Source organism: Macaca nemestrina, chromosome 3 (genome assembly GCF_043159975.1).
Source record: "Macaca nemestrina isolate mMacNem1 chromosome 3, mMacNem.hap1, whole genome shotgun sequence".
Taxonomy (NCBI): Eukaryota; Metazoa; Chordata; class Mammalia; order Primates; family Cercopithecidae; genus Macaca; species Macaca nemestrina.
This window is the reverse complement of record NC_092127.1, coordinates 129,644,532-129,716,620: the sequence shown is the minus strand read 5'-3', so window position 1 is coordinate 129,716,620 and position 72,089 is coordinate 129,644,532.

The following is a 72,089-nucleotide window of genomic DNA, read 5'->3' as shown; positions in this document are numbered from 1 at the left end:
TTGCAGGAATAATTCTCATGGAGCAACATTGAATGTGACAGGACATTCCTTTAGCATTTCCTTACTCCTGGCTCCCTGTTTAGCAGCACAGCTGCTGATAATTCAGAGTCTCTCTCACTCCCTCCTCCTGAATGAACAGACTGCTTTCTGTAAACATAGCTTATCTGTGGTGTTCCACACTTCTTCATACAATCTGGTTTCAGGGGAAATTCTCACCCTTAGCCCACACACATTGTTTCTGTTCTTCTAAAGAAGGAACTTTGGGGTTTTATCCCTCAGAAGTCTTGCCTTCCTATTGAGAGCTAAAAGCTTTACCAAAATGTGGAGCCTTATCTTCTATTGCTACCCTATGAGCATTCACTCATTCATGTGGCAAATATTTCTCAGTTAAGTAGGCCAAATACTTTGCTAGTTCCTGGGGAACACTTGCTAATATGAAAGTTTATGGACTGTGCCCTCAAAATGTTTTCATTCTTGTTGAAAAGAGTTAGGCACATAAAAATGACAATGCAATCAATTAATTGCAATGATGGAATTATGCACAAAAAGCTGCAAAATAAAAATCAATACCCAAATCTGTCTACATAATGCAAAAGATGCTTCAGTTAATTCATAAAACAGGATATAGATCTGCTCTATTTATCATACTGTGCTACGTGCAGAGGCAGCAGTGACTACAAGATCAGCAAGATTCCTAGTTGGCTAAAAAAATGAAATAATTTTTAATTGGACAGATTAAGGATAAATAGAAGTTTTCCACAAGCATGATGGAGAATGGTCTGAGCAGTGGGAAGAATTGGACAAGGAAGGAAAACTTGAGAAAGCATGGCAAGTTTTTGAAACTATGGAATGGCTAACGGCAAGAAATTCAAGCAATCTTTGTAATATGAGATGTTGCTAGGCAGGTAGGATAGAGCCACATAAGAAAGTGCATTGTAAACTGTTACAGCAGTTTGTGTTTTATCTCAGAGATGAAGTTGAAAGAAGTTTTATTATAATAAGGGAATGACACCATCAGATTAGTATGTAAGTGAAAACACTCATAAATATGAAGGACGGACTGGAGAAGGTCAGGACCAGAATCAGAATCTTAGGCAGTGTATGTGTATTGACAGACAAAGAATAGGAAAATTCTGAGCTTAGGTAATTGTAATAGGATTTGAGAGAAAGAGACAGAACAGTGGCAACAAAAACTGAAGGATTTTTTTTTTTTTTTTTTTTTTTTTTTCCGGCTATTCTGCTCTGGGTTATAAGTAAAGGGCCTCAATCCCTCTCAGGTTTCTGATTGAAGCAAATGGATAGATTGTGGTGCTGTTTATCAAGCAGGGGATATGTCTTATAATGCTTTATTTGATGGGAACTGTATTGTAAGGTTTCAGGGTAATTCTAGGAAACCAATTTCTAAAAAGTAAGTCTGCATACAGGGGAGCTTTAATCAGGCTTCTATCTTACACATCACTATTTCTTAGGTTAAGTGGGTTCTCATTTATGTTTTCTCCACCAATTTATTTTATTGTTCCCTTTGTAGTCTGACTTCTTCAGCAAGGTTTATATTATTGTCTCTTCTATAAAGTTAGATGTTGTTTGATTTGGGCTTGGCAAGAAATAAAATCTGGTTCCAATATTACTTACACTCTAGAGCCAAACAGTATTTGACTAACCCAGTGTCTCTGTCTTATGTTATATCCCAAATTCCTGATTGATTGAATCAGGTGACTACTCCTGGTTGAATTAATGTCAGTCCTTGGAGTACATAGGATAGCCCCTGTGAGACTGTAGATAAAGTAGATGTTTTAAAAACAACGGTATACATGAAGATGGCACCACTGATGTGTATGGTACATAATATTCAAAACAAAACAAATGGGTAAGAATATTTTAGGGAAATGGATAATGAGCTTAGTTTTTAGTATCTTAATTTTAATAAGCCCTTACGTTATCAAAGTAGAAAGGAATCTAGTACAACTAGACATTGCAAAAGGTCAGATTCTCTCCAAAGTGAACTCTGAGGTGAAGATGTGCATGCAGACAAATTATCAGGGAATACCCCTGGGATCAACATCTACTAGGGGATTGGAGGAAGTAGAGTTATGCAATTGAAGTTATTGAACTGAGGTACATTTTCAAAATTTACCCCATCTCAGGAAATTTCTGGATTTGGAATGGCTCTTCGAAATTGTCCAATATTGCCAATTAATAAGATAGACCTTTGTATTTCTATATTCAGAAATTGTTTGAGGCAGGCTTCCCCAGGGAGCAAGTATGACCTGGGACAAAGCAGATTTTTTCTAATGAACGTAATTCTTGGAAAGAATTTAGATGACAACTACCACACTCCAAGCAGCTGGGTGAATTAGTTCCTCAGTCCTCAAAGAGGGATCTCAATGGCGCAGCCCAGCATCTACTCTGGAGAGGTTTTTGAGGTTTAAAGATTTAGATTTGGTAAACAGGATCATATAGACAGTAGGTGAAACCATAAATTGAAATTATAGATGGAGATAATACACATTGAACACATAGGATCAGAGAGCTCTGGGGAGCTCCAACATCAAAGAAGCAAAAGAAGAGTAACAAATACTGAGAGGAACCAAAGTGGGTAAATCAAGACTGTACAGGTACCAGATGTCAAGTGCTATAGTCTGAATGTGTCTCCCAAAATTCATGTGTTGCAAACTTAATACCCAATGCAACAACGTTGGGAGGTGAAACCTGTTTTAGGAGGTATTTGGTTCATGAGATCTCGGCCATGTGAAGATACAGCATAACTCCCTGAAGAGGGAGCAACTGTCTTGGAAGCAAAGCAGCTCTCACCAGACACCGAACTTGTCAGCACCTTGGTCTTTGACTTCCCAGCCTTTAGAATGATGAGAAAATAAACCTCAGTTCTTTATAAATTACCCAGTCTAATTTTTTGTTTGTTTGTTTGTTTTTGTTACAGCAGTACAAACAAACAAAATCATGAGGTAAAGACAGGGAAAAAAACCCACAACACTAAGACTTAAAGGAACAAACTAGAGTACTTTTTACTTTTCCTGGACCCTGCCCTCACCTTCGTGACTCCACAACTCTATTGATGTTTCTCAAGAACATCCTGAAAGCCTTCTCTATCTTTCAACTTGTCAATATCCAGTTATTCTGTCAATTTATTCTAACATTATCTTTTTATGGAATCATCTCTAATCATTTGAACAAAATGGTGATATGCCTCTTTTCAAACTATCAAAAATATTATTTTCTCCTTCTCAGTACTCTTTATTTTTTGGTTTTCTATTATATTTAGGTCTTTTATTTTGTCACTTCTCATCTGAGGTTGAAAACTTTTTGAGGACCTGAGGCCAATATATGTATTACCTTGATATATACTGCAGAGTTATGCAGAGTTCTCCCACACTTAGCAGGTATTCAGTATGTTGTAGTTATGATGTGAGTGAAAGAGAGTAAACTGATCTTTCAGAGAACCTGAGGGTGGGTAGTAAGAAAGTTAGGTGGTGCTAATAAAACTGTCCTACTGGAGTTTATAATCAGGACTGTTTTTGCTAGTTGTGTTGATTTTTGCATGAGCAGTGTGAGAAAACAACATTTTAGTAAGATTAGCTATGGTTTATTGGTTTACAGGCTTCTAACATAAATGATTCGGTTTTCATTGAATTAATTGCTTATAAATGTCATAAATGGCTTGTTTTAGCATCAGTAGATGGAGCCTCATTTTGAGACAAAATTGTCAAGCTTATTCAGTAACAAGATGTCTTCAGTAGTTTATAGTTTCCCATGTATGGAATGGGAATTTCAAGTTAAATTTTGGACTTGATTTTAAAGTGCTTCCTCTTATTGTGTTATATTATAATAGAAGATATTTTAAGACCATCATAGGAAAACTGGCAACAATGCCATGAGAAATATGATTCATTTTTCTTTTTTTCTTTCACCTTAACAATTTCCAAATACAGTATTTAATTCCGGCTCTGATTTTAGTAAGCTCTTAGCTAAAAGTAAGGCTTTACAGGTTTCTTACAGGGTTTTATTCCTAATTTAAATGGCAAGTAAATATTTGTTAGGCTTTGATTTTTGTAAGTCAGCAACTTTATCAATCATATTTTCAAAATAATTGATCAAAAATAAAAGTAGATACTATTGAAATAATTTTAAATGAAATTTTACCCTGAAATATTTTGCATCTTTCATTTCTCTAGTGCGAACCAAGAAATAATTATAACTTTTAAATCTTTTAAAATATTATCTTCAATAGCTTGATATGGTACAACATTTTTCCTTGTGATATACTATAAGTTAGGAAGCCCTCCTGTTTCTTTAGAAATCTAATTACTTTGAATGAAATCTCACTAATGTAGAGCCTAAATTGTTACGTAATATTAAGATAAAATTCTAAGAGACAATGTTGCCTAAGAAAAATCATGAAAGGTGATAAAATTATATGTGCAAAGTATTTTTACTTGAAGGCCATCCATGAAAAACCATGATGCCTAAAGGTAGGAAATATTAATCTAGCAAAGGGAAATGTGAGATGATATGAAAAGGCATTGGAAAGGCTCAAAGCAGGACAGTATTTGAAATAGTCAAGAATCATTTGGGAACCAAATAATAATGTAGCTAACTTGTCATCATTCCCAGATATCCTGAGTCAGATTTGTAGACAAAGATGCTTTTAAGCAAACATGTCTGGCAATTCTGCTAGATATAGTAACTGCATATTAACAGCATGTATTATTTTAGACATTTTCATGATGTATTCAATTTCATTTGTCACTTCTTACATTCAGTAAATACTAAGTTAAGAAAAGTTGATTAACTTTTAATAGACATACATTTAGATTAATGACTTCTTTGATTAAAAGCACTCTACAAAAATATAGTTAGAAATAACAAAAATAAAGTGAAATATTTCTTTTTCTCATTTCATTTCATATATTATTACATTTTCTTAAGGTTTCTTTTTGCTTGCTTGTTTATTTTTATAAAGAATAGAGAACAGAGTTTGACTTGGAGTTGTGCGATAATAAAACAAAATTTAAACACTGAGGCTATTAAAGAATCTAAATAATGAAATAATGGAAAACAGTATACAGATTTTGCATGATGACATAAGAAGTCCATATACAGATCTGGATAGCTGAGACAGTCTACGTGACTTTTTCTATGTTCATATGAATCACTAGAGGGCAACATATGCTATACCTTTTAACAATTACATATCACAGAACTGTTTGTAGATACAGAGGAATATCTACTACCTAGTGACATCTTAAGGTTTTTCTCTTTAATTTTTGTAAAACTCAAGTAGACATGGCCATTATTCCCTGAAAGTCATGCACACAATCATGAAAAATATAAAATATAGAAAGTAATAAAAAATGGAGTCATTTTTATTTTTTTTAGTGTCTCAAACATTTGCATCAATGACTGGAGGGTAGCACAATCACTTTTTTCCTGCACTGAGTGCCCCACCAATAGAGCCTGTTTTGTTTGTTTGTTTGTTTGTTTTTTCCTTATACATTGTATTACATGGGCTCATCTCATCACTGCTTAGGTTTACAAAACAAGAAGGGGTGAGCATGGTGGCTCACGCCTGTAATCTCAGCACTTTAAGAGGTCAAAGCAGGAGGATTGCTTGAAGTGAGGAGTTCAAGACGAGTCTGTGCAGCAAAGTGAGACCCCCCTCATCTCTACAAAAAGAAAAAAAAAGGATTAAAAATTAAAACAAAAAGGAGAAAGAAAGTTGCAAATGAGGGTCAGTAATTGACCACCTCTTCTACTGGAATTAAGGGAAAAGAAAGCAACACTTTTTAGTAATTGCAATTCTGATTTTCATACTTAACAGTAAATTTTTAAAAATACTTTTGTATCTAGACACTGCTTTTGTTTTATGTGTGTTCTAATTATAAAATGATATAAATCTATTTAGAAATAAGGTTGGTTAGAATAATGAGTGAATGAATTTTATAAATATGTGAAATTATCAATTTTCTCTCCTCTCAAAATTAAAAAATACAGCAGCCAAAAATGTCAAACTAAAATGGGGGAAAGATAAAAGATAAGGAGGCAGAGAAACTGAACATGGTAAAAACAGAATTGCATGTTTTCAACTGCAATATTTTATTCTAAAAGAAGCAAAGTTTATCTTTTATTATATATTCTAACTTTGCTGCCTCAAATACAGTAGATGGATAGTTATAATCATCAGTTAATTTTTAAGCACTTACTATGTGCTAGGTAAAATGTTTTATCTTTATTATCTCATTTAATGCTCACAATGCATTCATGGAATGGGAACGATCATCACATACATTTTATCCATGTGTGAACTGAGACTTTATAGGTTTTAGTTTGTTGAGAAGCTAAGCACAAATCCAAGCATTGAGTCTGGAGCCTGCAATCTTAACTACTGTGCTTTACTGCCTTCCATGTATAAAGGATATCTCAGTAGGAGAATAATAAAACAATTAGGCACTTCTACCCAAATATAGGCGTATAAATTTCACATTTATTTAAAGTTGTTAATTTCCTCTCTTATTTCATTGATCTAAAAGTCTTCACGGGAACATTATGCAGGTCCACATTGCTTGTAAAACTTGTGGAAGAGTTGAAACATTTATATGTGTACAACTAATTTGGCTTATTTTAACAACAGTAAACCAGGGTCCATTTCAATCTAAGAAGCATATGAGCACAATTTAGAGTTGGATAATATATGCCGAGATAAGTCTATTCTACGGTGTTTAGGTAAACACTGGGGGCCTTTAAAGAAAGTTGTTACTTTTACACAAGGTTAGTGATAGAATTATCTATTTATCCATTCATGGACTATTTTATAAACACCTCTTTTGAAGGCATTTATGAAGGCTAGAGGAAACATAAAGCATTATTCCAGTCCTAAAACAATTGAATAACTAGTCTCTTCTTTACCTTTGTTTTGGTATTCTGGAATTACATTTCCCTTGTTTTAGAGTTAACACACTAAGCAATGAAACACTATTGAGTGAAAAACACAAACATCAAAATCTCTGAGGTGCTGGTAGATCTTCTGAGGTGTGTTTAATTAATTCTGACTCCTAGGAATTTTGTATTTATTGAACTTTATCCAAATACTTATTACATTAAATCAGCTTAAGTAGATTGGCATTGTCAATAATTTTTTGCTCTTAGATAGGAAATTTCCATTTTTCCATTTTCTGGTTTTCAAAGAACTTCTTGCTCCCAAATGTGATAGCTAATAGTATCCTTTCTAATAATTTAATGGTACATGTTAGTCATTAAAAATTATTTCAGAATTGTATTATTTCATTCAGCCTATTCTTTTGCCACCATACAGGCGAGCCAGTGTAGTTCTTTTTCTTATGACAACTATTCATCTTAATAAAATGTATGGCTCTTTCTTTTTCCTATTTTTTTTTTTTTTTTGCTTTTTAAAATCAAGTTTGAAAATATGTTGCATATACACACAAAGATTTTTAAAATAAAAATGAAGAAGATTCGCAATAAATAATCACAGTATAAACCCTAAGTGCCCCAGGCTGTTAGTGGCAAAGGCAAGTGAAAATTTGTCATCATGATCATTTTCATTGAGAAAATTTATTCTTTTTGGTTTTCAAATATTCTCCATGTATAATATGTGTTTAGTCATGGTTCTGTGTTTAAAATCTTTTCTCATACTAAATATTTTTTTAAAAAGATTATACATATGTCTGCATTTTATAGTAATAGTTGACATTTGAGAAAAATGATAAACGGATGAGGTGAAGCAGTAAGATATAAAAACAAGAAGGAATTAAATAGAAAACTTAAAAACTGACATTTTTCACAAGATAATATTAATAATGAAAGAAAACATTTGAGAAAGGTAAAGAATATAGGAAAAATTATGAGTTAAGCAAAAGAAAATATTTGTCTTTGGGAGAAATGAAAACTAAGAAAGTATAAAATCAAGAAAAATATGACAGAAGGCATGCTGATCAGTTTTGTTTGTTTGTTTGTTTGTTTATTGGCACAGAATCACACTCTGTCACCCAGACTGGAGTGCAGTGGCGCGATCTCAGCTCACTGCAAACTCTGCCTCCTGGGTTCAAGCAATTGTCCTGCCTCAGCATCATGAGTAGCTGAGACTACAGGAGTGCATCACCACGCCTGGCTAATTTTTGTATTTTTGTAAAGACTGGGTTTCATCATGTTGGCCAGGCTGGTCTCGAACTCCTGACCTCAGGAGATCCACCTGCCTTGGCCTCCCAAAGTATTGGGATTATAGGTATGAGTCACCGTACACAGCCCTGATTCGTTTTTGTTGTTATTTTTTTTTAATCATTGAAAACTTTTAAACTTACACATTTTGTCAAGCTCTGCTAGGCAGAATCCACCAATTTTTCACTTTCTCGAAATGGAATAGTCCTTGAAATATTTCTATACCACTAGGGTGCCATTCAGTAAATTGCTTCTTCATAAGCACTAAATTGCACACTAATGTCTTGAGAAAGAAAGTAATCTACTCCCTCAGATTATAAATGTTATCTCATTAGTTCTAAAAACATACCTATGAGGGTGGAAAATGGAAATGGGAAATAGTTCTATGATTTTAGAGGTTGAATGATTGAGACACTGAACATAGAACATCAGAATTATCAATATTCCAAATTACAGAGCTCCCAATATAAAATCTAATGTTGATCTACTTAATAAGAAATGTAAAATTTAGCTATCTGCATGCCTATGTTTGCAAAGCATGTACTAGGTGTTACAAAATATTTATGACCTCAATAATCTTTTTTCAATGTGTAATGGCAAGGATTTTTGTTGTTGTTGTTTAGTAATGGACAAACGAAAGAAATTGCAAATGAATGAAATGAAACACTAGCATATTACAATAAAAAGTGAGTGAAGATGTGAAACAAAGGTTCACATTCTTTTTCAGCAAGGTCATATTAATCCTGAAACAAAACGTATGACAGATGAAAAGAACAAAAGGAATTTATGATTTTGAATGTTTGTTTTGCAGAATTACCTTTCATGTTTATACTTAACATTTTCTTTTATAAATTCCCACTTTCTGGCTACGTTTATTTCCTGCATCTTTATGAATAATTTCAGGGATTTTACACTTTTTTATGATTCAGTCTTTTCTATTGCTTATTTGCTATTCTCTGCCTGGCAAGACAGAACACACATAGGTAAGTCTTTGAGGATATGAGCCTTTAGGCAGTCACAGGGTTTCACTGTGGAAGCAGTGATATTACTGAAAGCCATTGAAAGCCATGCTGAAACCTGGGCTGTCTTGGCCTCCTTACTTTGTCACCCTATTCTGCTGACCCTAATGCCCTGACTCCTGCTGATACAGCTTCACTATGTCAAGGTCAGTATTTTAAAGCAAAATTATCTAACGCTATTTCTCCGAAGTGTTTCAGTCTTGGCATTTGCATGTCCAATCAGTTATCTCTGGTTTTCTATTTTCTTACTGCTCAGAGTCTCTGGTTATTCTTCCCAGCTATCAGGACCTTGAGTGTCACCAATCCGTTTGACATTTCTTGAACTTCAGAGACCAGAATGCAGAATTCCTATCTCATTTCAACCAGGTAATAACTAAGTCCCTGCTGAAATTCTTGTATGCAAACAGATGTCTCAGTGAGTAAAACTTAGCTCTATACTTTAACATCTAACCTTAAGTACTCATTAAATCCAAACTACTATTACTTCTTTCTACAGAATTATGTGTTGGTGCTTGACAGATAGCTAAAGAGGATATATAGGGTAATTTCTAGACTGCCAGCTTGAAAGTATATTTCAGTATGCTAGCTCCATTTCATCATTTAAAATGGTACAATTCAGTTTCTTTAGGGTTCCTTGCTACAGTTATACCAGTGGTCTAGAAGTCAAGTTATGTCTTTCCTCTTTCCAGTGTACTCACTTTTCATACCACTCAATTTGTTGATCTAAATAATCACAATAATAATATAGATTTTACTGTAGGGGAAACCTCTATTTGGACAAATGTTCCACATTTTTATGGAATATAGATTTCACATTTAACAAACTATCTTAAATTTACTAATAGTAGAGAGGAATTTCAACTGGTTAAATTAGGAGACTAAAATTACATTCAGGAAGAAAAACTGATTGCAAAATAAATTTGCACCCTGGTTTCCTGGTATTTTTTTCCCTTGAAACCTGAAAATGAGTGGTAATGGCTATATTAGCTGATACCCTGGTTCCCCTACCTAAACAACCTATTATGATTATAGCATTGCCAGTTAAAGACGACCTTGTTCTGATGACGTATTTTCAGTGATTGATGGTGCCAGAAATGTTGAAGTGTTCTGCACTGCTTTTCCTCTCTGTGACTTGATTTGGTCTCTGCAATTCTTTTTCAATCTGGCCTTTTCTCTTTTCTATAATCAATAGAAAGAAAGGTGTTGTTATTCCCTACTTTCATTTTACTTTGTTCAAGCTACTGAATGGTTTTTTAACTTAAGAGTATGTGAAAGGAGGGTAAGAAGATGGCTAACTATTCAGAACACAAACTAAATACATTAAGATAGCCAATGTCTTAGTCCATTTCCACTGCTACAACAAAATACCTTAAGCCAGGTATGGTGGCATGTGCCTGTAGTCCCAGGTGGTTGTGAACCTGAGGTGGGAGGATCATTTGAGCCCAGGAGTTTGAGGCCAGCCTGAGCAGCGTGATGAGACCCTGTCTCTGAAAAAAGAAACAACCTTTGATTGGGTAATTTTTAAAAAATAAAAATGTATTGCTTATAGTTCTGGAGGCTGGGAAATTCAAGATTAAGCAGATTCGACGTCCAGTGAAAGCTTACTCTATTTCAGAAGTGGCACTTCTTACTGGGTCTGTCTAATGGCAGAAGGGGCAAGCAGCTCCCTGAAATCTCTTTTACAAGGTCACTGATCTTATTCATGAAGGTAGAGCCCCCATGCCTAATCACTTCCTAAATTTCTTAATACCACTATAATGGGGATAAGGTTTCAAAATGAAATTTGGAGCAAGTCAAACATTCAAACCATAGCAGTGAATTTTTATGGTTGAATGATACAGTGCTAGATTTTCAACAGTCCACATCAGAACAAGATCTCTGAGTTGTTCTCTACATAATGGTCAACCAATGTCTTGCTTAGCAATTATTCATTAAGTCAGAATCATATTGACATTGACCATATTAAGCTACTGTGAAATTACCATTTTTCCTCTCTTTAATAGCCACTTCTTTTCTTCAGAAATAATTAATGGGATACCATTATGACACAACCTCCCTGCAAGAAAGGTGTAATTGTATAGGGATAGAAACAAAGCCTTTGCAGTCAGGAAAATTTCAGCTCAGTTTCCTGCCAATTTAGGTACTTCAAGAAGGAGAGTCAAGACAGGATTATTTGTGCAAACAACTTATTAGGAGGAATGGTTGTGAAGAAGATAAATAGGCAGCGTGAGCATCCAGACCACATTTCAGGCATGATACATGTGAAAGCAGGGTGGGAGGAGGGAAGAAGAAATGAGTGAGAAGTCTTAGACTGTGGCATCATTCTAAATAAAGTGTTGTAAGCCTGCTGGAAGTCCTTTAACCAACGTTTCCTGTTAGGGGATTTCCATATACTGTAGTAATGGTCCTACACTAATATCCTCAACCATGCTCAATTATCAACTGGGAGAAAGCCGGAGGGAAGTGAGGCATTATTGAAAACATGGTGGTGGATCTGGTGGGGCAGTCAATCAATGCTTTTTTTCCCAGACCAGGATATCATAGTAGTGTATCTTTATAGTTCCAAATTATTATATTTTAAAATTTGTACTATCAACAAGTTGAGTCATCTAAAAATAAGTTATGCCTTAAATATCTTTGCTTCTTTTAAGACTTTAAGTTCCCTCTGGGTATGACATATGGCCTATTACTCTTTTCCCAATGCCTTATATACAGATGCTTTAGAAATACTTGGTATTAAGTCCACTTACTCAAAATAAGCCCAGATCAAGGGATAACAGTTTATCCAAACATCTTGAGAACTTAGTGGTAGAAGAAGACTACTAGACATAATATAACAGACTCAGTTAGAAGACCATAGTCCTTGACAAACTTGGTCTTTGTAAAAATATAATTTTCAAAAGAGTAAAATTGTAACTCTCATGAAAATATAAAACAAAGACGGCAAAGATTTCATTCAATTTATTAATAGATGAAGAAAGAAGTAGAAATTTATAACTGGTTCAAGTATTTGAGAAACTGGCATATTTATAAAAGGAGAAAATTGCTGAGTTAGAATCAAAACTGATTAAAAGAGCCATAAGCCTTTAGGTTTATGTGTTCCATACAGAAATTAGGTATATCTTTATCATAAAAAAGGTTAGCAAATAATTTTACCAAGTTTAGAACATTTAATAATGAGTAAAACTTAAGAACTTCATATTTTCCTTACATAACTTTTGAATGGCCATTGCCCCTACATTTCTTTTAATGGACATGCTTCCAATCTTATTTTGCCTTAGTTCTAAATTTTAAACAAATTTTATGTCAAATTGGGACTGTAGGTCTAACAGTAAAAGTTGTTGCATGAAAACAATAAAGAAGTCCAGACACTCATTTAACTTTAACCATCTCAAATATTCATTTTAGTTTTATATAGCAACTTTTATAAGAGTTGTAATACAGGGCAATTTTCTTATTGTATATATCCCCAAGATAATACATATGTGGAAAATATTTCTCTCTTATTTGGGACGAATTCTATTACAGAAATTAGAAGTTTTTGTTTTGTAAGCAGATATAGCTTGTCTTTATGTCCCTACCCAAATCTCAGGTCAAATTGTAATCCCCATTTGTTGGGGGAGGGACCTGGTGGAAGGTGATTGGATTCTAGGGGCAATTTCCCCATGCCAGTCTCTTCATTATGAGTGAGTTCTCATGAGATCTGATGGCTTAAAAGTGTGTGGAAGTTCCCCTCCTTGCCCTCTCTCTTTCCTGCTCCACCATGTGAAGATGGTACCTGCTTCCCCTTCTCCTTCTGCCATGATTGTAAGTTTCCTGAGGCGTCCCAGTCACACTTGCTGTTAAACCTGAAGTACTGTGAGTCAATTAAAGCTTTTTTCTTCATAAATTACCCAGTCTCAGGTAGTTTTTTATAGCAGTGTGAGAACGGACTAATACAAATTCCAGCACACAGGGAAAATGAAATCAAATTACTTAGCATGCAGCTGTGTGATATTTATTTCTAACGTATAATCATGTTGAATGTTATCTGATTGATGACTTACAAGTTTCTTATTTTTAGTTGATATTCTGTAGTTTGTGGGTGTAGGATCAGACACATCATGGAAAGTAGGATATGTGTGCAATTATACGGATCAATATGTAATATACACATTTGGTCCTTAGAAGATATTTACCGGCAGGGAAAATGAGGCATGATGAATAACTCATTTTATCTGTATGGTAAATGACATGTTTCTAATTCCATAAAGTTGTGAACTGAACAACAATCCCCCTCTTGCTCATTCTCCCCATGTCACCTCCCAGCTCGGTTATTCTTGGTAAGGTGACTAGTACAGTTCTTGAGAGCTAACTACTTTGGCAGGTAGGCCTTTGGTGCCCTACACTGATTGTATTCTGTCTTGAATTAAATATTAATTCCCTGGCATATATTAGGTACATACAGAGGTCTGTGTCCACATGTTTGTTTGTGTATGTATATCTATGTGTACATATATACACAAATACATATACATATATTCTATCTGGATTTATATCACATGTATAGTTTTACTACATGTTAATTCAGACTACTGGATATGAAATATTTTTAAATGGTTTTAATATGTATTACTCTGAGCACTCGTAAGTTTGGGCACCTTTTATGTTTCTTCTGTGTAATATCTCTTCATATTCTTTTACAATTTTTCTGTTGGGTTATTTTTTATTGAGTCATAGGAATTATTTACGTAAATGTGTTGGTTTTATGTGCTGAAACCACAATTTGCCTGTTTATGGGTTGTTTTGTTTTGTTTTGTTTTTGAGACAGAGTCTCAGCCACCCTGTCTCCCAGGCTGGAGTGCAGTGGTGCGATCTTGGCTCACTGCAACCTCCACCTCCTGGGTTCAAGTGATTCTCCTGCCTCAGCCTCCCAAGTAGCTGGTACTATAGGCATCCACCACCACACCCAGTTAATTTTTGCATTTTTAGTAGAGACAGGATTTCACCATATTGGCCAGGCTGGGGTCAAACTCCTGACCTTGTGATCTGCCTGCCTTGGCCTCCCAAAGTGCTGGGATTACAGGTGTGAGCCATCGCGCTTGGCCCCTGTTTATGGTTTTACCTCTGGCTATCTTTAAGGTACCTTTATTTATTTATTTTTATTTTTATTTTTTTGCTTTTTTAAAATTTATTTTATTTTTTATAAATTTAGGGGGTACAAGGACAGTTTTGTTACACGAATATATTGTTTAGTGGCAAAGTCTGGGATTTTAGTGTACCCATCACTCAAATAGTGTACATTGTACCCAACAGGTAATTTTTCATCACTCATCCCCCTCAACTTCCTACCTTTTGGAGTCTTCCGGGTCAATTATTCCATTTTGCATGTCCACATGTACCCATTGTTTAGTTCCCATTTGCGAGAACATGTGGTATTTGCCTTTCTGTTTCAATTATTTCACTTAGGATAATGGCCTCTAGTTCCATCCATGTTACTGCAAAATGCATGATTTCATTCATTTTGATGAATGAGTAGTATTCCATGGTATTTGTGTGTGTGTGTATATATTTATGTACACATGGTATGTATATGTGTGTGTGTATACATATATATAAGTAGTATTCCTTGGTGTGTGTGTGTGTATGTATATATACACACACAGAATATATGTGTGTGTATATGTATCTATATGTATAGATACACATACATAAGTATGTATGTGGTGTGTGTGTATATATATACATATGTATATATACACATACATATGTATGTATGTGATATGTATGTGTGTATATATACACACATATATACATACACACACATACCACATACATACTGTGTATATATATACACATACATATATATAGAGAGACTATATTTTCTTTTCAGATCGTCTGTTGATGAACACTTAGATTGATTACATTACTTTGGTATTGTGAATTGCGATGCAAACATATAAGGGAAGATACCTTTTTTTATAATGTAATAATTTGTTTTCCTTTGGATATATATCCAGGAGTAGAATTGCTAGATCCAATGGTAGTTTTATTTTGATCTCTTTGAGAAGTCTCCATACTCTTTCCATAGAGGTTGTACTAATTTTACATTCCCACCAACAGTGTATAGGTGTTCCCTTTTCTCTTTAACATCTGTTGTTTTTACTTTTTAATAATAGTCATTCTGACTGGTATAAGATGGTGTCTCATTTGAATTTGATTTGCATTTTCTTTGGTGATGTAGAAAACTTCTTCATATTTATTGGCTGCTTCTATATCTTCTTTTGAAAAATGTCTGTTCATGTCCTTTGCACAATTTTGATGTTTTTTTTTTTTTTTTATCTTGAGTTTTTTGAGTTCCTTGTAGATTCTGGATATTAGTTCTCTGATGAATCCATAGTTTGCAAATATTTTCTCCCATTCTGTAGGTTTTCACTTTACTCTATTGATTACTTCTGTTGCTGTGCAGATGTTTGGTTTAAGTTTCTTTTGTCTATTTTTGGTTTGATTTGCATTTGCTTGTGATGTCTTAGTCAGACATTTTTTGCCTATATCAATGCCCACAGAAGTTTTTCCTAGGTTTTCTTTCAGGATTTTTATAGTTTTAGAATTTATAAGTTATCTTTCATCCATGTTGACTTAACTTTTGTGATGGTGAGAGATAGGAGTCCAGTTTTATTCTTCTGCATGTGGCTATACAGTTTTCTCAGCATCATTTATTGAATAATATGGCCTTTCCACTATATATTTTTGTCAACTTCACCAATGATCAGTTGGCATAAGTAGGTGACTTTATTTTTGGGTTCTGTATTCTGTTGATTTATGTGTCTATTTTCATAACAATACCATGTGTTTTGGTTACTATAGCCTTGTAGTATATATTGAAGTTGGGTAATGTAATATTTTCTGCTTTCTTCCTTTTGCATAGTATTGCTTTGTCTACTCAGGCTTTTTTTCTTTCGTTCTGTAGGAACTTTAGAATTGTGCTTTCTAATTCTGTGAAAAAAATGACATTGGTAATTTGACAGAGACTGCATTGAATCTGGAGCTTGCTTTGAATAGTGTGATCATTTTAACAATATTGATTCTTCCAGTCAATGAACATGGGATGTTTTTCTATTTGTTTGTGCCATCTATGATTTCTTTCATCAGTGTTTTGTGGTTGTCCTTGTAGATATCTTTTACCTCCTTAGTTAAATTGGCTCCTAGATATTTTATTTTTTGCGGCTATTGTAAATAGGATTGAGTTATTGATTTGGTTCTCAGCTTGAACTTTATTGGTGTATAGAAATGCTACTGATTTTGTACATTGATTTTTGTATTCTGAAACTTTGTTGAAGCTATTTAACAAGCTATTTAACAAGTCTAGGAGTCTTTTGGAGGGGTCCTTTGATTTTTCCAGGTATAAGATATAAGATTATATCATCAGCAAACAGAGATCATTTGCATCCTCTTTTACAATTCAGGTGTGTTTTATTTCTTTCTCATATCTGATCTATCTAGGACTTTCAGTACTATGTTGAATAGGAGTAGTGAAAATTGACATACTTGTCATGTTCAAGTTCTTCAGTGGAATGCTTTCAATTTCTCTCTGTACAATAGAATGTTGGTTGTGAGTTTGTCATTGACTTTATTATTTTGAGGTGTGTCCCTTCTATGCTTAGTTTGAGGGTTTTCTTCATAAAGGGAGACTAGATTTTATTGAGTCCTTTCTCTGAATTCATTGAGATTATCATAGAATTTTGTATTTAATTCTGTTTATGTGGTGAATCACATGTACTGATTTGCATATGTTGAACCATCCTTACATTCTTTGAATAAAACCCACTTGATTGTGGTGTATTATCTTTTTGAGGTGTTGTAGGATTTGGTTTGCTAGTATTTTGTTGAGGATTTTTGGAATCTATGTTCATCAGGAATATTGGCCTATAGAGTGTGTGTGTGTGTGTGTGTGTGTGTGTGTGTGTGTGTGTGTGTCTTTTCTTGGCTTTTGTATCAGGACGATACTGGCTTTGCAGGGAGTTAGGGAGATTTCTCTCCTTTTCGATGTTTCTCTTCTTTAGAGATAAAAAAAATTATTGTATAAAACAGTGGTTTCTGAACATCTAAAATTCAATCCTGCATGGCAAAATCTTGTTCTTTGTTGTTTAATTTATCTTGATAAATGGTAGTAAATTTTATCCTTAGGACAGTGATAAGGAGAAACAGATAAGTAAACACTGCTTTTGATAAATAGATTTTCTTACATCTAAAATATTCAAATTTATCAAATGTTACTTTATGGTCAATACAAACCCAATGTCATAAAATATCATATATTATCTTTTATAAATATTTAAGGTCTTTCCTGCATTAAGTTTTGAATCCACATAGAATCTCTTCATTGGTATGATGTGTGGTAGGTATCCTTTTAAATCATCTCTACATCAGAAGGTATGTTTCTGGTCTCTCTATTTCCTTTTGTTAGTTAGTATGTCTAACTTTTTGCACTACCATATTGTTTTAATTACCATAGCTAAAATATGAAGGGTAGATACGTTTTAGCAAAAATTGTATTCCAACTTCGTCCTTCTGTTCTAAGGTATATGTCTTGTGATGACTGCTCTTATATCTACTAGACTCTTGTGATGAATTTATTAATTGACTTCCACAGAAGACAACAAACATACTGAAATTTTTACTGGGAATACATTGACTACGTCAATTGCTTTTGGGAGAACTTTTATCTTCATGATATTGAGACTTTCTGTTTAAGACCCTAGTGTCACTATGTGTTCTTTATAGTCAGCCAGTAAAGTTTTATGAGTTGCCCTATAAAATGCTTGCACATCATTATTTTAGATGCATCCCTTGATACTTTATATTCTATTTTCCTATTGAAAGTGATTTTTCTGTGCAGATAATCATACTATCTGCAAATAATGAGAATCTTGCTTCTTGAAATTTATATAGTTGAATTTGCATGTGCATGAGTATGTGACTGTGTGTGTACTATTTTTGTCTTACTGCAAGGCTGTACTGGTCCTTCAGTACAATATTGAAAAAGAGGGATGAATGGGGAATTTTTCTATTCATATAACACACATTTTTATCATGCTTACTGTAAACCAAGAAGTGTTACTGTAAACCAAGAAGTGTATAGACGTTACAGTTTTGGCTAATTTTATTGTCACAAATTCCTTGAGTTGGGCATTACTGTTATGCCGATGTTTAATAGATGAGGCAAATGAAACATAGACACTTTACCAAGTGGTCTCAAGGTTACTTCATTAGTAAATGAAAGAATTAATATTCACATTCAGATATCTGACCTGTAAGTCCACTATGTAATAATGCTTCTACTTATGCTTTATCCAAAAGGGAAATTCTTAGTATTTTATCTGCTATAATTCTGTTTTGTTTTGTTTTGAGACAGGATCTTGCTATGTCATCCAGTCTGGAATGCAGTGGTGCAATCATAGGTCACTGTAACATTGAACTCCTGGGCTTAAGCAATCCTCTCACCTTAGCCTCCTGAGTAAGCTAGGACTACATAGATGTGTCACCACATCAGACTAATTTTTAATGTTTTTTTTTAATAGAGACAGTGTCTTGCCACATTGTCCAGGCTGGCCTTGAACTTCTGACCTCAAGTCAGAAGTTCCTCCAACATTGGCTTCCCAAAGCACTGGGATTACAGGCATGAGTCACCATGCTCCACCATGATGGAAGTTTTTATAGATATAATTTATTAGGACAGAGTTATTCCCTATAAATTTAACAAGTTTTTTTTTTTCCCTTGCATGTTGAAACTTATCAAATGCCTTTCCTGCATAGATAGAGATAGTGACATACTTTTTAAAATATGTGAGTTACATTAATAAATTTTATAATATTAAGCCATTCAGGTATTCCTGAAATAAATGCTATATGGTCATAATAATTTTAAAACATTGTTAGATTAAGTTTGCTAATAATTTTATATAACTTTAAAAATATCTGTTCATGCATGACAGTGGTCTTTAATTTTTTTTGTTTTTATGCTCATATGAAATTATGCTAGACTAATAAAACCTAATGGAGAGCATTTTCATTTTTACTTTTCTTTAGAAAATTATCACATTAACATTTAAAATTATTTATTTTTTTAAGTATTTGATAAGATTTTTTTCTATAGATCCACTTTGGCCTACTGTTTTCTCTGCAGAAAGATTTTGAAAACTGATTCAATTACTTTAATGATTTTTATGACTATTGAAGTTTTCAATTTCTTATATCCATTTGGGAAATTATATATTTCTAGATATTATGTAATTTCTTTAAATTTTTAAATAACTTAAATTTATTAATATACTTCCTTATTTTCTATTTATTTTCCTCAATATATAGAGTTACTTTTCTTATTTCCATCTTAACTTATCTGTGTTTTCCTCAGTTTTTAAATTTTCCTAGAGCTTCGACCATTCTGTTAGTTTCCTTAGAGAACCCACTGTTTTATGATATTTTAATTTTATCTTTATTCTTTAATTTTTGATTCTATAATTAGATTGATTTATAATTGAATATTTATTATTTATTTTATTTTACTTCATTTTTATTCATTGTACTTCATCCTCCAGATTTAGATGCATTTTAAACCGTTTGTTTTTATTGTATTTATGCTTAGAAATTCCCTTCTACCATTTTAGAAACATCCACACATTTCAATATGTGGATTTCATTTTTACTTATTCCTATTTTTCAATTCTTATTATAATTGCTTTTTATACTGATGTTTAGTATAGAATTATGTTTTTGAATTAAACATGTATTTCACATTATCTTGTTTGAAGATATTTGAAAGAAACATTTTCTCAGTCTACCAAAGCCAAGAATAAAATCAATATCTCTCTTTACTTTCTCCTTTTTGTGTCCCAAGTTTATGTAGAAGTCTCTCATTAGGCTCCTCACCCTGGGAAGGTCCTGTGTTCTCTCTTGCTCTCAAATCCTGTGTAACTATCACAGAAGATATTCATTTACTTTACATTGTGGCTTAAACCTTTAGAATGAAAGCTTGCTTTTGTGCTTTCCTATTTATCTGGAATGTTTTTTGTTTCCTCCTCATTTTATTCTCTCCAGATTTTTTCTGTTGTTCTAGATCAGCAGTGTATATTATTTTAAAAGGTTCTACCATTGTGCTGGTTATGTAGTTTGCCATATTGCTAAATGACAATTCTAAACAAAATTAGATTTAGTAATATGTTGTAATGGACATAAAACATACCTTAAACCTTTGTATTAGAAATATGTTTATGGTAAGAAATTGTACATCATCTCATGGCACACAAATCCAGTAAAAACGACTAATTTTCCTTAAATTTAGTGGCTTCTTTAAATACCAAATTTATATTGTTCAGAGAAAAGTATGCCCTCAATTTGATAACTACATTTATGCAGAATCAACTTCTATTCTGGATGAACTCCTTGGTAACAATGGGATTTTATTTGTTTTTATAGAAATATAGGGTCAACCTATACAGTTCATATTAATTTTCTTTAATAATTTTGTTTTGGTTTTAGGGTCTATGCGAGTTCTTCATTCTGCCTCAAACAACACAAAAGTTCATTTCCAAACAGGACTTTTCCTTGGTTGTCCCAAATCTTTAGAAAAATTTTGTAACTGACCTAGTTCTAATGCATACTCCTATCTGAGACTGCCGCAAAAAAATGTTTATGTTGTGTAGACTTCTTTGAGTTGAAAATGTTCTCTGACATAAAAGGTATCTATTGCCTTGTTGTTTGTTTTTTAATAAAAAACATCAAACAAAGGCTAACTATAGAGACAATTTAGTTTATGAATTTTATTTCCTTTAATAGCATTTTCAATTTCTTTTTACACATGTATATCAGAATAATTACAATTTAATGGCATTTTTAAAACTATGCTTCAATGTCCTGATCTGTGGGTTGTTAAAAGGCGTAATGTAACATAGTTCTTCATAATAAAGTAATTTTAAGAACTACTGGATTAAACAAAATTGAACAAGTCACTTTACTGAAGACTTTACTAAAGGACTTCACTTACTTACACATTCTTTTTTTGTTGTTTTTTTGAGATGGAGTCTCACTCTGTCACCAGGCTGGAGTGCAGTGGCGCAACCTTGGCTCACTGCAACCTCCACCTCCCAGGTTCAAATGATTCTCCTGCCTCAGCCTCCTGAGTAGTTGGGACTACAGGTGCATGCCACCATACCCAGCTAATTTTTGTATTTTTAGTAGAGACGGAGTTTCACCGTGTTGGTCAGGATGGTCTTGATCTCTTGGCCTCATGATCCACTCGCCTCAGCCTCCCAAAGTGCTGGGATTACAGGAATGAGCCACTGTGCCCAGCCTACACTTTAACATTTTAATACTCATTCTAAAACTTTAAGAAGGAACACATTTGACCTTATTTGATCAAAGACACATTTGCCTTAGAGTAACATACTTATATCTCAAAGTAACAAAACATTATCTGGTTTCTAGTTTATTACTAAGCTTCCCAAATTGTAGGTTGAAGGGAGGGGTGGGGAGGTTGGGTAGAAATATAGAAACAATTACAAATAGCAAAACCAATAGGTATAAACAGTTTTTAAGAACATTCAACTACAAATAAAATTAATATAAATAATTGTCATAATCAAAATAATTTTTATGGTGGGTCCTATTATGGCAAACTAGTATTAAGAATTGCAATGTCTGTATTTTTAGTAGAGACGGGGTTTCACCGTGTTAGCCAGGATGGTCTCGATCTCCTGATCTCGTGATCCACCCATCTCGGCCTCCCAAAGTGCTGGGATTACAGGCTTGAGCCACCGAGGTGGCGGGCGCCTGTAGTCCCAGCTACTCGGGAGGCTGAGCCAGGAGAATGGCGTGAACCCGGGAGGCGGAGCTTGCAGTGAGCTGAGATCCGGCCACTGCACTCCAGCCTGGGTGACAGAGTGAGACTCCGTCTCAAAAAAAAAAAAAAAAAAAAAAAAAAAAGAATTGCAATGTCTGGACTGACCACAGAGAAACTTGAAGTGCTGGATTCCTACTCTCTTATCAGTAAGATGAGCTTGAGACATCTGGAGCAACCACATTGTAACAATTAGCCTAAGAAAGGCACTGTGAGTGTGAATATAAAAGATGTTTTGAATACAGTAGTAGATATATATATATATATATATATTTTTTTTTTTTTTTTTTTTTTTGAGTTGGAATCTCCCTCTGTCGCCCAGGCTGGAGTGCAGTGGCGCGATCTCGGCTCACTGAAAGCTCCGCCTCCGCGGTTCACGCCATTCTCCTGCCTCAGACTCCGGAGGAGCTGGGACTACAGGCGCCCGCCACCATTCCCGGCTAATTTTTTCTATTTATTTATTTATTATTATTTTTTAGTAGAGACAGGGTTTCACCGTGTTAGCCCAAGATGGTCTCGATCTCCTGACCTCGTGATTCCCCTGCCTCGGCCTCCCAAAGTGCTGGGATTACAGGCGTGAGCCACCACACGTGGCCAGAGTAGTACGTATTTTTTTATAGGGGGAGTTGGCTCTAAGTGCCTAAAAATAAAGTGACTATATAATTGTCTAATTGATAGTGCCATCAAGAACATTCATGAAAATGGAAGAACTGTTAATAATTATGCCAGTTTTTTTTTGGTAATAGCTGTTCTAACAGGTGTGAGGTGATACCTTATTATGTTTTTCTGTTTTTGTTTTTGTTTGAGATGTAGTCTTATTCTGTCACCCAGGCTGGAGTGCAGTGGTGCTATCTGGACTCACTGCAACATCCACCTCCTGCATTAAAGCAATTCTCCTGCTTCAGCCTCCCAAGTAGCAGGGACTACAAGTGCCCGCCACCACCACGTCTGGCTAATTTTTTTGTATTTTTAGTAGAGAGAGGGTTTCACCATGTTGGCCAGGCTGTTCTTGAACAACTGACCTCAAGTGATATGCCCGCCTTGGCCTCCCAAAGTGCTGGGATTACAGACGTGAGCCACCACGCCTGGCATCATTATGGTTTTTATTTACATTTCTCTGATTCGTGATTTTTGAGCTTTTTTTAAAAAAAGTTTCTGTTGACCATTTAAATGTCTTCTCTTTAAAAATATCCATATCCTTTGTTCTCCAATTGAGTAATTTCTTTACTTACTATTAATTTGCTTGAGATCCTTAAATATTTTGGATATTAACCCCTAATCAAAAAGATGAAAGGTAATAAATGTTGGAGATGATATGGAGAAAACAGAACTTTTATAAATCATTGGTGGGAATGTAAATTCGTACAGCCATATGGAAAACAGCATAGAGGTTCCCCAAATTAAAAATGGAACCTGCCATGTGATTCAGCTGGTGAGTATGTATCCACATAAATGAAATTTGTATAGTGACAAAATATCTGTACTCCCACATTCACTGCAGTAGTATTCACAGTATCCAAACAATGGAAACAACCTACGTGTTCATCACTGAATAAATAGATCAAGAAAATGTGGTACGTATAAGCAATAGCATCCTATTCAGCCTTAAGATAGAAGGACATTCTGTTATTTGTGACAACATGGATGAATCTGGAGAATATTATGTTAAATAAAATAAGTCAGACACAGACAAATACTGCATGATCCGACTTATATATGGAATCTGAAAAAAGTTAAACTCATAAAAACAGTGTAGAATGGTAGTTACCAGAAGCCTCGGAAGAGTGAGGAATTGGGGAGATGTTGGTCAAGGACACAAAATTACAGTTTAACAGAGAAATAAGGCCGGGCGCGGTGACTGATGCCTGTAATCCCAGCACTTTGGGAGGCCGAGGCAGGCAGATCACAAGATCAGGAGATCGAGACCATCCTGGCTAACACGGTGAAACCCCGTCTTTACTAAAAATACAAAAAATTAGCCAGGCGTGGTGGCGGACACCTGTAGTCCCAGCTACTCGGGAGGCCGAGGCAGGAGAATGGCATGAACCCAGGAGGCGGAGCTTGAAGTGAGCCGAGATCACACCACTGCACTCCAGCCTGGGTGAGAGAGGGAGACTCCATCTCAAGAAAAAAACAAAAAACAAACAAACAAACAAACAAAAAAAACAGAGAAATAAGTTCAAGAGATCTATTGTATATCATGATGTCTATATTTAATAACAATATATTATATATTTAAATTGCTAAGAGAGTAGATAAAAAGCAATTATGTCAAGGTAACAGGTAAAACAAAATTCTTCTTGCAAATATTGGAATTTCCTTGGAAAATAGGTTTCAAAAGGAAACTTTAAGAGAAAATCCGAATATAGCAATGTTGTAAATTTTCGTTGAATTTTTTTGTTGTTGTTGGGAAATTCAGAGAAAATATAGCTTCAGTAAGAGTCGTGTTTAGTATATCAATATTTCAGAGGTAACTGTAAGGTTTGAAAGTTTTCAGAACATGCCACCCCAAAGTATGCTGCTGTGGCCTTTTAATTATTGGAAAAAGAAAAAGTGTAAGAAGAACATTCTGATTCCCCTTTTTTTCTTAAGGACAAGAGATGAAGTTCCCATATCAGTGCTTCCCTCCCCATACGAGGAGAAAAGAAGCATTCTTATCAATGACAGTGTTAAGACCAAGATAATTCTGTATAAAGAGACCTTGTTAAAGTCATTTTTGTCATCCTTTAGCCTCCCAATATATTTTAGTTTTCCACAATTGTCTTTCTTGGTTCAACTTAGTATAAAAGCATTTCGGTTTGGCCAGATTTGGGGGTATTTATTTTCCATTGGAGGCCCCTATGTAGATCTAAAAATCTGTGTTTCTCACCTATTAGTGTATTTTATTCCAAATTAATTCTGAGGTCCATCTGGAGATCAGAAGAGAGTAGAAGTAAAGATTTTTTTTTCTCCTAAAACTCCTCAGAATTGTCAGATTTAGGCTTTTGATTGAAGAAAAAAAAAGGAGACCTTGGGAATAGCAATAACTGTTTAACTACAATACCAAAGGCACAATGCATGAGAGAAAGAATTGATAAGCTGGACTTCATTAAAATTCAAACTTCACAGACTGGAAGAAAATATTTATAAAATACACGTCTAATAAGGGACTGTTTCCCAAAACACACAAACAACTATTAAAACTTCAGAATAGAAAAGGAACAACTCAACAAACTGTCCAAAAACCTTACCAGACACATCACCAAAGAAGATGTACAGAGGGCAAAAAGGCATAGATGTCCACATCATATATCATTAGGGAAATGCAAATTAAAATGATGATATGTCACCATATACCTTTTAGAATGACCAAAATCCAGAACACTGACAACACCAAATATTGGTGAGGATGTGGAACAGCAGTACATTTCATTCATTGCTGCTGGGAATGCAAAGCAGTGTAGCCACTTTGGCAGAGACTTTGGTGGTTTTTTTACAAAACCAAACATACTCTTACTATATGACACAACAGTCAAGCTCCTATGTTTTTACCCAAAAGAGTGAAAAACTTACGTCCACACAAATACCTGCACATAGATGTTTGTATTAGCTTTATTCATAATGACCAAAACTTGGAAGTACCAAGATGTTATTCAGTAGGTGTATAAATACACTATGCTAAGTCCAGACAATAGGATATTATTCAGCACTTTCGTGGCTCGTAAGTCATTACACGAAGGAATTGTAAATGCGTACCACTAAGTAAAATAAGTCAATCTTGAAAGGCTACATCATATATTATTCCAACTACATGACATTCTGGAAAAGGCAAAACTATGGAGACAGTGAAAAGACCTGTGGTTGCCAGGGATTAAGGGGGAGGAATGAATAGGCAGATCACATAGGATTTTTTAGGGTAGTAAGAATACTATATGTGTTACTGTAATTATGGCTTATGCCTGTACACATTTGTCCAAACCCACAGAATGTACATCGAGTGAATCCTAATGCAAATCGTGGACTTCGGCGATTATGATGTGTCCATGTAGGTTCATCAATTATAAAAAATGTACCAGTCTGATAGTGGATAACGATAATGGGAGATGCTATACATGTGTGGGGGTAGGGAGGATATGGGAGCTCTCTGATCTTTATTCTCAATTTTTCTGTGGACCTCAAACTGCCCTTAAACAGCCTTTAAGCATGATAACAGCAAAAACTATTTAATGTAAGTGTAAACAAAAAAGTAAAACCAAATCAAATACATATGTACATAAGCATATTCCATCAGCCTACTATATGTGTGCCCTATTGAAAAAGGGAGAGTTGTGTAATGAGGATAGAAGCTGGACGATTTACTAATTATATTCACATTATTCCATTCCAATCTACTCTAGTATCTTATAGAAATTTGCTTATGTCATTTACACAAAAAATGCATTTGCATATACTTTAAATTCAGAGCAGTATATTTATCTATAATTATCTTATTTTGTTTTACACTTCCATTATATGGCCTGTGGATTTATGATTTGGGACTCTTTCTGATATTTATCAAGACTCTTCCATGGACTTTGTGTGAGCTACACAATTTATTCCTCTAATTCAATCTGTGAAAAATACAATGAAGTATAAGGGGAGGGGTATGACAAAGAGAGGCAGATGGCATGAATGATGTCTCATTTTTCTGACAAAGAATATAACAAGGATGGAAAATGATACACCATGAATTCATTGCAGTGACAAAGATTGTAATGGGAATTGGTTTGAACATAACCAACTGCATTCTCATTACACTCCGTGGATTGTAATCTTCTCATCTTCCTCAGAGCTTGCACCCATCCTCCACTGACTGATGAGTCTTCTACATAGCTCTACTTCAATTTGCTCTAGAAATATTTTAGATATAAATGAGCCATTAGAAAAGGCAAGTAATAAACATTTCAAAATTGATGCTTGAGTTCTAATTCCAATGACTGGTCAAGAAGAGATTTTATTTGCTGTTATAAAATTATGTTAGTTGGCACGTTAATAAAAGGCAGTGTTTCAATCAAAAACTGTCTTTTTACCCTGCCAAGTAAAGTCTGATGATTGTCGTGTTTGCAGCACAAGAAGTTAGATAAGAGGCTGGATAAGATAAATAAGTTTATAAAGAACAAGAGTCCCAGGGTTTTTAAAAAAATGTATACCATGATATTCTATTCTAATAACAGTATGTTAAAATTATGTGGTGATAACCCTAAATATTATAACATTTTGACAAATGATAAAGTATTGACCTATATAATAATATATGCCTTAAGCTAATTGTAGAATAAAATGGAAATATGGTCAACTTATTTTCTACAAAAAGATGTGGCAAAGAGGGTGTTGTGTCTAACAAATATTGAAATATGCTGTTGACTTAAAAAAGAAAACAATAATGATGACAATAGCTTCCTTAACTAATAACATATTAGAAAACATCACCAAACATATTTTAGAATAAAATACTACAACCATTACCAAAGTAGGAGCAAAGCTTTTATATATTATCCGGCACTGTCCTAATGGTCCAGCTCATGAGATAAGTCATGAATGCAGTCACAGAAATAGCATTACTTCAAGGCAACTTATTTTTATCCCAGAAAATCAGAATAAACTGGAATAGTACTTATGTTTCAGAAATTTGTCCACTTATAGATAAATAGTGCAAAATATTTCCTAAATTTTAGTAATAACCAATTAAAATACAATAGTTATTCACAATGTCAACAAAACTATAAGACTTCTAAAAGGAATAACAGACTATATAAAATCATTATAAGCTGTCACTGGGTAGTACAAAACAAGTCTTGAATGAAAGTAACACATTGTGTTTTCCAGCTAAAAGTTTTGATTAATAGTTCAATAGTATACTAGAAACACTTGGCAAATCATTTCTATACCTCACACGATAGAACAAATTTTGGAAAGTAGCTAATAAAATTCTACCTACTCTACTAGATATGAAGTTGTACTTGCAAACTACAATGACTGAAATGATGTGTTATTTGGTATAGAAATAAAACAGACTGATAAATTTGATCTGAATAAAGATTGTACATATATGGATGTTTGATGTATCATAAAACATGATTCGGAGCTGTAGAAATATAGTTCTTCAATAAATTGCTTTAATACAATTTGGTATCCATATAGAAAATATCATAAAATATTCATATATTTTTAGTGATCATAATACATTTCAGATGTATATTCAGTCAAGATTTAAAATTATGAGTGAGTGAGAATAAAATATAACAGAATATATCTTATAATAGTAAGATAGGGTATTAAAGGTGAATCTTTTGTATGGCAAAAGACACTTAATAAGAGAAGAAACGCTGGAAAAACGCAAAATTATACCACATTTATCACAAAACAATTCGGGAGAAGCTAAAAAGATTAATAAGCATGTTGTAAGGTTGTGGTAAAACTGTTATTGTTTGTAGAAATGCAAACTATTTATTGGAGTGTAAACTGGCAGTATCTACCTACATTTAACATTTTCCAATTTTAACCCGCCAATTTTATTTGTAAGTATTTTTCTTACACGTGTATTATCCCAGAGTACCCAGATGTCTATGAAGAATGGAAAAGTTCATGGTGAGGCATACCAGGATGCAATTTTCAAATATAAGAATAAATAAGAATCCAGAAGCTTGTACATAAAGGCTCTGTAATATATATTTAAGTGGACAGGAGAGGTTAAAAAGAAATGACAAATATATAAATAATTATTCCATTTTTGTGAAATATATAGTAACATGTACAATTGATGTATACAAAGAAGATAATGTATTTTATATACTTTTATTTTTAGGAGCAATAATTTTATATTTTTTTAAAAAACCACATGGAAGAAAACTATAAGAAATATTATCCATTCTCTTGGATCTCATCATGCCACCTAACTGCTAAAAATTTGATTTCTTGCTTTACGAACAAGATCTCAAATCTCTTGCTCTGACTTGCAAAACCTTTCATCTTGGGGTCATATTATTGCCAATTACCTTATGCCTCTTCAATATGTGTCTATTCTGTTGGATAAACTCACCATGGAAGTTAAGTCTCCATGACTCTGCTGCTGTTACTCCCTCTGCCTGGATTTATTTTACTTTCTGTCTTACACTCAAACACCTTTAGCATTCAGAATCATTTCTAATATCACCAAGACTCTCAAACAGAATTAACAGACCCTCACGCAAATTATATAGCATATCATACTTGATTTCATCTGTAAAATGTAAGTATTATATGAGATAATACCCATAAAATATATTGAATAGTTTCTAACATATAGCAACCACTCAATAAATGTAACTTATCAGTAGCTGTCCTTTTTTTATGCTTCTGTAATACTTATTATTTCATAGCTGCAATTCTATTTAATTACTCTCTATCTTCTGTTATATCATAAACAAACTTTGGGGCTTACACAAAGCCTTCTACATTATGTACCCTAATATTAAATGTTGATTGAATAAACAAGTCATCATAGGTAATGTGAGTTTTTATATTAACAAAAAGTTAGTAGAAAATCTATTAATAGTAAAAAATAAAATTATATTACATGTATTAATATTTTTATGAGAGTAGGACAAGTTACAGAAAAGTATTCTTCCTTGGGAAGAGAAGGTTGTTGATGATTTATCATTTAACTACCTTAGAGAACTTCGTGTTTTTAACCTGGACCAGCCTCCACGTGGTGATATTCTTTCCAGGTGTGCATAGCCATCAGGCTCCTGGTCTTTCTTCAAAGGATGTCAACCCTATTCCTTGTTGACAAGACAGTAGAAGAATATGGCCCGGTATTAGACAATTAATATGAAAATGTCTACTCAAGAGGTATTTTTTTCTAAGAAAAACTCTCAACTTTATTTATGTGTACTAAATTATACTTGCTATGCTTTAGATGTGTCCCCTCTAAAATACAGGTGTTGCCAATATGATAGTATTATTAAGCAGTGGGGCCTTTATGAGTTATTAGACCATGAGGGTTCCTCCCTTGTGAATGGAATGAAGATCCTTATGGTAGTGGCTTCTTGCAGTGCTAGGCTATTTTGCCCTTCTATCTTCCCACATATGAGACCACAGTGTTCCTCCCCTTCAGAAGATTCAGCCCTCACCTGACAAGTGAACCTGCTGGCCCCTTGATGTTGGACTTCCCACTCCACAGAACTGTGAGAAAATAAATCTGTTATTTATAAATTACCTGCCCTTAGGTAGTCTGTTATAACAGCACAACATGGACTAAGATGCCTGCATACCACACTTATGTACAATAAAAGCTATTAAACAATGAGTTATAGCAAACTGGCAAATAGTTCTTTAATACCCTACAATATATCTATTCTTGGATTTAATTTTAAAATCATATTGCTGCAAAACAGAATCATAATATTTTGTCCTCGGGACCTTTTACTTCTGTGCCTTCCCCCAGAATTCAATTGATTTTAATAGATTGTATTTTGGCATAATGCATCATTCTGCACTGAGGTGTGAAGGAAGAAGCTGCCCGATGTTTCTCCTTAATATAGTCGCTGGGAGGATCTTTTTGAGGATATTCATTACACTCACGTTTCTTACTTGTATGTTTTCTGAGAATAAAGGAAGTTATTCTTAGGATCCAGGGCATGGGAATCATCGTGCTTCACTTGAGTAGCTAGTATAGCTATAATTTTATGTATAGTTTAAATCGATACACTATATGACTTTTATACCAATTAAGAAAAGATGAGACAAATTTTTAATTCTTGTGAAGGATTAGGAAGAATACATTTTGTCCATAATTATGTATTATTATATAAAAATCTTATTTATTTATTTACTTATTTTGAGACTGTCTCATCCAAGTAGCTGGAGCTACAGGTGTATGCCATCATGTCTGGCTAGTTTTCCTATTTTTTTTGTAGAGACAAGGTTTTGCCATGGTGCCTAGGCTGGTCTCGAACTCCTGGCCTCAAGCAGTTCTCCTACCTCAGCCTCCCAAAGTGCTGAAATTACAGGCATGAGTCTGGTTTATATTTTAATACATTTGCTGTAACTGTTTTACTTTAAGATATTTTCTTGTTACAGTTGTGAACCCCGAAAACTTGAGACAGGTCTAAATTAATTTAGAGAGTTTATTTTGCCAAGGTTGAGGACACAGCCTCAGGAAGTCCTGACAACAGATGCCCAAGGTGGTTGGGGCACCGTTTAGTTTTTTACATTTTAGGGAGACATGAGACATTAATCAATATCTGTAAGAAATACAATAGTTGGGTCTGGAAAGGTGGGACAACTTGAAGCAAATGCAAGAAGACTTGAAGCTGGCTTCCTGGTTATAGATAGGTGAGAGAAATGGTTGCATTCTTTTGAGTTTCTGATTAGTCTTTTTAAAGAAGGCAATCAGATATGCATCTATCTCAGTGAGCAGTGGGGTGACTTTGAATAGAATGAGAGGCAGATTGGCCCTAAGCATTTCCCAGCTTGACTTTTCCCTTTAGCTTGGTGATTTGGGGGCTCCAAGAATCTTTCACACAGCTATCTGATTAATTTGAGAATTAAATTCTTTGTGCAAGTCTAACATAATATTTCCATCTAAGCATACATATCAGCAGCATTCATTAAATTTTGTTAGGAATGGATTCTCTCGGTAAAGTAACAGACTTGGAATTTTAAGGAAATTCAGTGCCTACACCAAGTCAAAAAGCAAGGTCGACAAAAAATTTAAACTAGTATATGAGATACAATCTTATATTTCTAATAAAAGTTATTTCATTATTTACTTCCCCCCAAAGAGATGATTTTAATATCATAACCACTTATTATTATAAAGTGAAATACTGACAAAATCTTGTCATAAATACTATTGTGTATTACCATTTTATATGCAATATATATATTTTTAAACCCACCCTATAATAGTAAGATTCTTATTGGATGGGTTTGCTTTTTATACTTTATATCTCCTGTAACATATTGCACAGTACCATATGGAGTATTTAATAAATATTTGGGTTGAAATTTCTAATCAACATTACTAATATCTCAAGTCTATACCATAGTCACAGCTGATTGAATGAAAGGTGACAATTGACAGGGGTGTTTCTTTACCCTTGGAAGATCCTGAGTTTTGAGTAAGACAATTAGACACTCTTTCTAGAAATTTATAAGTAGGACATGGAACTAATTCCATGTGATAACTGAACTTTTAGCAAGAAGACTTAGGTGTTGAGAATATTTTGGGGGGAATTATGGGTACATTTCAGCTCAATTAGAAAAAGAAAATAGGACAATAGAAAGAAACTGAAAAAAAAAATTATCCTATAGCACACAAGTGACAATAATAAAAGGCAGAGTTATCCTAATTTCCAATGATGCTTCATTCCTTCTTCTTATCCTTCCTGAGCTTTCTAGTGAATTCCCTATTTGCTCAATCTATTATGACTGGATTTTTGTTTATTGTAAGGCTACTAAAACACAAGCGAAGCGAAGCAACTCAGAAATACAGGTGAGAGTTCTTCAGGCCAAATCTCTTCAGATTTACTTATATTCTTACTCAACTAGTAAAAAGACAAAATAAGAACACATGGGTAAAGAATGGAGTAAAACAGGTTGGCTCTGGTTTTGTCTTTTGTTTAAAAAGTCAATTTCACTCGTGTCCCTGTGAAGAGACCACCAAGCAGGCTTTGTGTGAGCAACAAGGCTGTTTATTTCACCTGGGTGCAGGTGGACTGAGTCCAAAAAGAGAGTCAGCGAAGGGAGATAGGGGTGCGGCTGTTTTACAGGATTTGAGTAGGTAAAGGAAAATTATAGTCAAAGGGGGTTGTTCTCTGGCTGGTAGGGGTGGGGGGAGGGGAGTCACAAGGTGCTCTGTGGGGGAGCTTTTGAGCAAGGATGAGCCAGGAGAAGGAATTTCACAAGGTCATGTCATAAGTTAAGGCAGGAACAGATCATTTTCACTTATTTTGTGATTCTTCAGTTACTTCAGGCCATCTGGATGTATAAGTGCAGGTCACAGGGGATATGATGGCTTAGCGTGGGCTCAGAGGCCTGACTGTCAATTAGATTGAAAAAATTATTATTATATATTTTGTATGGCATGATGTCTTCAAAATATAAAAAAGCAAAAATAAAATGTATTTGCCTTTATCCCAACTGGAATAAGCATTGAGTTGATATAACAAAGCAATTATTAAAGCAGTACCAAATTAAGTGATGTATATACCATGAATTTTGAAAACAAATTCTTTGGTGAAGTTTGATTCACCCTATTGGCAGGAGAAACTGGACTTTCAAAACTTTCAGAAAGACTTAAGTATCAATAATTAAATCAATGAGAAATATTGTAATTGAAGAGTTTCCTTATCAGTTCTGCTTAGGGCTAGATTCAGAATTTTTAAACTTCAGACTTTTTAAGCAGTAGCTGTGCTTTCATTTCTTGTTTTCTTTTGAACAGAAGCATTAAGCTCAGTATTCCTGTGAGATAAGCAGTTGATGGACTAAATGGATGCAGTGACTCCGTCCATACCAGTGGCAGACATGGTAGAAAATTGATTTTATTTATTGGCAAAAGCAAAGTTGCTTTCACATTAATGGCAGACAAATATTTCCCAGAAATACTCTTTGCTTCTGACCTCCTCACCACTGGCTGGCATGTTGATTGCTCACTGGTCAAGGATACAAGTAGAACTTGCTGAAGTGTTGGGTTTAGTCTTAAACTAATTTGACCTTGTCAATGTTTCTATTTAAAGAACAATCATAGCTAATTTTGAAGTTGCATTTAAATAAAGAGAAATGATTATTGATTTATTTCATTCAAAAACTGAAGAACCATGTCAAAAGACTGTAGGATGTTACCTCTGTGGAGTCATATCATCACCTGGGCTTTGCACAGCTAATTAGTATCTTAATTTACTTTATGGCAGAGAGTGAAATAGCCCAGAGGAGTCTTTCATAAAAAAAACCTGACAATAAATTTCCCCAAAGACCTCTCATTTATAAAATAGACATATGTAACATGAGGAAACATCCTTGTGTTGTCATTTAGGACGTGTAGTTTTTTAATGATTCGCTTGTAATTTTATATTGTGGGCAGTAGATTCAAATTATAAAACAATATTTTAAAAGTGTCTTCCAGAAAAAGAAAGTTATGTCGATACAATATATCATGCACAAAAATATATCTTATACTTATTTAATTTATAAAGGTTTTTAAAACTGGGCTTATACTTCAATGAAGTTGTGGACATTATTGCTTTGGATTTATTTCAGATATTCATAATGTGTAAAACTACACACAGAATGTTTCACAATAAAATTAGTAGTTTTTTATTCTATTCTATAATTTTAAAATTATTAGTGTAAATGATAAATATGCACAGAGTACTACACACAAAAGAAAAAAAAAATAGCTGAGCACGGTGGCTCACGCCTGTAATCGAGGTTATGAGATCAAGACCATCTTGACTAACACGGTGAAACCCTGTCTCTACTAAAAATATAAAAAATTAGCCAGGCATGGTGGTGGACGCCTGTAGTCCCAGCTACTCCGGAGGCTGAGGCAGGAGAATGGCGTGAACCTGGGAGGGAGAGCGTGCAGTGAGCCAAGATTGTGCCACTGCACTCTAGCCTCGGCGACAGAGCAAGACTTCACCTCAAAAAAAAAAAAAAAAAAAGGAAAAATGAAAAAAAAGTGAAAACTCATAATTTGATGTCCAATATATACATATTTCAGGGAAGATATTGAATATTTTGTTAGAAATATAGATCTATTCTTGCATGTGTACTGTTAATTAGCGAAGAGGTTAATTAAACAGAAAGGTAAAAATGAAAATTCAAACTTTCTGTGAAATAAAATATAATTTCTATATATCAGTGGACATTATTAAGTTTTAAGTGATCAGCAGTTCTTCTCTACAGCAAATGATCAGATTTCACAGAACTGTCAATATGATATAAGTTATGCACTTTTTATGAAAACACTTTAAACGATTTTCTTTTCATAGTAGGTTATAAATCTTTAGCCTCATTGGTCCAAAATTATTAATGAGAAAAGTGTTCTAGATATCTGGGAGTTAACCTGTTTGCTGGGGTATTCAAAGGCTCAAGAATGGAAATTCTTAATTTTACCAGTGGGTTTTATACCTTGAAAGGACATACAGTGGCTGAATGGATAAACCAGACTCAACTATACACTACCTTCAAGAAACCCACTTCACCTATAAATATACACATAGACTGAAAGTGAAGGGGTGGGAAGGGATAGTCCCTCCAACTAGAAATCAAAATCCAAAAGAGGACAGGGAGTAGATATGAGATAAAATGTACTACAAATTAAAAACTGTAAGAAAAAAAAAAAAAAAAGACAAGGAGGGCCACTACATAATGATAAATAGGTCAATTCTATAAGAGATGAAACTGGAATGGATTGATTGTTCTAAGATGTTTCAGAAGGCAATTTGTTTGGAATATGAGTTCAAAGACTACCAAATAATAGAAGTTTAGTTTTTTTATGGAAAGCTAGAGTGACATCATGCAGGGATATTTTTTTTTTTTTTTTTTTGTATCTTGAAAGTTTGTATTTCTTCTAGGTATATGGACAAAAATTAAAGACTTTAAGCAGGTGTGCATAATGTGATTTATTTTTATAAAATCATCCTCTTTGTTAATAAGAGTAATAGCAGGGCAAGAATGAAAAGATGGCAATGAAGTTACCCAAGTATCTAGGTATCATAATGATGGCTTAGATTAGGGGTTCGGGGGAAATGGTGAAAGTAGGTAGATTAGAGATATCATTTAAACGTAGAATAGACAGGATTTGATAAATTCATTGCAGACTATGTGAGAAATGGAGAAATCAAGAATGCCTTCTAGGAGCAAAACAAATTCCCATTTGCTGTAATTTTACCTTATAATGTTAGTAGAATTAAATGTACAAAAAGCAATTTGTTTATGTTGAAAAATTGAATAGGCATTATGAATATCCTCATAAATGCCAAATTTTGCTGATATCAGTGGAACATCTACTTTGAGATGTAGGTTGGTGGTTTAGAAATTGAAAGAGAGTACTATCCTTCTATTGAAAAGATTCATGAGAAAGTCTTCTTTTTGTCCCTAAATATATCCATAAAGTTTTGCTGGAAAACGTTTAGGCTTCACTGGCTTCAGACTCTTTTTTTCAAAGATTCTATCACATTCTAATCCTCAAGACCTTGTGGAGTTTTGTATTTTTGCTGAGGAAACTATGGTGGAAAGCATACCTGTAACAGACTTGGTGGGTGCTTCAGATTAGCAATGTTGTCAGAAGCAATTAAGGCATTTAACTTATTTCAGTGGGTTTATAAACACTGTGTGCTCCTAAACACTTGAAAACTGTAAAGGTTAAAAAAAAAAAATCTGGTATCATTTTATAAAAGTGCAGGCTTTTACTCACAATCCTCTTGTCACTTGAATAGCACTCAATGTACTCAAAATTATAGCTATTACAGAAGAAATTACAAGTTAAATATAGGAAAGTGTATAAACTATGTTTATCATCAGCACAATGCTAAGCAGTACCCATGCCAATATGACACAATCAGTAAGAGTCACAGAAATTCTGACACCTGTGTCTCTTTTTTTTCTTCACTTTTTATGTCATAACTATAAATGTAATATTTCACGCAAATGTGGATTTAGTTTTACCACAGCCTTCTGGGTGCCTGCTAAGTACCCATTAGTCGCTAGGAACATAATTTTGTTGAATGAGTATAATACACTGGGTTTTGGTTTTTTTTGTTTTTTTGTGTGTTTTTTTGTTGTTGTTTGTTTTTTTTTTAGTGGGGCTGGTGATACCAGCTTGGTCAGGTTATACCAATTGACATTCTTCTGAGCACTCCTTTTTTTCCGAATAGCTTATACAGCTAGGAATTAGATCTTAATTTTCACTTGATGACCTTTTGAGTACACAGAATTGGACAGACTGTCTTTTATCTATGGATAGGGAATGCCCCTTCTCGTTATCCAACACTTTCTTAAAGGTGGCAAGAAAAACAGGGATGTTGTGGATAAGTACAATGTATAAAAAGTTAAAAATTCTCAAACTCTTTCAAGTAATATACTTCTCTTTTCCATCAGTGTGTCATAGGAACTGTCAAAAAAGAAGAAAATTGACTTTCAATTTCATTTCTGTTGTAGGTAAACATTATCATGAAAACTGCCTAAAAGCAGGTAGTTGCAGAGTGAGGAACAAATTGGCCCTCATGATATATAAATTGAAAAACTGGCCCTTCAATCACAAGAACTTCACTCAAACTTGGGCAGTTAGTGATCAATAATAGCCATGCATACAAATGCACATGGCTCCAGGAAAGTAACACATAAAACTTGCCTTTTCTACTAATCCACAGATATTTGTTTTTAAATTCTTTTTAATTACAGTTTACACTGGACTGAGGACTTCTCTATACAGCAAATTCCATAAATGCAATAATTGTCCATATTTTGCTTAGCAGCTTAACAGTGTGTTCTAAACAAGTAAGTGTGTCTGACAGAACATAAATTTCTCCTCCTCCTCCTTCTTCCTCTTTTTTAAATTAAATTAAATTTAATTTAATTTAATTTAATTTAATTTTTGAGACAGAGTCTCGCACTGTCGCCCAGGCTGGAGTGTAGTGGTGCGATCTCGGCTCACTGCAACCTCCGCCTCCCGGGTTCAGCCATTCTCCTGCCTCAGCCTCCAGAGTAGCTGGGACTACAGGTGCCCGCCACCAGGCCCGGCTAATTTTTATGTATTTTTAGTGGGAACGGGGTTTCACCGTGTTAGCCAGGATAGTCTCGATCTCCTGACCTCGTGATCCACCTGCCTCGGCTTCCCAAAGTGCTGGGATTAGAGGCTTGAGCCACCGCGTCTGGCAACCGCCCCCACTTTTTTTTTTTTTCCCAACATGGAGTTTTACTCTGTTGCCCAGATTGGAGTGCAGTGGCATGACCTCCACTCACTGTAATCTCCACCTCTTGGGTTCAAGCAATTCTCCTGCCTCAGCCGCAGCAGTAGCTGGGATTGCAGGCGTGTGCCACCATGTCCAGCTAATTTTGTAAATTTAGGAGAGAAGAGATTTTCCCAAGTTGGGTAGGCTGGTCTTGATCTCCTGAACTTGAGTGATCCGCTCGCCTCAGCCTCCCAGTTTTGGGATTACAGGCGTGAGCTACTGCGCTCAGTCTTTTCTATTTAACTAGTACATCCCAGTTTGTAGCTGTAGCTTTGTTAATTATCTATCGAAGATTACTATAACTTGTTTTACATCATAACATAGACAGTTATGTCACTTTTGTAATATATTATCATTTCCATTCCTCATGATGATCTAGATCACTGAATTCATGCTGGCTCATTACAGACTGTGCTTGCTTAGCATGAATTCTTAAGCACTGGAATATTTTGTCAATTGTGAGAACTTACACACATAGTTTAAACTCTAAGCCTAAATTTTTTTTTTATTATTATTATTAAAGTGAGCCTTAACTTTTGTTATTGTGTATGTTAGGGATTAGATAAGAAAATTTGATAAAAGCAACCAAGTCCCTGGTACATTTTAAACTCTCAGTGGGTGCCAGGCATCATCATCAGCGGCAGCAATGGCACTTTAGAATAAAATTAAAGCCTTTTTTTTTTTTTTTAAGAATTTTAAGATTCTTAAGATTATGGTCCTTTAAACTGGTCTTAAAATTTGTCATTATTGTGTTGTTATTAGCTATACAGCACATTTTTAATTAATTACTTAATTTTTTGAGACAGAGTCTCGCTCTGTTGCCCAGGCTGGAGTGCAGTGGAATGATCTTGGCTCACTGCAACCTCTGCCTCCTGAGTTCAAGTGATTCTCCTGCCTCAGCCTCCAGAGTAGCTGGGATTACAATCCTGCACCACCACGCTGGGCTAATTTTTGTATTTCTACAAAGTTAAATAGAGTTAGTAGAGACGAGGTTTCGCCGTGTTGGCCAGGCTCGTCTTGAACTCCTGACCTCACGTGAACCACCATCCTCTCTCTCCTAGAGTGCTGGGATTACAAGAGTGTGTCACCCCACCATCCCAGAACACATTTTTATATGATCATATATTGTCTCATAAATGGGCTGGAGAGTCAGAGAATAAGGCATCATGTGGCATGTTGTCACAGGGGAAAAGGAGTGAAAAGGCAATAGCCAGAATGAATATTTGCATCTATTGTTTCCAATATGCTTCAAGGGATTGGATACTTCAGGCTGAAACACTCTTGCTGAGATTCTCATGCCTTTTCTCATGTTCCAAAAAGCTCTTCAGGGAAAGTCACCTTGAGTGTTCTTACTGATAAACTGCAAATTGCTGTTTGCAGAAAACTGTACTTTTGAACCAGATTTTGCTGATGAGACACTCTTTATGACCAACATGATTAAAGTAAAACTAAGTCCTATCTTCGATGTCCTCCAAAAAGAATGTTTGAGCATATTTTCTGCAGGGATATTTCGGAGGTTAAATTTTAATGTTGACTTGGAATTAATTTTCAATTTTTGGAATATATCATTCTGCTTGTTGTAAACACACAAAATATTCAATCTACATCACATGAAAAAGAAAGAAATGTCATGTTGTTATTATCACTTTCACATTTTATGAGATGAAGATTTATAATGGTAAAAGTTCCATTTCTAAGAAATATTTGTGGAAAACATTCAGTAAATTAAGTTTAACTGGGAGAAGATATATGGAAATGTGAAATAGTACAGATAACATTCAAGTAACAGCTTTTGCAAAGAACCCTAGTTTTCTCTTTTCTGATGTGTAATATTTGGAGCACTCTCCCCTCTACCGAAGGAAAAATATTTTTTCTAGGCTTATACTTCTTGCATTTGTAATCATCCCAAATTGATCCTGTTCATAATACTAACTAAATAATATTAAATGGTTATAAAAAGTATGTTTCTTTACTAGAATATATTAATTTACTATTTTTGATACTTGAGCTATCATTGGGTCTTAATTTGGCAATTTCAATATGATTTGCATTGAGGCTTTAAATCTTTTTTTGTTTGTTTGTTTTTTTCCCAGGCTGGAGTGCAATGGTGTGATCTTGGCTCACTGCAACCTCCGCCTCCTGGGTTCAAGCAATTCTCCTGCCTCAGCCTCCCAAGTAGCTGGGATTTCAAGCTCCCACCACCATGCCCGGCTAATGTTTTGTATTTTTATTATAGACAGGGTTTCACCATGTTGGTCAAGGTGGTCTCAAACTTCTGACCTCAGGTGATCCACCTGCCTCAGGCTCCCAAAATGTTGGGATTACAGGCGTGAGTCACCATGCCTGGCCAACACTAAATATTAATGCTTAATATTTAGTTTGTATTACATTTGATTTTAAATTATATTGATATATACCATAAAGGGCATGTTAATAATTTTTCTTGTAGAAATTGAGGAAAGAAATATAAAAATCTTTTGATAATTCAGAGAAGGTAGATTCAATTAAGATAATGTAAGAAAGACCACTGAGCTCTAAGCCAGAGACACTTTTTTTTTTTAAATTTATTTATTATTATTATACTTTAAGTTGTAGGGTACATGTGCATAACGTGCAGGTTTGTTACATATGTATACTTGTGCCATGTTGCTGTGCTGCACCCATCAACTCGTCATTTACATCAGGTATAACTCCCAATGCAATCCCTCCCCCCTCCCCCCTCCCCATGATAGGCCCCGGTGTGTGATGTTCCCCTTCCTGAGTCCGAGTGTTCTCATTGTTCAGTTCCCACCTATGAGTGAGAACATGCGGTGTTTGGTTTTCTGTTCTTGTGATAGTTTGTTAAGAATGATGGATTCCAGCTGCATCCAAGTCCCTACAAAGGACTCAAACTCATCCTTTTTGATGGCTGCATAGTATTCCATGGTGTATATGTGCCACATTTTCTTAATCCAATCTGTCACTGATGGACATTTGGGTTGATTCCAAGTCTTTGCTATTGTGAATAGTGCTGCAATAAACATACGTGTGCATGTGTCTTTATAGCAGCATAATTTATAATCCTTTGGGTATATACCCAGTAATGGGATGGCTGGGTCATATGGTACATCTAGTTCTAGATCCTTGAGGAATTGCCATACTGTTTTCCATAATGGTTGAACTAGTTGACAATCCCACCAACAGTGTAAAAGTGTTCCTATTTCTCCACATCCTCTCCAGCACCTGTTGTTTCCTGACTTTTTAATGATTGCCATTCTAACTGGTGTGAGATGGTATCTCATTGTGGTTTTGATTTGCATTTCTCTGATGGCCAGTGATGATGAGCATTTTTTCATGTGTCTGTTGGCTGTATGAATGTCAGAGACACTTTTTGTAGTTTAATAATTTGCACTTAGATCTGTGTCTCATTTGTAAGATCGGGGTCTCAGTTGTAAAATTCAACGCGGTTTCTAATATTGACTTTAATGGTAGGTGGTTTTAATGGCCTTTCTTTATATCAACCCTCAGATTACTAACATCAGCTTTAAACTATTTTTATTAAGTTGATTTGAGAGTGGACATGGTATTTTAAAATGGCAAGTTATCATAAAACATTCACAATAGGTTTTAAACATGTTTTTGTGTTTTACATTTTGATATGCAGTTACAATTCATTTCAAAGTACTGAAACAACTCTCTAATAAAGAAAAAAGTCTAATTTCCTTTTCCTGCACATGTTCAACAATTTTGTGCTCCAAATATTTGAATATATACCAAGCAAAACACTAACTTATGAAGATTTGTTGTTGTTGTTCTGAAAACTTCCCTGGAGAAGTAAAATAGTACTGACAGCTAAACGTTCAGATTTCAGAGGAATTCCTTACATAGTTGTGAGCTATGCAGAGAATTAATAGAGTGAGAAATGAGATATCATGTTATGTTTCAGTTACCTTGAATCCTCAAAATGAGTTTTCCCATTTTTTGAACACATTTCTTTGGACACTAATATGTATATTTCCTTCAATTTAAACCATTTTAAATAAAAATATTTTCAGTACAATGGGCAATGTTTAGTAATTTTTAACATCAAAGGTATCCAGAGCGATAATAAGGATTTTTTTTTTTTTTTTTTTTTTGCTATAATAAAACTTGTTCTACAAAGTTCCTACCTACAACTAAACCTACAAGACTATAAGCCATACTTTTAAAATTCTTTGGCTGTTTCCGAAATAGGTTTTCTCTTTCTTTCCTGTTTTTAGATTTATTAGATGTCATTTCACAATTTTGTCAGTTGCCTTGTCTACTAGCTCATTTCTGAATTCTAATTTGACATTCCTGTTAATTTCATATTTTCATGAATTCCACTGTATTTGAATTGTTAGTATGTGGGAGATTTTTTTTTTTTTTTAATCTGGAATGGATTGCAAGTTTCTGTGGCTTCTTCTATGAGTATAAGCATTACTCTAGCAACATAGATTTGTGGGGATGATAAAACAAGTCTTCTCTTGGTGGAAGAGGTGCCACTATAAGTACTTTTTACATACAAGACATGTGGCAGCATACTGCACTAATGGTTACTATATTCTTTACTGCCATGCACTTGCAGAAAATAAAAAAAAAATAGCTCACTAAAATATGAATGAAGTACTGAAGATGATTCATTTTATTGAATCTCAACTCTTAAATATGCAATTTTTTTTTTTTTTTTTTTAACAGAGTCTCGTTCTGTTGCCCAGGCTGCAGTGCAGTGGCACAATCTTGGCTCACTGCAACCTCCGCCTCCCAGATTCAAGCAATTCTCCTGCCTCAGCCTCCCAAGTAGCTGGGATTACAGGTGCATGCCACTATGCTGGGCTAATTTTTGTGTTTTTAGTAGAGATGGGGTTTCATCATGTTGACCAGGCTGGTCTTGAACTCCTGACCTCAAGTAATCCGCCTGCCTTGGCTTCCCAAAATGCTGGCATTACAGGCGTGAGCCACCACACCCGGCCAAATATGCTTCTTTCTAATATTCTTCATAATAAAACAGAAAGGACACAACAAAGCAATTCAACTGAGTAGCCAAGTGTAAGACTTGTCTGGAAGAAAAGCACTTGGGTATTTGTTTAATTTGCCAGCTGAACTAGCCACTAGCATCACAATTAATCTTTAAAAAAATGCTACTTGTCACATTTTAGTGTACTATCAACAATTTCACAACTATCTGAAATAATATTTTAGAAGTATTTTCCAACTAAGTAGTTGGATGAGGCTAGATTTCCTTCACATACTTCAGTTTAAAAAATCACAGCAGAATGAATGTAGAAACAAAAATAAGAATGCCACCATCTTAAGTCATATATAAAAGAGATTTGCCAAATTAAAACAATGCCACTCTTCTCACTAACTTATTTTCATCTGGAAAATATAACCCTTTTTAAAATCGAAATGTCATTTATGTTAACATACACTTGATATATTATTTACTTTTTAAATATCGAATGACTAAATATTTTTTAAAGTTCTTAGTTTTAATTTCTAATAGAGTAAATATGTGTAGCTATAACCTATAAAAGCAAAAGTTGTTTTAGGCTCTAAATAATTGTTAAGGCTCTTGAGGTGTCTTAGGTATAGAAAGCTATTTAATTGATTGAAATAAAATGCCTAATTCTTTCTTCTATTTGAATCGAACTATTGTCAACTTGCAAATCTTTTTTTTCTTACAATTCTGCCTGAAGTTTATCAGTGATGCAAAATCATATTCCTTTTAGATAAATTTTCAAGAATCTTTCTTGGAGTGTGAATTTTCCATTTATTCACTCACTAAATATTTGCTGCCTGTGTACAAGGGGTCAGGCCAGGTGCCAGCTTCTAAAATTTCTACTCAAGCTTATCTTAGCTGCTTTCAGATTTACCCAGGTGTTCCTTATAATGCTTGTTACATTGTAGTCTACTTACCTGTTTCTATGTCTGGCTCTCCATTGAGCACTAATTTACAAGTGAGCTTAAAGTTATCAGCACTTACTATAGTTTTATATACTCTTTCATAAAGGTTTATAATAACTTCCATAGACATTTATTGAAGTAGATATCTAGCAAAAGGTTTGTTGAGACAGGAAAGTGTAACATAGAAATATGAAATGGTTTATCATTACCACTTAGGTTTAAAAAACAACATTTGTATCTCCAGCTATAAAACAATGTATCTGAATCAGCAGATCTGTGGATAGTTAAATGTAGCCACAGAAGTAGAGATTAGAGAGATGTTGCCACAAGCCAATAAATGCTGGCAGCCACCAGATGCTGATGGAGCTAAGGAATAGATTCTTCTCTAAAGTCTCTGGAGGGAATGTGACTCTAATGGCACCTTGATTATTTATTTAATTAAATTGATTTCAACTTCTGAGCTTCAGAACTTGAAGTGAATAAATTTTTTTTTTAAGCCACCAAGTTTGTGGTAATTTGTTACAGCAGCCATAAGAAACCAACACAATTATGGATAAATAAAATTCTGTACACTATACAAACTAAGAAAATATATATTTAACATGTGAAAATTATTACAGTAATTTGGTTAGGAAATGATAACTTAAAGCTGAGTCAGACACAAGCTTTTTTTTTTTTTTTTTTTTTTTTTTTTTTTTTGAGATGGAGTTTTGCTCTTGTTGCCCCGGCTAGAGTGCAATGGTATGAGCTTGGCTCACGGCAACCTCTGCTCCCAGGTTCAAGCGATTCCCCTGCCTCAGCCTCCCAAGTAGTTGGGATTACAGGCATGCACCACCAGGCCAGGCTAATTTTGTATTTTTAGTAGAGACGGGCTTTCTCCATGTTGGTCGGGCTGGTCTCAAACTCCCGACCTCAGGTGATCCACCCGCCTCGGCCTCCCAAGACACAAACATTTTTTTTTAATTCAATTTTTCTAATTGTAAACATGACAGATATTTTTGGAGACATATTTGATTTAATTGCTTTTAAAACTATTGCCATTGTAAAATTATGTCTGTTAAAAAGTTCATATTTTCAAATGTATTGAAAAATGTATTTTTGCTCAGCTAGACCTATAGTTTTTCTAGAGTTTTTAAAATAAAAATAAAATGTCACCATTTCAGAGCTTTCTTTAGTTGTCTGTAGTTTAAATATGTTTTCTTGGAACTGAATATATTCTTGAGCATGCTTCAAAAGAGCAATGTATTCATGACTTGTGATTGACAAGATGTTTATTTTGTCTTCTCATTCTACATTATAGTTGCATTATTTGATGATATTACTCTTTCTCAAAAAATTCCATTTGTATTTTCAACTCTATTAAAATGGTCTGAAAGTACAATAAAAGACCACTTCACACCCATTACAATGACTAAAATATAGAAAATAGACAATTACAAGTAGAGAGAACCCAGATTGAAACCTTCAGGCATTGCCGGTGGAATTGTAAAATGGCACAGCCACATTGGAAAATAACTTGGTAGTTCCTCAAGTTATTAAACATAAAGTTACCACATAACGAGCCATCTCACTACCAGGCATATACTCAAGAGATCTGAAAACATACACTCACACAAACATTTATTTTTTTATATATATTATATTATATTATATATATTTATTATATATATTATATAAATTATGTATAATATATATATTAATATAATATATATTATATATTATATATTATATATATATTTATTTATAGCAGAATTATTCATAGGAGCCAAAAAGTGAAAAAAACTCAAATGCTCATGGATAGATAGACTCAATACAGTATATTCATACAATGGAATATTATCTGGCAGTAAAAAGGAGTGAATTATTGGTATATACTACAACATGATTGATGCCTGAAAATGCTGTGCTAAGTAACAGCCATTCACAAAGAACACATATTTTATGATTTCATTCATATAACATTTCCAGAATAGGCAAATCTATAGAGAGGTCTGTCTCTAATAGATGAGTGGTTGCCAGGGACTGGGATAGGATGAAATAACATGTGACTGCTAATGGGTATGGGGTTTCTTTTGTAGTGATGAAAATGTCCTAGAATATACTAAAATCCTTTGATTTTTACACTTCAAAGGAGTTAGTTGTTCTGACAATTACAGCTCAATAAAGTTGTTATTTAAAAAATGGTCTAGCAGTCAAAATTGTTGACTTGGTTTAATTTTTCCTATTTAGAAAAACACAAGAAAAAAAGATTTTGAGTATCGGTCCTTCTAGCGTGGGTTCATATGATCTTGATTCTGAGACTCAGCATGAAATAAACTCATGCATCTGTCCGATTTGACAAGGCTGCCATAAATTCCTGTGAAGACTGTGTCTAACAGGAAGGATGAAAGTGTCACTTTCATTGAGAAATGTGCTTGTGTTTTAAAGGGAGGTAGTGGGGAAAGCAGAGGTAGCATTACCAACATGACGCAATCATTATCACCTTCCCCATCAGCCAATAACAGATTAGGAAACGAAGGCACAGAGAATTCAAATGACTCACTCAAAGAGATACAGCTGTCAAATAATGAAACCATGATTACAACCTCACGTATGTTTAATCAATATTTAGCTTATGAGAAGTTAAAGGTAATGTTTGACAATTTTTATTTTATATTTATAATGGTGGTTATTATATTAGCTAATACATGTATAATATTATGTGACTGGAACTACTTTAACAATTTGTTTATTCAATTATTTTGTCCTCATAACAACTTTGCGGATGTAGATTCTGTTATATTCTCATCTCCGTTACTGATGAGAAAACAAGAAGGCACAGAGTGGTTAAGAAACTTGCTAATCAGCAATTGCCTCCGAATATACACAGTCTGTCTCCACAGCTTGTGTTCTTAGCACTATGTTTTGTTGCTTCTCTAACAGAGGGCCTTATTTCTAGGGACTCAAGACACTTTTTTTTCTTTATTGAATTGAATAAATGTACAAATCAATATGTCCAATATTCATTAAAGTTTCATCTTTAGTTGAATAACCTATTTCAAGTATTGGAATCAAATAAGCGGAAATGATGATGTAAGGCCTTTTAAAAAATGGTATTTCATTTACATTTAGTTTGTGAGATATTGTTTTCTAGGTATTATGCGAGGAATTCATGTTACACTTTAATGTATGTAAGACTCTAGAGTAAATCCCTGCAATAAAGAAGCTTGGTTAACTTTGTTTTAACCCATACTTACTTGACAATATAATCTTTGTAGAAGGGCAGTAAAATCTCTTAGTATCCTACAGAAGTAAAGTTTTCCAGAAAACAAAGTGTTAAAATTACCAAGGTGACAGTATTTCTCACAGTTTTCATCACAGACATTATTTACTAATGGGAAATGTTTTAAATGCTTTGAATACCATTTCCTGCCTCTATGGGTTATTTATACACTTATTTACAAACATACAAATATTGATTACACTTTCTCATATAATTATGTTTTTATACTCTAACCAGATGCCACATGGAAGTTGTCAAAATTCTAATATTCATCTGTATTAATAAGCAAGAGATCAACTCAAGAATAAAATAGTTACAATGCTGCAATCTGAGTATGCAGGCTACTCTTTGACAGAAGATGCATATAATGTTTCCCTGTAGACCAGGGAAAATTCTCATCTCTCAAAATATTTACACTAGGAAGTGATTGAGATGTTTGGGAAACGCATACCAGTCTTGCAGTTGACATTCGTATTGTGTTTTGCTAGAAAAATCTAGCTAAATGATTTAATGCCAATGTTTGATGACTGTCTACTATCACTTATTCTATTGTGAAAGTTTAAGATGTATAGTTAAAAATGTAAAATATGTAGATTCTATTCCATATCTATACATTTAAATTATATGCATTTTTCAAGACCCCATTCAAGTGTAGAAAACTTCTATAATGTGTTTTATGATTTTTAAGCCAAATGTGAGTTCTCTCTAAAACTCTGTCTTAATGTACTTATTACATCTAACAGTTTCACCACTAAAATTAATTTATGTTCATATTTATCTTTTTCTGATAGATTGTAAGCTCCCCAAGGGAAAAATTCATGTGTAAACTAAACTTGCAGCTCCCAAAATGACTTGTACATAGTGAACATTCAATGCATATTTGAGAAATGAATCAATGAATAAATAAATGAGTGAATAACATTGATAGTCACGATGAAAAAACAAATTATTTTCTATGTCACCCTTAAAATGAATGTATTTCATTATTTCCTCTGAAGAACAAAAGGAAAATTTCCAGTGTTGGTATTCTCTAGAACTAGATTTAATCACAGCAGATTTATGCACTGAGCTGAGTAGTAAATCCCTTTTAGTATTGATCCTGTTTAGAATAGTGAGCGACTTTGGACAATTTCAATCTTGTAAAGTAGAACATTTAGCAATGACATGTCAGAAAGGCCTATGCTCTACTAGAAATAGCAGCAGATTTATTCCAGCATTTATCTGGTTTATGCAGAATTGCTAGTCTCTTTTGTCCCATATATGACAATCTAATACATCTCAACATGCTTAAATTTATATCTAGATGAGGGAAACTTCTGGAGTCAATTTTTAGATTGTTAGAGAAGTTAGTGAGTGTCTTGATGAATGGTCAGTGTACCACAGTACTGTCTCAAAATGCAACCACTTTTCTTTCTAATATCAGCAGGTTTTAAAAATGAGAAATGAACCTCTTAGAAATGGGCAGGTTCAGAAGTAAACTTCATGTAGCAGATTATGACTAGATCTATTTACAGAGATCCAATTCCCTTACAAGTAAATTAGTTCATCAAAAATCAACAATCTGAATTGATTTTAAAGTCAGCTGAAGAAAACATAATTGTTACTATTTATTTGTTGATGCTTATGTTCCAGACACTATCATGGATGGTTTATTTCATTTAATTTTTCCAACGTCCTGCAGTAAAGGTAACAGAAACACTTAGAAATCAGTAAAGTGAAGCCTCAGGACTGTGAACAGTTGCCAAAGAGGTAAAGTTGGAGCGGCAGAATACCAACCTGCCATAATTAACCTCATGCTAATCATGGCCTCCTCAATTTCTCACATTGCTAGGTAATAAATATTGATTCATTTATTTTGACCATAAGCATAATTTTGAAATAAGTTGCTGTTAGGAATGGCAATGCATATTTTTGTTATTTTGTAGTCCCTGTTTACATGTTTGCTGATCATTGCAGCCTATAAATATATTCTCAGTATTCCGGATATAACAGCACTGTGATTTTCTTTTACTTTTACCTGCTTTCTCATTTCCAACACTAGGGGTTGACCCTGAGGATTAACAACAACATTGTCTATGTAGACTTGGCAATTCAAGAAGAATAAAGTCAATCTACAGACAAATTAATTTATTCAGCAAATATTTATTGAATACCTATTATGTATCAGATCAGACACTCTTCTTATGAACTGATACAAATTTCATCTCCAAGAAGCCCACAAACCAGAGGGTGGGGGGAAGCAGATTTTGACAAAATATAAATTATACATAATGTGTTAGGAGTTTTGAGGCTATGGTTTAACTATCTTAATTGATGATTCCAAATGTATTCTAGATTTTTAAAAAATTGTAAAGAACTCTCAATAGAAAGACAACAACATTTCACATCATAGTTAGCAAAGATAGCGAGGGTCTGGGGTTAGACTTAAGTTTCAATATAGTTTTTGATCTCGGACAATTTATTTCACATTTATAATCATCTGCTTTTTATCTGTTAAATAAAAATAATAAACTAAATTGACAAGCCTGTTAGACTTAAATGTGGTAATGGTTATGCCTGAAACATGGTAAGCAGGCAATAAACATTGGTAAACAGTCATTATTTCCTTTCCCTTTCTAGACCATCAAAATGCACATTGCGATCTGAAACTGAATCCTGTGATAAGATAACTAGATTTAAATTTGTCTAACCCAGACTCATTTGACTATTTTGTAAGATTTCTTATAAAGTGTATTAATAACATGCCTACTTACTATTTAATGGAGCACATTTTGAAAAATTACATTCTAAATATTCAAATGTCTAAATGAAAAAAGTGACTGTCCTTATTGCTTAAATGCATGGATATATTTATAATTACAAATATTTTCATGTAATTTAACTTTCTTGATATTTTACCACATTTAATTTGGTGTAGTGGCCAAAAAAACAAAGCTCTAGAGGTGGCAAGTCCTTTTTAAGTGCGGGTGACAATAGTTACAAGTTGTGGAATTTTGATAAATGTACTAAGTCTCACTGAGCCTTGAGTTCCTTAGTTATATAATCGAAGAAATGTCTATTTCTGTGTAGTAGTTCTGAGAATTAAGTGAGAAAATGGAAGAAATATTACATCTTTATATGTTTACATGTATTAATTGTAATTGTGATAATCTATACAAAATGCCTGATATAAAGGTCTTCAAAAAATTTAGCTACTGCTAAATTTTATATATCCTATTATTGGATAATGTGTTGATACTTTTAATTTATAGAATTGCTTCTTGCTATTGCTCATATATTCTATTACATATATAAACATATATATATACACACACACATATGATTTATTAGGTATATTTATATTTAAGCTAAATAATCTACTTGGAATGATCAACATCAAACTATGGAACAAAATGCAGAATATAAATTACCGAAACTCTTCTCTCTGTATAATTCTACAGATTATTTTCTGCTTTGCCTTGTTGTAGGGAAATGAATTTTTCCCAGGATGATTTTCCACAACATGGAGGTAACATCTGGTGACTCTTACAATCTGGGACAGTATTAAGGAGACTGTTCCTTTCAGTAAAAGAGCAGGTATCTAGAACTTCTTTTCTTCTACAATTACATCAAACAAATATCATCAACACTTTTGGTCTAAATTTAAAAATCTACCTCCCCTTCTCCTAAAAGCAACCCACAGGATATTTTTGGTCTATTCATGTTAATTATGGAAAATCGTAAGTGTTAACACTACTGTCCTTCATATGCAAGGATAGTGTTACAAAATACAATTGTATGATATGCGTACATTTCAGACTACTTTTTTTTTTTTTTTCAGTTTTCAGTTGTGTGGGGGTTTTGGTGCTGATCCAGCTAAGAATCTCCCTCACTTAATTTTCTTTGTCATCAAGAGCCTGTGTAATGTATATAACTTACGGAAGTTAAGGATAATGTGTGGTCAAGGAACAGGACAAAACAGGGAGACATCAAAGTCTTGCCCATTGTACCGTTGGCGGACTTCTTAACATTGGAGATAACAAAGATAATTTGAAATAAAATAACCAGCTGCTTCCAAATGGGAAGTCGGTGACACCTGCTCTCCTACCCACTGAATTAGTTTTTTCAATTTGTCGCTGATTGAAAATGTTTATGGAATCTTTTAAGGAAATTAAGATGTTGGAAGTGACAAAATTTTCTTGCATAAGGAAACAATGAATGAGGATAAATATTTTGTGACTTTACAACTGCTGATCTGAGCTGACTCCTATAGCTTCCCAAATCTGAGGAAATGTATTTAAGTGTGTGTGGCAGGAATAGACTTTTTCATCAAGTTCTAAAGTAGTCTACATTTATGTTAGTAAGAAAACAAAACAAGAGGAAAATAGTATTGTGATCATTTGGCTCTGTTTCAAATCAAGAAATTGAGGCCCAGTATGCTGTTAATAAAGAAATTTTATCATGCAAATACTTCGCCCTACAAAAGTAACATTTAAGTAAATATTCCTACAGAACATGTTTTTCCAAGTGGTGTTTTCTCTCCTATTGACATTTAAGGGCACTTGCCTAAAAATTATGTTGGTTTGCCTTATTTTCTTTGGAAAAAATAACTGAAATTCCATAGCTTTTTTAGCATTTTGTTCTCAATTCAAAGTCTTCCTAAGTGTCATTCTAACAGAAGGCCTGTGACTCATTTGGCATTTAATATACTTACATTTAATCAGGAATGACAATAAATGGAGAAGATTTTTATTTCTCTTTCAAAGGCCTTTTGAATACCTCTTTAATAAAAGTTAACATATTTGATGGAAAAAATGGAAGAACTAGGGAAACATGAGGCTGAATGTTCAATGCTTTTACCTATGTAACATGATTTACTGAGCCCCTTTCGTTTGCCACATAATAAATGAAGCAATACAGGGATGAATAGGAACAAGATGCAAACTTTGCCCTCATAAAGTGTATACTACGTGAGATGTTAAGTTTTATAAAGCAAATATATGTAAATAAAACCTTATCAGAGCACAGAGGACAGTGGCATTCTTTTTCCGCTGTGAAAAATAAGGCATGTATTGGGAGGAGATGGCATAACAACCAAGCCTGAGAAAAATAGGTCTCACTTTTATTAGAGGTGTGAGACATGCTCCTCAAAAAACTCAACAACAGAAAAAAATCTATCAAATATATTGTCATATCATTAAGCATCATGATTTTTTTAACTATTTAAAAGGACTGGAATTACATCACTATTACAGGATAATGTAAGAGGCGATGCTTAGGACAACCTTAGAAAGTATCATATGTGTATAAAGAAATATAGTAATAGTGGAATTTGGAACAGAGACAGTGCAATGCGATGAATATTTACTGATGGGGTCTCTGGTGAATGAAAACCTGATTTGTAATGCTTGATGAATTTATTGGTAAAATATTCCTACCATGGCAGATTTCAAGCTGGTAACATGATATCATTGCACATGGAGGAAGAGATGTGCATAATGAGTTCTTCTACCTGCCATTGTCTTCATGACTCCATAGAACACAATCCTGAGATCGGACTGTGGAGGTGCTTAAATTTCATTAGGAGTTTGAACTCTGTTCTTAATGAAAATACAGTGAAAGTTATAAGGTGAATAATATGACTATGGTAATAGTGTCCAAGTCTGAATTTGAGTTGTAGTTGTGGGAATGGTATAAAAGAGTATGCAGATATAAAAGGGATTTAGGATTACACCAGTAAAAAGTGGCTGAGTATAGTGCAGTGAAAAAAAAAAGAGGTCAAAAATGAATGTTTTTGGGGGGCAATTATTTAAGTAGTTTTGTGTTAATTAGCCTGTATATCTAGTACTTCCTTTTTCTCTGGTTCAATCTGTTCCTGGAAACTGTATCATATATATATATTTTTCTCATTAACTGCTTTCTAAGTCTGCATGGGTCCTGGAGCTCTGGACTACATGTGTCACAAGCATGACAAATTTACTCCACATTCTTAAAAACTAGTGAGGCAGCTTCAAATGCTAACAGATAAGACAATTAAGATTCATCTAGAAAGTGGAGGAAATATGTCTTCACCATGGTGTGCTTGTGAGGGTTTTGTAGAGACCTGCATGTAAACACACTTTGTGAATTGTCAAGGAAATATTTCACAAGTAAACAATAATCAATAACTGGTAAATAATGAAAAGTATAGGTATTTTCTTGCCCCAGTGTTAGAAGAGCAAGATGGTAAAGATGGGAATTAGTTTAATAATTTTATTCGATATGTCTGAAGACCCTTTGCAGCATGTAAGTAATTTCTATGTCTTCACTGGAAAACTGAGAAACCTGACTCAGAGAACATACAATGTTTCTTCACAAGATATACAAATTAGTGGCAAAGCTTTGATTAGAGTTAGATTGGGTAATTTACAATCAAATGTCCTGTTTTGCTTTCTACAAATGTATTAAATAACAGAGTAAGAGTAGAAATAGTAAAAAGCTCAACAGTTTTAAAAACCACAATAAAGTAAAACTAAATAACAGAATAAGGACTCAAACAAGAATGATAGCACTATCACTATTCTATGCCAGGCCCTTTACTACTTCACACTCAAATTACAGCAATAGCTTCATGGCAACTTGCTCTGCAAGGTTCACCCTTGAAATGTAACTGTTATAGTTGATAGAATTAAGGTTAAGAGAATTACAGTCTGACTAGACTGTCTGAATTTTCTACCTCATAATTCTTAAACTCTTTCACCTATTTTTCAAAGCCCCCTTCATGCTACCCACTTAGAAGTCAAAGTGGTTGTCATATCTTCATGTCTTAATATTTCTATATTTTTATCTGATGCTGACCACATAATAGGTGCTCAACAAATATTTCTTAACGGGTTCATTCAGAAATATTATCCCCATTTTGAATTAACGAATCATTTCAGATGAAGACCAAGATCCAAAACAACAGTGAAAATTATAAATGCTGATATATTCTCATTTCTTGTTTTGTTTTGCTTGGTATTTCATTCTTGCCTTAACCAAATTCTGAAGAAGAAATAATTTTCTTTGTCAGTACATGGAGCTATAAGACTGACTGTTAGGTCTTTATTGGCTCATTCCATGTAAGCAATCCATTAAGTAAAACAAATTGTGTAATTACTTTTTTATTCACTATTTCCCTCACTGTTCTAATTTGAATAAAATTCCTCAGTCAACCAGACTTGTATACATTCTGTGTCACTTTAGCATGGTGGGGAAGAACACACGCTTTAGACTCAGCTAAATCTTAGGTCATTGTGAGGCTTTAGCAATTTTTCTAATTCTTTAAGTCTTGTTTCACTCATATACAAATAGAAATAATGGTATTTCTTCTTTAGGAATGTCCATTTTAATCTTTCTCTGTATCTAAATAATTGTCAAATAAATACCAGTAAGCTATTTTATTAGTATTCAATGTATAAATACAAAATATCTGATCATACACAAATTTAGAAATAAATACTGTTTTAAATTCTTCTTCAGAGTTAAAATTATTATTGATGGAGAATAACTGCAGCTATATATATTTTTATATGCACATTATAACTATTTACGTATTTCATGAAAAAGCAAATAGCTTAATCCCTAAGGAACATGGTCATTACATTGCTATAAATAAATAAATAAATAAATAAATAAATAAATAAATATAACCATGAGCTCTGTGATATGATGGTTCAGGAAATAGATATTATATATTATTTTAGCTTTTTGTTCAAGATGCTTTTCTCTTAAGGATTTTGATAATCTTTCCACATTTTACCCCTGGGAAACTTTTCAAGAACAAGAGGGAAAAACAAGCTATTGGAACCAAACACTGTGAAGCAGTAAGGAAATAATTCGGTGCGTCAAGCCAACCAGAGAATGTTAGCATTAACTTGCTGAGTGCCTGTTAATTCAGGAGGATGCTGGATTGCAGTATAGACCTAGGATTTATCAAACTAAACATGTGCATGCTATCAAAGATGTGACTGCAAATTTTGGACTTGCACAAGTAGGCAGTCTGTGGAAGTCTCCATAACTCCCATTTTGGCATTCCTGTGAGGGCCATTTGTTTTGGTCTGCAACTTGATTGTAGTTTTTATCTGGTCAGGATGAGCTCTTGCAGCAATGAACCCAACTCACAGTGGACAGATAAAAGCCACAGAACAATATTGAAGCTGATTTACATAGCACTTCTCAGTTACATTCTCCATTCCAGCTCTGATTACCAGTGCCACTAATGTCACCATTTGTGAAGGCTTTTTAGGGACTTGCAGATATGAAATGTATTCTGGAAAATTCCAGGAATATATTTTAATGAGCTAAAAAGAAAAAGTTATTAAAATAACACAATTTTTTTCACTAACAGAAATAAAAGGCATGTTTTCTAAGGTATTGGGGGTTAGTGGCTTTTTCCAATTATTTATAACTGTCTTAAAAATAAAAAACACTTTTGCATTTACCTACAAAAAAATGATCATTGCATGCATAGTTGAGGGAAGTGGAATAGTGATAGAGATAAAAGTACACGTGCATACACACTTTTTTGTTCCTGATCCATTAAATATCATCTAAACCATAACATTAAAATATCGTGTTGCGGGGGGCGGAGAAAGATGGCCGAATAGGAACAGCTCCAGTCTCCAACTCCCAGCGCGAGCGACACAGAAGACCGGTGATTTCTGCATTTTCAACTGAGGTACTGGGTTCATCTCACTGGGGAGTGCAGGACGATCAGTGCTGGTCAGCTGCTGCAGCCCGACCAGCGAGAGCTGAAGCAGGGCGAGGCATTGCCTCACCTGGGAAGCGCAAGGGGGAAGGGAATCCCTTTTCCTAGCCAGGGGAACTGAGACACACAACACCTGGAAAATCAGGTAACTCCCACCCCAATACTGCGCTTTAAGCAAACAGGCACACCAGGAGATCATATCCCACACCTGGCCGGGAGGGTCCCACACCCATGGAGCCTCCCTCATTGCTAGCACAGCAGTCTGTGATCTACCGGCAAGGCAGCAGCGAGGCTGGGGGAGGGGCGCCCGCCATTGCTGAGGCTTAAGTAGGTAAACAAAGCTGCTGGGAAGCTCGAACTGGGTGGAGCTCACAGCAGCTCAAGGAAACTTGCCTGTCTCTGTAGACTCCACCTCTGGGGACAGGGCACAGTAAATAATAACAAATGCAGCAGAAGCCTCTGCAGACGCAAACGACTCTGTCTGACAGCTTTGAAGAGAGCAGTGGATCTCCCAACACGGAGGTTGAGATCTGAGAAGGGACAGACTCCCTGCTCAAGTGGGTCCCTGACCCCTGAGTAGCCTAACTGGGAGACATCCCCCACTAGGGGCAGTCTGACACCCCACACCTCACAGGGTGGAGTACACCCCTGAGAGGAAGCTTCCAAAGCAAGAATCAGACAGGTACACTCGCTGTTCAGAAATATTCTATCTTCTGCAGCCTCTGCTGCTGATACCCAGGCAAACAGGGTCTGGAGTGGACCTCAAGCAATCTCCAACAGACCTACAGCTGAGGGTCCTGACTGTTAGAAGGAAAACTATCAAACAGGAAGGACACCTACACCAAAACCCCATCAGTACATCACCATCATCAAAGACCAGAGGCAGATAAAACCACAAAGATGGGGAAAAAGCAGGGCAGAAAAGCTGGAAATTCAAAAAATAAGAGCGCATCTCCCCTGGCAAAGGAGCGCAGCTCATCGCCAGCAACGGATCAAAGCTGGACGGAGAATGACTTTGACGAGATGAGAGAAGAAGGCTTCAGTCCATCAAATTTCTCAGAGCTAAAGAAGGAATTACGTACCCAGCACAAAGAAACTAAAAATCTTGAAAAAAAAGTGGAAGAATTGATGGCTAGAGTAATTAATGCAGAGAAGGTCATAAACAAAATGAAAGAGATGAAAACCATGACACAAGAAATACGTGACAAATGCACAAGCTTCAGTAACTGACTCGATCAACTGGAAGAAAGAGTATCAGCGATTGAGGATCAAATGAATAAAATGAAGCGAGAAGAGAAACCAAAAGAAACAAGAAGAAAAAGAAATGAACAAAGCCTGCAAGAAGTATGGGATTATGTAAAAAGACCAAATCTACGTCTGATTGGGGTGCCTGTAAGTGAGGGGGAAAATGGAACCAAGTTGGAAAACACTCTTCAGGATATCATCCAGGAGAACTTCCCCAACCTAGTAGGGCAGGCCAACATTCAAATCCAGGAAATACAGAGAACGCCACAAAGATACTCCTCGAGAAGAGCAACTCCAAGACACATAATTGCCAGATTCACCAAAGTTGAAATGATGGAAAAAATCTTAAGGGCAGCCAGAGAGAAAGGTCGGGTTACCCACAAAGGGAAGCCCATCACACTAACAGCAGATCTCTCGGCAGAAACTCTCCAAGCCAGAAGAGAGTGGGGGCCAATATTCAACATTCTTAAAGAAAAGAATTTTAAACCCAGAATTTCATATCCAGCCAAACTAAGTTTCATAAGTGAAGGGGAAATAAAATCCTTTACAGATAAGCAAATGCTCAGAGATTTTGTCACCACTAGGCCTGCCCTACAAGAGACCCTTAAGGAAGCACTAAACATGGAAAGGAACAACCGGTACCAGCCATTGCAAAAACATGCCAAAATGTAAAGACCATCGAGGCTAGGAAAAAACTGCATCAACTAACAAGCAAAATAACCAGTTAATATCATAATGGCAGGATCAAGTTCACACATAACAATCTTAACCTTAAATGTAAATGGACTAAATGCTCCTATTAAAAGACACAGACTGGCAAACTGGATAAAGAGTCAAGACCCATCAGTCTGCTGTATTCAGGAGACCCATCTCACACGGAGAGACATACATAGGCTCAAAATAAAGGGATGGAGGAAGATTTACCAAGCCAATGGAGAACAAAAAAAAGCGGGGGTTGCAATACTAGTCTCTGATAAAACAGACTTTAAACCATCAAAGATCAAAAGAGACAAAGAAGGCCATTACATAATGGTAAAGGGATCAATTCAACAGGAAGAGCTACCTATCCTAAATATATATGCACCCAATACAGGAGCACCCAGATTCATAAAGCAAGTCCTTAGAGACTTACAAAGAGACTTAGACTCCCATACAATAATTATGGGAGACTTCAACACTCCACTGTCAACATTAGACAGATCAACGAGACAGAAAGTTAACAAGGATATCCAGGAATTGAACTCATCTCTGCAGCAAGCAGACCTAATAGACATCTATAGAACTCTCCACCCCAAATCAACAGAATATACATTCTTCTCAGCACCACATCGTACTTACTCCAAAATTGACCACGTAATTGGAAGTAAAGCACTCCTCAGCAAATGTACAAGAACAGAAATTATAACAAACTGTCTCTCAGACCACAGTGCAATCAAACTAGAACTCAGGACTAAGAAACTCAATCAAAACCGCTCTACTACATGGAAACTGAACAACCTGCTCCTGAATGACTACTGGCTACATAACGAAATGAAGGCAGAAATAAAGATGTTCTTTGAAACCAATGAGAACAAAGATACAACATACCAGAATCTCTGGGACACATTTAAAGCAGTGTGTAGAGGGAAATTTATAGCACTAAATGCCTACAAGAAAAGCAGGAAAGATCTAAAATTGACACTCTAACATCGCAATTAAAAGAACTAGAGAAGCAAGAGCAAACACATTCGAAAGCTAGCAGAAGGCAAGAAATAACTAAGATCAGAGCAGAACTGAAGGAGATAGAGACACAAAAAACCCTCCAAAAAATCAATGAATCCAGGAGTTGGTTTTTTGAAAAGATCAACAAAATTGACAGACCACTAGCAAGACTAATAAAGAAGAAAAGAGAGAAGAATCAAATCGACGCAATTAAAAAAGATAAAGGGGATATCACCACCGACCCCACAGAAATACAAAGTACCATCAGAGAATACTATAAACACCTCTACGCAAATAAACTGGAAAATCTAGAAGAAATGGATAATTTCCTGGACACTTACACTCTTCCAAGACTAAACCAGGAAGAAGTTGAATCCCTGAATAGACCAATAGCAGGCTCTGAAATTGAGGCAATAATTAATAGCCTACCAACCAAAAAAAGTCCAGGACCAGATGGATTCACAGCTGAATTCTACCAGAGGTACAAGGAGGAGTTGGTACCATTCCTTGAAACTATTCCAATCAATAGAAAAAGAGGGAATCCTCCCTAACTCATTTTATGAGGCCAACATCATCCTGATACCAAAGCCTGGCAGAGACACAACAAAAAAAGAGAATTTTAGACCAATATCCCTGATGAACATCGATGCAAAAATCCTCAATAAAATACTGGCAAACCGGATTCAGCAACACATCAAAAAGCTTATCCACCATGATCAAGTGGGCTTCATCCCTGGGTTGCAAGACTGGTTCAACATTCGCAAATCAATAAACATAATCCAGCATATAAACAGAACCAAAGACAAGAACCACATGATTATCTCAATAGATGCAGAAAAGGCTTTTGACAAAATTCAACAGCCCTTCATGCTAAAAACGCTCAATAAATTCGGTATTGATGGAACGTACCTCAAAATAATGAGCTATTTATGACAAACCCACAGCCAATATCATACTGAATGGGCAAAAACTGGAAAAATTCCCTTTGAAAACTGGCACAAGACAGGGATGCCCTCTCTCACCACTCCTATTCAACATAGTGTTGGAAGTTCTGGCTAGGGCAATTAGGCAAGAAAAAGAAATCAAGGGTATTCAGTTAGGAAAAGAAGAAATCAAATTGTCCCTGTTTGTAGATGACATGATTGTATATTTAGAAAACCCCATTGTCTCAGCCCAAAATCTCCTTAAGCTGATAAGCAACTTCAGCAAAGTCTCAGGATACAAAATTAATGTGCAAAAATCACAAGCATTCTTATACACCAGTAACAGACAAACAGAGAGCCAAATCAGGAATGAACTTCCATTCACAATTGCTTCAAAGAGAATAAAATACCTAGGAATCCAACTTACAAGGGATGGAAAGGACCTCTTCAAGGAGAACTACAAACCACTGCTCAGTGAAATAAAAGAGGACACAAACAAATGGAAGAACATACCATGCTCATGGATAGGAAGAATCAATATCGTGAAAATGGCCATACTGCCCAAGTTAATTTATAGATTCAATGCCATCCCCACCAAGCTACCAATGAGTTTCTTCACAGAATTGGAAAAAAACTGCTTTAAAGTTCATATGGAACCAAAAAAGAGCCCGCATCTCCAAGACAATCCTAAGTCAAAAGAACAAAGCTGGAGGCATCACGCTACCTGACTTCAAACTATACTACAAGGCTACAGTAACCAAAACAGCATGGTACTGGTACCAAAACAGAGATATAGACCAATGGAACAGAACAGAGTCCTCAGAAATAATACCACACATCTACAGCCATCTGATCTTTGACAAACCTGAGAGAAACAAGAAATGGGGAAAGGATTCCCTATTTAATAAATGGTGCTGGGAAAATTGGCTAGCCATAAGTAGAAAGCTGAAACTGGATCCTTTCCTTACTCCTTATACGAAAATCAATTCAAGATGGATTAGAGACTTAAATGTTAGACCTAATACCATAAAAATCCTAGAGGAAAACTTAGGTAGTACCATTCAGGACATAGGCATGGGCAAAGACTTCATGTCTAAAACACCAAAAGCAACGGCAGCAAAAGCCAAAATTGACAAATGGGATCTCATTAAACTAAAGAGCTTCTGCACAGCAAAAGAAACTACCATCAGAGTGAACAGGCAACCTACAGAATGGGAGAAAATTTTTGCAATCTACTCATCTGACAAAGGGCTAATATCCAGAACCTACAAAGAACTCAAACAAATTTACAAGAAAAAGCAAACAACCCCATCAAAAAGTGGGCAAAGGATATGAACAGACATTTCTCAAAAGAAGACATTCATACAGCCAACAGACACATGAAAAAATGCTCATCATCACTGGCCATCAGAGAAATGCAAATCAAAACCACAATGAGATACCATCTCACCCCAGTTAGAATGGCGATCATTAAAAAGTCAGGAAACAACAGGTGCTGGAGAGGATGTGGAGAAATAGGAACACTTTTACACTATTGGTGGGATTGTAAACTAGTTCAACCATTATGGAAAACAGTATGGCGATTCCTCAAGGATCTAGAACTAGATGTACCATATGACCCAGCCATCCCATTACTGGGTATATACCCAAAGGATTATAAATCATGCTGCTATAAAGACACATGCACACGTATACTCATTGCAGTACTATTCACAATAGCAAAGACTTGGAATCGACCCAAATGTCCATCAGTGACAGACTGGATTAAGAAAATGTGGCACATATACACCATGGAATACTATGCAGCCATCAAAAAGGATGAGTTTGTGTCCTTTGTAGGGACATGGATGCAGCTGGAAACCATCATTCTTAGCAAACTATCACAAGAACAGAAAACCAAACACCGCATGTTCTCACTCACAGGTGGGAACTGAACAATGAGATCACTTGGACTCAGGAAGGGGAACATCACACACCGGGGCCTATCATGGGGAGGGGGGACGGGGGAGGCATTGCATTGGGAGTTATACCTGATGTAAATGACGAGTTGATGGGTGCAGCACACCAACATGGCACAAGTATACATATGTAACAAACCTGCACGTTATGCACATGTACCCTGCAACTTAAAGTATAATAATAATAAATAAATTGAAAAAAATATCATGTTAAGGAACAATATTTGATTCATACCTGTATCTGCATGTAAGTGAGTTTCATATGAAGAGGTATTTGATATGTAGCCAATTACAGGCTGGAAAAATTTTACCATTAATTTCTGGATGTTTCCAGAATGTACAGAAAAATAATTTGTCTATGTATGTATGTATTTCCTGATAATCCACTAGAAATCACTAAGTAAAAGGGATGGAAATTAGCATCAGATTAGTTTAAACATATACTAAATTAGTAAGTGTACTAATTTTTCAGGAATCCATAAAGTAGTACTGTCAATCTCTTAGAAGCTAAGTGGGTAAACATATTTGATGAAAGAATTATAATGTTAACACATGCTTTTATTTGTAGTCATTGTTCTTTTTATTTGAAGGTTTCTATTTGTTCTTTATTCCTTATGGCATCATTCCAAAAGACCAATTCTCTCTTGGTATCAAAGTAATTCCCTGGCAGAAATGCAATGCTTAGTGGAGCACATTAACATTCCCTTCCCTGCTAGTCTAGTTCAGTTGTTGGTTATGAATAGGAATTGTGGAGCCAGACTGCCTGGATTTTAATTTCAGCTCCACAACTTAATGGGTAGGTGATTTAAGGCAAGTCACTTAAACTCTCTTTAAAGTTTAGTTTTCTCTTTGGAAAAATAATGGGAAAATACTTTCCTCACAGAAGAGATGTGCTGGAGATTAAATGTGAGAAAGCTCATAGCATAATACTTGTTCCATAATAAAAAATTATGTGAGCCATTATTATTATTACTATTATTAGTACCAAAACATAATGGTCTATGACAAACATACAACATGTGGACAGCAGCCAATCATGTATTAAGTGTTTTGGTTTGGTTACATCTAAAAGGTGGTGTCTTAGGACATGTTACTGCACTCAGAGTCTATAAATTTACTAAGCATATCATGGATTTCATAATTTTAATAAATATTTTAAAGGTCCTGTAGGGGAATCATATTAAAAAATTCTACTTACCTTTTATCAAAGCCCCATTTTTAAACCTTTTCTCTGGGAAAGGTTGGCAATTTTGGCAACTTTGTCCTTCCGTTTGAATTTACTCCCAGAGACGCAGGATCTCCTCCCCATCATCATTATGCTGGGTAATTAAGACCAGACCCAGATTCAACCTTTACATTTTCTCATTCCTTACCAATCATTGCACTTCAACAAAAGAAGTTTCAATGGCAAAATCCTTTAGAAATTACAGAAATCTCTCTCCCTGCCTCCCTCCCTCCCTCCCTCACTCCCTTCTTTCTTTCCTTCCTTCCTATTTCTATTCAATTACTTTAAGCAAATATTTTCTAAGAATATCATTATTTCCTCAAACTTTAATTCATAGACCACATATATCTTACAAAAACAATTAAACATGAATCAGAGTAATTCACTTCATGAATAAATTGAAAATGGAAAACTTCAACTGAGTAAAGCAATATTTGTAATTCTGAAACAAGTACTACTGTATTTCTAAAATATATTGGAGAAAAAAAATATTACTAATAGCCATGTGTATTAATCAAGATGTCATAGGGTTAAATTTCACAAACTTGAGTAAAGGAACTAGTGTTCACATCCTCAAAAGATCTACTTAACACATTCATGAACAAACACCTTATAATGAAAACATAATATAGGTTGTAGTAACATCAAAAATAGCCATTTTATTAGATCAATGCTACACAGATCCAGCATATTAAGCAAAAGAAAATCGCTACAATTAATCAACTATCTTCAACTACCAGGAACACTAATACATTTAATACATTTTCAAACACAAAAAAACTTCAGTGTTTAGACCTTTATGCATTCAGTAAAGATGACTTTTTAAGAGTTTGCAGAAATTGTTGATCAGTATTTTTCTACTGTTAGGTATTGTGATATGTTAAACCATAATATTAAACTACTTAAGTTCATTAGAAGCCATTCTCTCTGTTTCTAAGAGTTAAACAAGGTAATGTGTATTTTGAATTTTATAAACACATGTATAAAGAGATTTATTGCAATAATTAAAGGCAAGTTTTGTGAATCGATCATTTACTATGGTGTGTATGGGCAGTTTGAAATACTTACGCTAGTGGAACATTGAAAGTCGAAACACTGGAATCTCAAATTAATAATAAAACAGTCTTACTGGGAAGCATAAATGGAAATAATTGGAAGATAAATTGTAACAAATTTATATCAGGCGAAGATGGCATGTAGGGCATTTAAGATAGTCACATACATATAAGGGGAAACTTTAGTACCTGAGAAAAGAAAGTCAATGTGGATTGAATCATGCAAACCCCAGAAAATGCAGGCATAATTTAAAACTCAGCTGTGTTAAAGTCGTATTAATAAAGTCTATAAAAACTCCAGTTGTACTTCCAGTACTTTGAGCTGTGACTCATAGAGCTGGCCTTTTGGTAGGAGGGTGAGGCTGCCCTGCAAGGTCCACCTGCTACATAAACTGAGTTTCATAGTTTCTCATCAATTGAGCTGAAGCAAAGAGGATTGATACGTTCTCTTTTCCTTACTTTACTACAGTGATTAACTATTTTTGCTGTGCCTTGAATCATTTTCTCTCCGAGCTTCTGTGCTTGCTAGCTTTTCACCAAACTCATTTGCCTTCCTAACTGAGTGCAGCACATAGACTATGACACTATGGTTGCATTTAGTTCAGATGGCAGGTGGATTTTAGCACTGAATTCAAAAGATAATAAATCGTATAATGGAAAAGATCAGTAGGGGCCCAAGGAGAAGGGAAGAGGAAGAAGGGGAGACACATTTATCTTGTTTCAAAGGAAGCTTTTCGATAAAAGAGACACATGAGACAATTTTCTACATTTTTCACGTGTTGAAACACCACAATCCTACTAAAAAATAGAACAGATAATTTTCTGGGACTTGGAAGAACTTGATCTAAAAAAAGCAAGCGTTTGTATGCTTGTGGAAAAAACAAACTTCATTTCTGTTCCTGTGCAGTAATCTCACCAGTGACTAGAGGAAATTAGCATGGAAATACCGGCTGTTAGCATTAGGATTTGATTTTTGCAAAGGATAAACAAGGACTTTTTATTTTATCTTTGCTTAATGAGCAAACTGGCTCCAGAAAGATGCAAAACTATTTCGGCATTGTGCCTACAACTTATGTCACAACTCCAAGAAACAAGGTGTCAGCCCTGATGGTGTTCACACCAGGAACTTCATAGCTCATTCATTTCTGCCAGGCCTCCCCCTGGCCCAGGGTTATATGGCCTCAAGGGACAATGCACCCTTTGGACCATTTGTGGTTTATGAATTGTAAATCCAAAAAGAGGGAGAGACAGCTTGACTGAGCCCAAATTATGTTACAATAGATGGTAATGAATGTCCTGCTTCAGCAGGATAATAGAACCCCTGCTTATTGGCAGTCATTCAGGCTCTATCTTTCTCATCCATTTTCTCTCTTGGCCTTGACCCTAATCCAGCAATTGCACATCCCCAGCTGCTCTTTAAGCTGCCTCATTAGCAGCGCACCATTGGGCAGCTCCCATGACAGTTATCCAATGGGATGAAAGTGACATGGGGCCAAAGACTGTAACTGATTGGCAAGCATGGAGATGAAATATGAGACAGGGTTATACGAAGAAGGCTTTTGAGAGTATTGGAAGGGGCTGAGCAGTTAAGGAATTTTAGGCACATGTTAACCTCACTATTCATTATTTTGGTTTCTTAAGCTAAAAAACAAACAAACAAACAATAACAACAAAACAAACAAACCTGAGAGACCACACAATTCTCTACTATGTGTTGTCATAAAGAATACATTTGACATTAAATAAGACTTTTAAAAAATATTTAAAACAATGTCTTTCTCTTTATAAAATGGATACTTTAGCCACAGAAACTCTTTAAACTGCCTTAATATTTTCATAAGATTTTAAAAACTATAATAGTTTAAGACTCTGCTCAAAAATATGTGATTTTTAGAACCATTTAGAAATAAGCAAAAGATATATGTATCATTTGGGAGAATCTAGTGAATTTATTATCTATTCTTTTCCTGTCATAAATCTACTTTATATTTTCATAAGTTCTAGCAGAATGTAAACTTGTGGTGATAACTAAGTTCACATTCTATTCTTCAGAACATAACTCAAAATACTTTCTTCATCACATTAACTGTATATTACTGAATTTATTCTAGTTATTTGAGCAACTCATGTTATCCCCCACCTTAACTCAATACTCATGTGATGAACTTCACACAATGAATCATTTTAATAATTTTAATTTATGTTGATTTTAATTACTCTTTGCATTATGTTGGTCAAATTCCTCTAGAACAAGGTAAGTAATCTCTCCAGCTGTGTCAAAAAATGTTTGTCATGTTTTGTAACTTACTTCCTAGCTTTCAAATATTTAAATGCTTAAAGGCATTGCCATTTTTATTCACCCAATAATTTTTAAGTGTCTACAACGAGCCAGATACTGTTCTATCAGCCCTAGGGATATAAACATGATTCTGATAGCATGCTTGTTCTCAAAAAACTTACTTTCTACAGGAAAAAACATTTACTAGCTCATAAAATAGACGATGATAAATGTGATGGAAAGAAATGACCTAGGGTGAAATAGGAGTATGGAAGAGGGTATATTAAGCATCTTTGGAGTGGTTACAAAGGCTTCACCAGGAATGTGTATGTGAATTAAGTCCCAAATGATAAATAAGTACATATTACTAAGTTTAAGGTAAAATAAGAAAGCAGAAGGTATTTCAGGAAGAAGAAAAACCACATAGAAAGGCCGTCAAGGCCCTCTGATACATGCTTTAATAAACCATTTGACTGTAACAAAGAGATGTTATGAAGCCAGCATATGTACACACATGGAAGTAAGTGGACTATAAATTCATGGAAATCCAAGTATAAGAATCATCATAGGCAGACTTCACTGGTTGTGAAACATGCATGATTGTAGTTATGAAGAAGTGTCATCCATGACACAAGTTAGGTCCAGAGAGCAAGTGACAGAAATATACAAGGATTCAATCAGATGCTCTGCAATTTCAACTTAGACAACTATGTTTTCTAGTCTTCTCTGTTTAATTCACTTCTTTATATGTACTAGTCCATTCTCTTCACAAACCTTTTAAGAGAAGAAACAATGTTGTTTCAGTAATAACCAAAACCCCAGTTGCAGCTTTTCACAGTAATGCAAGTCATAAATTTGTATTAGCTGCCCCTGGATCAGATGCCCTTCTATGCTCATGTAAATTGTAGTTAGGGAGAAGGTAGGAGAAATGAAGACCATAAAGTGGATATCATTCAGAGCCTAGGGGCTTGTAGCTGCAGCAAGGACTGTGGGGGAATTTTTCTTTAGGAGGGCTGTTGGCATGACAGGCAAGGTGATGGTGCTAGAATTCTGATAATAAAGGCCATGAATGAGTGCTGTGATATGGACCATGTGAGATTTTTTTAAACTACAAAGTTAAACAAATTTTACATTGTCAAAAGTTAAAATTCTACCAGTTACTTGTATTATAAACTATCCAACCTCTCTAGAAATTATTTTTCCTTTAAATATAATCTATATATTGGATCATTAAGTATTATTTTCTGATTATATGCAACATATACCTCACCCTTCTTGTCTTTCTACTAAAGTTATTCTTATCTTTCTAGCTCAATTTTTACATAGTTATCAAAGTCTTTCTTTCTTTACCATTCTACTTCATATTGAATATCTCTTTATACCTGTAACTTTCCTATTTAAGTGCTTAATCACTTATTTAATTTCACTTTAATTATTTTATGCATTTACATATTTTTTCCACGATTGAGAGTTCTCAAAGGTAAATATTTTCTTTTATATTTCATCTTATTGCCTCTAGATTTCAATGGAATTATTGTTTTTATTTAAAAGGAATGTAGTAAATACTACTTGTTTAAGAAATTGAGTTTGAAATAAATACTTTGAGAACTACAGAATTGTTTTAGAAGCTATCTGAGGGAGAATATTAAACTAATGTTTTGTAGTCCTTCAGAAAGACACGATTTTATAAATCATGAACAGAAATTGATTATGTTTTCTAGATTCGTTTTGACTTCTAAAAGTCTTTAGGAAACATTAACATCTGAGTTGAACTTTTTAAAACAGAATGTCTCCTTCCACATAATGACGATTTCAGTAAGACATGCTCACTAATGGCCACAGTCTTTCTTTAGTAAACTAGAATTATTTGCAATCAAGAGTCTCCTACAGCTTCTCTCTTCTGCAATAAGAACGAGTGCATTTGGGAATATTTGTCTGCGGACTCAAGCTCTCTAGAGGGTAGTGAACTGCCAATATTGACACTCTGCTTTAGTCATTGTCAATCTACTTTAGGAAAAGAACTTGCCTTTCTAGGATAGAAACAACAAAAAGCAGTAGATAATTTCTTTTTCTAATAAACTTCAATGACTCATTAGAGTGAGCATGATGAACAGTCAGCATGCAATTATCTGTTTAAATAAAAAGAATAAAAATATTAGTAAAATTCAAAAGAAACTTCTATTCAAATATAACTAACTAAATTCCATTCAAGTTTTTTTGAATGTCTACTTTACACTATATTCAACTATAATTACATTTTTGAGTGATACACAGTAGCAAGCACATAATCTTGTTATACACCGTTTCAAGAAATGAAAGGACTTCAACATTCAAATTTCTCAATAAACATTTCTGACATGTTAGACAATGTGATGGGGTATGGTTTGGATATTTGTCCCCCACAAATCTCATGTTGAAATGTAACCCTCAATGTTGGAGGTCGGGCCTGGTAGGAGGTGATTGAGTTATGGGGGCAGATCCCTCATGGCTTGGTGCTGTTCTCATGATAGTGAGTGAGTTCTTGCTAGATGTGAGTGTTTAAAAGTATGTGGCAACTCCCCTTCCCCTTGTTACCACTCCCGCCATGTGAGATGCTTACTCCCCTTTTGCTTTCTGCCCTGATTGTAAACTTCCTGAGGCCTCCCCAGAAGCAGATGCTGGTGCTATGCTTCCTGTACAGCCTGCAGAACCGTGGGCCAATTATACTTTTCATCTTATAAACTACCCAGCCTCAGGTATTTATTTATAGCAATAGCAATACGAAAATGCCCTAGTACAGAAGGATAATGGGAAAGCAGATATTTTACATGACCTGCATTCTAAAGAATCTAGTGATCTATAAGAGAGAAAGATTACATTAAATAAATTACTATAAAAGTAAAATAATTGTGATAAAATAAATATGTATAAAGTATTATTGAATTATGTTTTAGGAGGAATGTTTCTATTCTTGAAAATTTTCTTTTAAAAATATTATATATATACATATAGGCATATATGTATAAAACTACTATGTATCTCAGTCAGTTTTCAATGATAGTAGAAGATACATAGGAGATAGAAGACATACATGTTTGTGACAAAACCCTGGATAGGTTAATAAGATGATACAAGGGAATTGTTTCATTGGTATTGTATTCTGAGTCTTAAAACTGGAAAAATCAACCACATTTCAAAGTAAGGTGCCAAGCCACCCTTTTAAGGATGGGACTCAGTTACTTACTCATACTAAAAGCATACAGTGGTAAGGTTGAAAAGGTCAGTTGAGTATCAGAGAAATATATTTTTGAGAATGTTTTTGGTGTGCCAAGTGTGCCACCTCTGGATTCCTCAACCTTACCTTTGTAGGGATGAAAACTCTTTCCTGAAAAATATGTCAACTAGACAGAATGGCTGCTTTTGACTATTGATACATTTCTACAGGTGGCAAGTCAAAGACTTCATTTTCTCTGCATCATATATGAAACACAAGCATCGGAAACAGAAGTTATTTTAAAGTTGTGTCCTCGAGGACTCTGTCAGGACTTAGCATCACTCAGTGGAAAGGGATCCAGGAGTAGTCCCAAATACCCAGGTGCTAAGTGAGGAACTCAAAGTACCCAGAAGTGATACATTCTTCTTAATCAAGAGAACTATGTGTGGTAGTTATTAAAGTGAGTCTCAAAAAAAGCATATAAAAGTTAGCATGAGAACAAGAGTCAGCTTTCACAGCTCTCCAGCCCAGGGATCTCTGAAGCCAGTTCATAAAAAGTGCCTGTTAGGAAGCATACTTCACATACACATAACACTTCTGCTTCTCTCCCTTTTGCAATTCTGGAGGTGTTAGTGGTACAACTAGTGAGATGTGAGGAAAGTGCCAGGAGATTAAAGAATAAAGAAGCCAACAACTATAACATCCTTTCCTTTCTGTAGACATCCAAAGTCAAAGGAAGGAAGAAGTTAAACTTCAAATAAAATATTTTTAAAATTATTGTTTTATGGAACTGAACATTTTGATATTTACCTAGTTGAGATTTAATGTGACTCAAGGTCCTTTAATATCTGAAAATGACCCAAAGTCAGAGTCTACACTAGATTCCTCCAAGGGGAGGATGAAGCAGCAGGACAAAAAGTACCTATGAAGTTATAGTCATAAGAAAATAACAAAAAATATGTATTTTATCCTGTAAGTCTTACAGAGTCAAAGTAATGGTTACATTTGTTAATAAGCATTTGCTCTAGATAAACAGTAAAAAAGGCAACGTTCAATAGTAAGTTCAAGATTTAGAGTCTTGGTTAGCAGCATATCCAAGTAATGACCAACATTCACAGTCTGTGCAGGGTGCAGAAATATCTTAAATGAAATGAGGACCAAATTGCTTCAATACCACTATTTTATTTGGTAATTTGGAACAATTTCCGTAGTGGAACACAGAATATTTGTGTTGAAAAGTGAAGAGGTAATAAGAAATTTAAGACAATTAGTCAACAAACTCTCTTCTGTGCTCTTCTCTTATAAACCAGAAGTGGGTTACGGCATTAAGATATGGTGCAGGGTTTTGCTTAGCAATGGATCAAGTTGCCTAAGGCCAATCCTAAATGAAGGCATAGGTGGCAACAGTAATAATAATAGTGATAACAATTATGATAATGCTAGATTATGTTTATTATTTGCTTACTACATTCCTGACTTTGGACCAAGTAATTTATAATATTGTATCTTATAATATCCAAAATACATTATCTCTATTTTGATGATAGTGAGTTAGGCTTAGAGAGGGTAAGTAGCTCACCCACATTGACCCAACTAATAAGTAGTAAATCCAGGAATTTATCACAGCCAATCTACTTTCACAATATTCATTCCTTAAAAAGAAGAAATATGCCTCTTATTCTGAGAAAGAATGGAAGGAGATAAGCAGATGGTGCAATTAGGCAGTTTGAGTATAGGGAGAAGAAAACTAGAGAGATTTAATTTCTAATATACAAACTCTATGAAGGCCCAGAGCATTACTAATCTTCATGTCCCATCAATGTCTAACTCATTGAGAGTTTTTAGCATGAAGGGCTGTTGAATTTTGTCAAAGGCCTTTTCTGCATCTATTGAGATAATCATGTGGTTTTTGTCTTTTGTTCTGTTTATATGCTGGATTACATTTATTGATTTGCATATGTTGAACTAGCCTTGCATCCCAGGGATGGAGCCCACTTGATCATGGTGGATAAGCTTTTTGATGTGCTGCTGGATTTTGTTTGCCAGTATTTTATTGAGGATTTTTGCATGGATATTCATCAGGGATATTGGTCTAAAATCCTCTTTTTTTGTTTTGTCTCTGCCAGGCTTTGGTATCAGGATGATGCTGGCCTCATAAAATGAATTAGGGAGGATTCTCTCATTTTTTATTGATTTGAATAGCTTCAGAGGGAATGGTACCAGCTCCTCCTTGTACCTCTGGTGGAATTCGACTGTGAATCCATCTGGTCCTGGACTTTTTTTGGTTGGTAGGCTCTTAATTATTGCCTCAATTTCAGAGCCTGTTATTGGTCTGTTCAGGGATTCAACTTCTTCCTGGTTTAGTCTTGGGAAGGTGTATGTGTCCAGGAATGTATCCATTTCTTCTAGATTTTCTAGTTTCTTTGTGTAGAGGTGTTTACAGTATTCTCTGCTGGTAGTTTGTGTTTCTGTGGGATCGGTGGTGATATCCCCTTCATCATTTTTTATTGCGTTTATTTGATCCTTCTCTTTTCTTCTTTATTATTCTTGCTAGCAGTCTATCAATTTTGTTGATCTTTAAAAAAAAAACAGCTCCTGG